Source organism: Bos indicus, chromosome 2, assembly GCF_029378745.1.
Source record: "Bos indicus isolate NIAB-ARS_2022 breed Sahiwal x Tharparkar chromosome 2, NIAB-ARS_B.indTharparkar_mat_pri_1.0, whole genome shotgun sequence".
NCBI lineage: Eukaryota > Metazoa > Chordata > Mammalia > Artiodactyla > Bovidae > Bos > Bos indicus.
The window spans coordinates 70,664,007-70,736,095 of record NC_091761.1 but is presented as its reverse complement, the minus strand read 5'-3'; the positions used below and the strand labels follow the sequence as shown (position 1 = coordinate 70,736,095).

The 72,089-nt window shown below is 43.5% G+C and overlaps 1 protein-coding gene across 1 annotated transcript; it reads right to left on the bottom strand.

The window, feature by feature from the left end:
• Positions 1-20,012: 20,012 nt before the first annotated feature.
• On the bottom strand, positions 20,013-53,400 carry MARCO (macrophage receptor with collagenous structure). The gene is made up of 13 exons (XM_019973837.2): positions 53,191-53,400; positions 38,489-38,590; positions 36,574-36,705; positions 35,135-35,179; positions 30,359-30,448; positions 30,213-30,248; positions 29,582-29,680; positions 29,426-29,488; positions 23,907-23,951; positions 23,027-23,125; positions 22,477-22,521; positions 21,692-21,868; positions 20,013-20,302 (listed from the first exon to the last, which is right to left on the bottom strand). Exons 1-13 carry the CDS (start codon positions 53,297-53,299, stop codon positions 20,172-20,174), a joined length of 1,173 nt encoding a protein of 390 aa, XP_019829396.1. The 5' UTR covers positions 53,300-53,400; the 3' UTR covers positions 20,013-20,171.
• Positions 53,401-72,089: the final 18,689 nt, after the last annotated feature.

Genomic DNA, 72,089 nt, shown 5'->3' with positions numbered 1-72,089 from the left:
GGAGACGAGTGGAATGAGACTCCAAAAAATATTGAGAAAATCAGGGGGAGAGAATGTTTCAAAAAGCTCTATGTGCTTTTTGAATTAAAAAAATGTTTTTTTGAAAGGAAGTAATGATTAACACAAATATCTCCAATATCTGTGTATCTATCTATCCATCCATCTACCTCGTCCGTAAATACTTAAGACATGCCTGCCAAGAACAAGACATCATATTAGAATCGGTAGGTAACGCTATTAAGGCACAGTATACTCTAGTCAGTTAAAAACTGAAACTAGCTATAAAATATTTAAATAACATTTTAACCCTGGAGCCACAATAGAAAATACTGACAAATTTGACTGCACAAAAATTAAAAGCTTTAATACAAGCGAGAAAATCTTCAGGACAAACTGTAAAGGTATTTGTAATGCATATGACAGACAAAAGACTAATTTCCTTCATTTACATTGTAAGAATCATTCTGAGACAGACCCCAAATGAGCAGATGTGAACAGGAAGTTCTCAAAAATGAAAGCTGATATGAAAGGAGTTTCAACCTAACGCATAATTAAAGAAATGTAATTCAAAACTTCATTAACCACATCTCAGGCTAGCAAATATGAAAATGCTCATTATTATCCAGTGCCATGCGGAGTATGGGGAAACAGACAGCCTCTTACTACTGGTACCAGTTAACTGCTGCAGAGCTTTTATGGTAGGTAGTTGTGGACCAGGTCAACATCTGAAATACATATCTCATTTGACCTGGAAATCCCATCCCTAGGAATGAGCTTTACAGGTGTCTTGCATAGACACCAAGGTGGACCAGGAAGGGTGCTCCTGGTGGCAAAGACTGCGCACAACCTAACATCCATCAGCTGGTGAGTGGAGAGATGAGTTATGCTGTGCCTGACTGTGGAATATCATGTAGCCATCAGGAAGCCATCAGCTCAGCAGAGAACAGTGTATCATCTCTCTTTATGACATGACACTGATAAAAATTATATACACTATATATGGATTATATTTACATTTTGTTTTGGAAGAAGATTCGTGATGCTAATAACCATTTCTCTCTTGAGACACTATGTGAATGATTGTTCCATCAAATGAGATAACAGATGCAGATGCAGGTCTTTGGGTGAAAATCATGTCTGTTGACTCTTGAGTTTAAAATACACTTGGGAGGAGGACTGAGTGCTCTTCAATATAGAAAGGAAGGCTGCTAGTATCTAGTTTATGTTTCCAAGTTCTATATAAACTTTTAAAATTATGTGCATGTACTATATTTCATAATATATAAAATATTTTATAATAGATTTTAAATAAATTGCATATTAAGGCCATACTTGAGCTGTTGGCCCAGGGCCACATGTGAGAAACATCATTCAACTTTTCCCCCAACAAGGGCCAGGATGGGAATTCTTTGTGATCACCCTGCTGTACCACAAGTTGTTTCTCTACTTTGTGAAATCCTTTCATCACTTTTTGTTCATGGAGGTCCTTAGGAAAAACCCCTGAAAGATTCCTGAGATGCAACCCCCCCAACCTCCACAACCAAGCCCACCATCTTGCCTCAAGATAACCATAACAGGATTTTGTTCTGAATCATTTCCATTTCCTTGTAATCCCCAAACATCAAAGTATGGTCTTAGCCAAAGATCTAAAGAATCATCCAAGCAGCGCTAGTGGTAAAGAATCCATCTTCCAATGCAGGAGATGCAAGAGAGACAGGTGACTCCTTGGGTCAGGAAGATCCCCTGAGGTAGGAAATGGCAATCCACTCCAGTATTGTCACCTGGAAAATTCCGTGGACAGAGCAGCCTGATGGGTCATAGTCCACAGGGTCCGTAAAGAGTCGAACACAGCTGAGAATGCATGTCGACATTGACATTTAACAAATCACTAATTTGGACAATTGTGTGTGCCTCTGTGTGTGTGTGTGTGTGTGTGTGTGCATCCCAAGGTGAGCAACACAGTGTGATCAGTGGACGGAGCCCTGAATCAGGGACCAGAGGGCTTGAGTTCTAATCCAGCTCAGCAGTTGACCAGCTGTGTCCTGCGGCCATCACAATGCCTCTTTGACCTTCATCACTTGTTTCTTAAAAGAAGAAATCCAACTTAGTCATGGTTTCTAATGATCCTCGCAGGTCAGATATTCTGGTTTTTCTACATTTCTTTCCTGGCCCCAACTCCAAGCTTGGTTATATATTCTTCCATTTCTCTACTTTACCTAGAACCTCCTGTAGGGCTGAGCCTGCAGAGGTCTGATGTGCACGGCTTCCTGGGGTGGAGAGTTTGGCCTTAGAGGCAGATAACATTGGCTTTGAACTTCATTTCCACTCCTCAACAACCACGGAATCAGCCAGTTATCTTCTCTGAGCCTTGATTTCTCCATTTATAAAGTACAGTTAAGGTGGTGGTACAGATTAGAGAGTGCCACGTCCATCTCAGGGGCCTGGCACATAATGAAAGTGAGTCACTTCAGTCGTGTCTGACTCTTTGCAACCCATGGACTGTTGCCCCCCAGGCTCCTCTTTCCATGGAATTCTCCAGGTAAGAAGACTGGAGTGGGTTGCTATGCCCTTTTTCAAGGGATCTTCCCAACTCAGTGATCGAACCCAGACCTCCCACATTGCAGGCAGATTCTTTATGGTCTGAGCCTAATAGGTGCTCAATAAAAAGGGAAATTCTTATAATGGAATCAGAAAGCAATGGCAGGACACAGGATGCCTACTTCCTTACCTCCTTCAAGTCTTACCAAACACCCTTCCTCTGGGCATTCGTGTCCTCACTCTTTTGACAGTGTGTGTTGTGTTCTGTTGAAATTGTCTGTTGATGTCTCTATCTAACCCACTAGACTGTGAAACCCTTGGGATCCTTGGGATCCTGAATCATGATCCCTAGTACCTGGCACAGTGCCTGTGCTGTGATATATAGAGGTCTATGTGTCTATCTTCTATGGGCTTCCCTGGGGGCTCAGATGGTAAAGAATCCACCTGCGGTGTGGGAGACCTGAGTTTGATCCCTGGGTCGGGAAGCTCCCCTGGAGAAGGGAAGGGCTACCCACTCCAGCATTCTTGCCTGGAGAATTCCCATGGACAGAGAAGCCTGGCAGGTGACAGTCCATGGGGGCGCAAAGAGTCAGACATGACTGAACGACTTTAGATATATGGTCTTAGCCAAAGATGGAATGAATTACTAACTTGGACAACTGTGAGTGTCTCTGTGTGTGTCGAGTGACAGTACCCACCTGGTTACCTGCCACAGGTAGGTCTGGGAGGCCTGCAGACTTTGGGGGCGGTTTTGCCTCAGGCTCAAGCTATCCTTGGCCCACATGTTTCAGCTCTGATTGAGCTAACCTAGGAGGGTTCCTGTATGCAGTGGGGAGTGAGGGGCTCTCTGGGTAAACTGATATGAGAAGTGACCTCTCAGCCCAGTGCCTGGTGGAGACTCAGCTGTCAGCCAGCCAGGAGTCTCAGGGAGAAGCAAGTCCATTCATCCAGGAGATAAAGAGCCTTCAGGTGCACTGGAGAGCATCTGCAAGCGCCACTCACCAGAGAAGGAGGCTCATTTTTAATTAATTGCAGCCTCTTTCATCAATGACAGCAGGGGCCACAGTCAGCATCACGGAATCACTTTAATTGCCTCTGAGAACTCTCCACACTTCAGATGTACTAGGAGGGTCTCCTCAGCAGGCCCAGGCAGCTCCACGGGCTCTCCTGTTCATACCAATTGCACAACTCCTCGAGGGTTCCCACAGGTCAAACCTAAGCTTTTCTCTCCCTCAAAATGCTTTCTGTTTGGTGACTAGCACAACTACACTCCCGGGCACCCCAGCCAGGAGCCCAGGAATAAGACTGGAGTCCACCCTCCTCTCCATGCATCTGGTTGGAGAGGGCCCATCCTGTGCCCCTTTCCCCTGTTCAAGGCCTTGACATCTCTTAGCTGGGCTGCTGTGCCAGTCTCTTCACCACTCTTGACCCCTAAAAGTCCAGCCTCCCCACCCCACCCCACCCCCGACCCTCACCCAGCTCCCTCTTCCTAGAGCATCTTCCCTCTGCCCTTACTCCCCGAGCTGACTTTATTCACTCCCTGCCCTGGGGTGAACTCTTGCTAGAAGCTGCCCCAGATCTCCATCACCCCCCCAGTGGTTCCATCCTCCTCTGGGTCCCTGGGCCCTGTATTTAATGGCCTAGCTGTCTGTTGATGGTTCTGTTTCCTAGTTGGATGGAGAGTTTTGGAGGGTCAGGCTGCAGGTTGCCTCCATCCCCATACCCCCACACCTGACACACACAGTGTGTCAGGGCAGAGTATGTTGGAACAGAGTTAAATCCAACATGTTTATAGTGGAAACAGCCAGAGGAGACAGACCGCTTCTGCCAAGAAAAAGATGAGCTGTCGAGCGCTGGGGGTACCGCCTGATGACAGAGTGCGTGAAGAGTAACCAGCAGCTGCCTGGTTACTGAGGGGCTTGCTGAGACCCTGGGTGTGCACCTGTGGTGTGGGTCTCTGCTGCTCTGTTCCCCCACCTTCCCAGACCACTGGCCATCCTCAGGCAGGCCTGGGATGGGGCAACTTTTCAGAGGCTCTGGCCCTCTGGTACCCAGACCTTAATTCACAGATGGCATAGTCCTGAGACTATATGCATGAAGGCCCCCTTCTTGGCTCTTTTCTGACTTCTCTGGCCAGTCCTTGGAGGAAGCCCCTAGTTGGGGAGTTCTCCATGCACAAACTGTTGGAGATGTTGGGGTGGGGGTGCTTGGGAAATGACCTAATCTCATCCCGCCTTGTCCAAATAAGGAAATGGGCGCCAAAGGGGAAGGACCTGACTGGAGGTCACCAGCTAATATCTGACAGAGTAGAGTTTGGGACTCAGGTCCCTGACTGTTTGATGCCTTTTCATTGTAGAATTCTACCTCAGTCTCCTCCAAGCTTTTCAGAAGTTCTTCCATCAGACCTGCTGTGGTTGCCCCCTCCTCCTGCCCAGCTTCTTTTCCCTGGGCTGTGGGCATCAGCAGCGATGGCAAGAATGGGGAAGGACATGAGCTTTGGGTCAACCTTGGGATTTGGATTTCTAGCCCTGCTGCATATCCGCTTGCTGGTCCCCCTGGGTAAAAAAATCTAACCTCTCTGAGCTTCTTAGTAAAATGGGAGCTATAGAATCTCATGAGATTGTTCTGAACAACTAATGTATGTAAAGAACCTCACACGGAACCCATTCACAGTGAGTACTTAATGAATGGGAGTCCTTCAACATCCTAAAATAAAGGTGCCGACCCCCTAAATGGTCCCTTTTGAATGGCTTCTGTCCAGGGCCAGCAGTAGATTGGTTACTACTGGGCATCAGGAGGAGAAACGGAGGAGAGATTTTCGTAGATGCCCGAACCGGGCACAGATGAAGCGTGTGTATTTCTTCTGAGCGGTGGGCTGCCTCCAGCCCTCGAGCCTTTGCGGGGAGCCGCAGCCTCTCTAGTTCAGTTCCTGGCGGAGCCGGGCAGAGACTGAGGTCGGAGCCTGGCGGGCTAAGCACGGCCTGCAGCGCCCCCTAGTGCCCACAGCGGGAAGGCGGCCTCCCCAGCGAGAGGTCTGCAGGCCTTAATCTCTGAGCGGAAAACGGTCCAATTGATCATGCGGAGTGGGAGGCAGCCAGGTTGTGTTTGTGGGGCAGACTTCCCCAGACTGTCCCCCGGTCGCAACCCTGCCACCGTCTGCAAAGGTCAGTCACTGCCCAGTGTTTACCGAGTTCTTGGAGTTCCCCAAGCTTGTGGTACCAAGCACCTTTGTGTTCCATGCAGTATTCTTCCCGGTCCCCACCAAAAGAGGGCCAGAGCAGAGCTCCCATCTGCTTATCGCAGGACTCCAATCAGAAAATCCAGAAAAATGTCGTTCTAACATGCATTTTAACAAGCATGCAAATTTCTTTTGATGGTTTGTATGATTTTGAGTAGGGCTTCCCAGGTGGATCACTGGTAAAGAATCTGCCTGCCAATACAGGAGACTCAAGAGACTCAGGTTTGATCCCTGGTTGGGGAAGATCCCTTGGAGACGAATTGGCAACCCACTTCAGTACTGTTGCCTGAGAAATCCATAGAGGAGGCTAGAAGGCTACATCCCATAGGATCACAAAGAGTTAGACATGACTTAGCAATTAAACAACAATGATTTTGAGTGCATGTAGTGAGGAGTTACCATACAGCTGTTTGATTCTTTAAGATTTTATCATGCAGATTTGGGCTAGTGGTAGGGAAGGAATCCCACTGGTCCTGGGCCTGGAAGAGGGGGAGTTCAGAGCGGAGACCCCCCTGGCCCCCACATTCATGGGCCAGACCAGCCCATCACTCTGTGCTGATGTGTTCACTTGTGGTTTCCCCCCTGAACCCTGACCTCAGAGGTCACGAACTGGGTTTTTAATCTTTGTGTCAGTGGCTCCCTGTATAGCACCTCATACAGAGAAGGCACAGGTAAATGCCAGATTAGAGGGGCAAAGGCAAGTGTGAGAAGGTGAGGCTGGGAGCACGGTTGTGACAAGTGGAAGGGAAAGAGAGGTACAGTGCAGAATTAAGCACAGAGGTGCCCCATTAAAAACACCCCAAACTCCCCTGGTAGGACATTAAACCACATTCATTCATGTACCAGAGCCCCCAAATTTGCCAATCCTGCAGGAAACAGGACTTGACCAGATGAATACTGGGTTGAGATGGTGCCCAGCGGGGTGGATGGAGTCCAACTATGCAGTCTTATCAAGGGCATGTCCAACAGGTGTGTGTGCGGAGGGCCACTCATCTCTGTCATCAGAAACACCAGGTTCAAATCTGGCCTCTTACTAACTGTGTGACCTTGAACCCATAGCTCCTTATCAGTGATCCTACCTTGCAGATTGTTCTGAAGTTTGAGAGTACGTGCCTGGCAAAGGGAACCCTCAAGATAGTTGCCCCAATACTCCTAATGTTTCCAGCAAAGGTGGCCATGCAGTGCTCCCCACCCCAGCTTCAGATCTTTATCTCTCCATGTGCCCAGCACTCATTCCTCCCCAGACCCCACTCAGCTGTTGACTTTGGCTCCTGACCTCTGAGAAGACAGAAACAATCAGATGAGAAATCCCTCATCCCTCATCTTGCCACTACCAAATCCACTGGCTTCCGCATCTTTATTCAGATTGCCACCTTCCTTCCTCCTATCCTAGAACTATTCCTGTCCCTGCCAACTGCTCAGAATCCTTTAGTCTTTCTAAGGACCTGGCTTCTGAAATTGTGCCCTCCCTTCTGAATTTTAATTGAGCCTATCTACTAGGTCATTCCCATCAGCATATAAACAGGACTTTATCTTGTTACAAAAAATAAAGTCCGCCCCTGCATCCCATCTGTCTTCCTCCAGCTGCAGCCCCATTTCTCTCCATAGCCACACAGCCAAAGTGTCTGCTGGGCCCTGTCCCCCTGTCTTCCCAGGGGCCTGTGCACCAGTGACACGATGACACACAGGGACACTGGGATGAAAAGTCTGAGCTCGGGAGGGGGTGGACTCTGATGGATGCTGTTGAGTCCATTTACTGTTTACATTAAATAATTTCTTTTTTCCTTTTTTAAAAATGTATGTTTACGTTCTTAAATTGGGGGATAATTGCTTTATAATGTTGTGTTAATTCCTGCTGTTAAACGAAGCAAATCAGCTATAAGTATACAAATATCCCCTCCTTCTTGAACCTCCCTCCCACTCACCCCCACATTCCTCTGCTCTAGGTCATCACAGAGCACAGATCTGAGCTCCCTGTGTTACACAGCAGCTTCCCACTAGCTACCTATTTTACACATGGTACTGGAAAAGGTCAGTTTTCATTCCAATCCCAAAGAAAGGCAATGCAAAAGAATGCTCAAACTACTGCACAATTGCACTCATCTCACATGCTAGTAAAGTAATGCTCAAAATTCTCCAAGCTAGGCTTCAGCAATACGTGAACCATGAACTTCCAGGTGTTCAAGCTGGTTTTAGAAAAGGCAGAGGAACCAGAGATCAAATTGCCAACATCCGCTGGATCATGCAAAAAGCAAGAGAGTTCCAGAAAAACATCTATTTCTGCTATCTTGACTATGCCAAAGCCTTTGACTGTGTGGATCACAATAAACTGTGGAAAATTCTGAGAGATGGGAATACCAGACCACCTGACCTGCCTCCTGAGAAATCTGTATGCAGGTCAGGAAGCAACAGTTAGAACTGGACATGGAACAACAGACTGGTTCCAAATAGGAAAAGGAGTACGTCAAGGCTGTATATTGTCACCCTGCTTATTTAACTTATATGCAGAGTACATCATGAGAAACGCTGGACTGGAAGAAACACAAGCTGGAATCAAGATTGCTGGGAGAAATATCAATAACCTCAGATATGCAGATGGCACCACCCTTATGGCAGAAAGTGAAGAGGAACTCAAAAGCCTCTGGATGAAAGTGAAAGTGGAGAGTGAAAAAGTTGGCTTAAAGCTCAACATTCAGAAAACGAAGATCATGGCATCCGGTCCCATCACTTCATGGCAAATAGATGGGGAAACAGTGGAATCAGTGTCAGACTTTATTTTTCTGGGCTCCAAAATCACTGCAGATGGTGATTGCAGCCATGAAATTAAAAGACGCTTACTCCTTGGAAGGAAAGTTATGACCAACCTAGATAGCATATTCAAAAGCAGAGACATTACTTTGCCACCAAAGGTCCGTCTAGTCAAGGCTATGGTTTTTCCTGTGGTCATGTATGGATGTGAGAGTTGGACTGTGAAGAAGGCTGAGTGCCGAAGAATTGATGCTTTTGAACTGTGGTGTTGGAGAAGACTCTTGAGGGTCCCTTGGACTGCAAGGAGATCCAACCAGTCCATTCTGAAGGAGATCAGCCCTGGGATTTCTTTGGAAGGAATGATGCTAAAGCTGAAATGCCAGTACTTTGGCCACCTCATGCGAAGAGTTGACTCATTGGAAAAGACTCTGATGCTGGGAGGGATTGGGGGCAGGAGGAGAAGGGGACGACAGAGGATGAGATGGCTGGATGGCGTCACTGACTTGATGGATGTGAGTCTGAGTGAACTCCGGGAGTTGGTGATGGACAGGGAGGCCTGGTGTGCTGCGATTCATGGGGTTGCAAAGAGTTGAACACGACTGAGCGACTGAACTGAACTGAACTGAATGTGTATATGTCAATACTACTTTCTGAGCTTCTGTGAAGGGTCTTGAATAATCATAATAACCCAGACTGAGCATTTACCACATGCCAAGCAACAGTTAACATGCTTTTTTTTAACTTATCATTTCTTTTGGTTTTTCTAAACTTTATTTTGTATTTATTTATTTTTATTGGAGTACAGTTGCTCAACAATGTTGTATCAGTTTCTGCTGTACAACAAAGTGAACCAGCTACATGTATATTTATATTCACTCCTTTTTTAGATTTCCTTCCCATTTAGGTCACCACAGATCACTGAGGAGAGTTCCCTGTGCTATACAGAAGGTTCTCATTAGTTATCTGCTTTTTACATAGTAGTGTATATGTCAATCCCAATCTCCCAATTCTTTCCCCTCCCACTACCCACCCACCCCAACCCCTGGTAACTATAAATCTCTACTTCTGTGACTCTATTTCTGCTTTGCAGATAAGTTTATCTGTACCATTTTTCTAGATTCTACATATAAATGATATTATACGAGATTTTTCTCTTTCTGAGTTACTTCACTCTGTATGACAATTTATAGGTCCATCCACATCTTTGCAAATGCCACTGTTTCATTCCTTTTTATGGTGGACATAATATTTCATTGTATATATGTACCACAGTTTCTTTATCCATTCCTCAGTTGATGGAATTTAGGTTGCTTCCATGATATGGTAAATACTGCTGCAATGAACACTGGGGTGCATGCATCTTTTCAATTATGATTTTCTCCTGATATACGCATAGGAGTGGGTTTGCTGAATCATATGATAGCTCTATTTTTAGTTTTTTATGAAATCTCTGTACTGTTCTGCACAGTGGCTGTATTAATTTACATTCTCATCAATAGTTTAAGAGAGTTCCCTTTTTCTCCACACCCTCCCCAGAATTTATTCTTGGTAGATTTTTGATGATGGACATTCTAACTGGTGTGAGGTGATACCTCCTTGTAGTTTTGATTTGCATTTCTCTAATAATTAGTAATGTTTAGCATCTTTTCATGGGTTTTTTGGCCACGTGTGTGTCTTCTTTGGAGAAAAGTCTGTTTAGGTCTTCCACCTATTTTTTTTTTGATTTGTTTTTTTTTTAATATTGAGTGAATGAACATGAGCTGCTTATATATTTTGGAGATTAATCCATTGTCAGTTGTTTCATATGCAAATATTTTCCCCTATTCTGAGAGTTTTCTTCTCATTTTGTTTACAATTTCCTTTGCTGTGCAAAGGCTTTTAAGTTTCGTTAGGTCCCATTTTTTTAAAATTTGTTTTTATTTCCATTGGATCAAAAAACATCTTATGGTAATTTATGTCAAAGGTGTTCTGTCCGTATTTTCCTCTAAGAGTTTTGTAGTATCTGCCTTTACATTTAGGTCTTTAATACATTTTGAGTTTATTTTTGTGTATGGCATTTGGGAGTGTTCTATTTTGATTCTTTTACATGTAGCTGTCCAGTTTTCCCAGCATCACTTATTGAAGATACTTTTCTCCACTATATATTCTTACCTCCTTTGTCATAGATTAGGTGGCCACAGATGATTGGGTTTATTGCTAGATTTTCTATTCTATCCTGTTCCATTGATCCATATTTCTGTTTTTTTTTTTTTTGGTGGAGAGAGGGGGAGTACCATACTGTTTTGATTACTGTAGCTTTGTAGTATAGTCTGAAGCTAAGGTGCTTGATTCCTCTAGCTCCATTCTTCTTTCTTTAGGTTGCTTTAGCTATTTGGGATATTTTATGTTTCCATACAAAGGATACATTCTTTTGTTCTAATTCTGTGAAAAATGCCTTGTAATTTGATAGGGATTGGATTCAACCTGGAGATTGCTTTGGGTAGTATAGTCATTTTAACAATATTGATTCATCTAATCCAAAACATGGTATATCCCTCCATCTCTATCATCTTTGATTTCTTTCATCAGCATCTCATAGTTTTCTGAGTTTATGTCTTTTACCGCCTTAGGTAGGTTTATTCCTATGTAGTTTATTCTTTTCAATGTGAAGGGAAATGGGATTGTTTCCTTAATCTCTCTTTCTGATTTTTCATTGTTAGTGTATAAGGATGCAAGAGATTTCTGTGTATTAATTTCATATCTTGCAACTTTACCAAATTCATTGATGAGTTTCAGTCGTTTTCTAGTAGCATTTTTAGGATTTTCTATGGATAATATCATGACATCTGCAAACAGTGATGATTTTACTTATTTTCCAATTTGGATTCCATATATATATTTTTTCTCTGATATCCATGGCTAAGACTTCCAAGACTATGTTGAATGAAAGTGGTGAGAGCAGACAGCCATGTCTTGCTCCTGATCTTAGAGGAAATACTTTCAGCCTTTCACCATTGAGTATGATGTTAGCTGTAGGTTTGTTGCATATGGCCTTTATTATGTTGAGGTAGTTTCCCTCTAGGCCCACTTTCTGGAGAGTTTTTATCCTAAATGGGTGTTCACTTGTCAACAGATTTGAGATGATCATATGTTTTTTACTGTTCAATTTGTTAATGTAGTATATCACAGTGATTGATTTGCATATATTGAAGAATTTTTGTATCCCTGGGATAAATCATACTTGATCAGTGTGTATGATCCTTTTAATGTGTTGTTAGATTTGATTTGCTGGTATTTTGTTGAGGAGTTTTGCATCCATGTTCATCAGTGACATTTGTCTGTAATTTTCTATTTTTGTAAGATCTTTGTCTGGTTTTGTTATCAAGGTGATGGTGGCCTTGTAGAATGAGGTTGGGAGTGTTTCTTCCTCTGCAATATTTTGGAAGAGCTTCAGATGGGTAGGTGTTAACTCTTAGAATTTGCCTGAGAAGCCATCTGACCCTGGGTGTTTATTTGTTGGAAGATTTTTAATCAGTTTCAATTTCAGTACTTCAATTAGTCTGTTTATGTTTTCTATATCTTCCTGGTTCAGTCTTGTGACATTATACCTTTCTAAGAATTTGTTCATTTCTTCTAGATTGTCCATTTTATTTACATATAGTTGCTTGTAGTAATGTCTTATGATCCTTTGTGTTTCTGTGGTGTCCATTGTAACTTCTTTTTCATTTCTAATTTTATTGATTTGAATCCTCTCCTTTTTTTCCCTGATGAGTCTGCCTAAACATATATCAATTTTGTATATCTTCTCAAAGAACGAGCTTTTAGTTTCATTGATCTTTGCTATTGTTTTATTTGTCTCTATTTCATTTATTTCTACTCTGACCTTTATGATTTCTTTCCTCCTATTAACTTTGGGTTTTGTTTGTTCTTCTTTCTCTAGTTGTTTTAGGTTGTTTATTTGTGATTTTTCTTGTTTCTTGAGGTAAGATTTTATTGTTATAAATTTCCTTCTTAGTATAGTTTTTGGTGTATCCCATAGGTAGTTGTATTTTCATTGCCATTTGTCTCATTTGCCATTTTTTATTTCCTCTTTGATTCCTGCAGTGATCCACTGATTACTTATTAACATGCTGTTTAGCCTCCATTTTTTTTAACTTTTTTTTTTTTTCCCCTGTGATTGATTGCTAATCTCATAGTGCTGTGGTCAGAAAAGATGTTTGATATTATTTCAATTTTCTTAAATTTACCAAGGATTGGTTTGTGATCTGTTCTGGAGAAGGTTTCATTTTCATTTGGGAAGAAAGTGCATTCTGTTGTTTTTGGATGGAATGTCCTATAAATATCAATTAAGCCTATTTGGTCTAATTTACAGACTGTGTTTTCTTATTAATTTTCTGTCTGGATGATCTATCCATTGGTTACCATTGCTTTCCCCTTTTATGCCTGTTAGCATTTGCCTTATATATTGAGATGCCTATATATTATATACTGTGTGAGCATATATTTCTAATTGTTATGGCTTCTTGGATTGATCCCTTGATCATTATGTAGTGTCCTTCTTTATTTCTTATAATGGTCTTTATTTTAAAGTCTGTTTTATCTGATATGAGTATTGCTACTCAAGCTTTCTTTTGATTTCCATTTGCATGGAATATCTTTTTCTGTCCCCTCACTTTCAGTCTATATGTGTCCTTAGGTCTGAAGTGGGCCTCTTGTAGACAGTGCATATGTGAGTTTGTTTCTGCATCCATTCAGCAACGTCTATACCTTTTTTTTTTTTGGAGCATTTAATTCATTTACATTTAAGGTGATTATTATTTTTTAATATTTTTATTTATTTATTTTGCTGTGCCAGGTCTTAAGCTGAGGCATGTGGGATTTAGTTCCCTGACCAGAATCGAATACAGGCTTCCTGCTTTGGGAGCATGGAGTCTCAGCCACTGAACCACCAGAGAATTTCCCCAAAGGTGATTATTGATATGTATGTTTCTATTGTCATTTTCTTAATTGTTCTGGGTTTGTTTTTGTATGTCTTTTTCTTCTCTTGTGTTTCTCACCTAGAGAAGTTTCTTTAGCAATTGTTCTAAAGCTGGTTGGGTGGTGTTGAATTCTCTTAGTTTTTCTTTGTCTGTAAAGCTTTTGCTTTCTCTGTTGAATCTGAATGAGATCCTTGCTGGGTGGAGTAATCTTGGTTGTAGGTTTTTCTCTTTCAATACTTTAAATATATCTTGCCACTGCCTTCTGGCCTGCTGAGTTTCTGCTGAAAAATCAGCTGATAACCTTATGGGGATTCCCTTGTATGTTATTTGCTGCTTTTCCTTGTTGCTTTTAATATTTTCTTTGTATTTAATTCCTGTTAATTTGATTAATATGTGTCTTGGCATGTTTCTCCTTAGGTTTATCCTGTCTGGGACTCTCTCTGCTTCCTGGACTTGGGTGACTATTTCCTTCCCCATGTTAGAGAAGCTTTTGAGCATATTCTCTTCAAATATTTTCTCAGATCCTTCTCTTCCTCTTCTTCTGAGACTCATAATTCAAATGCTGGTGCATTTAATGTTGTCCCAGAGGTCTCTGAGACTGTCATGATGTTTTTTCTTTTTCCTTTCCTCTGTGGCAATTATTTCCACCATTCTCCAGCTCACTTATTTGTTCTCTTGCCTCAGTTATCCTGCTATTGATTCCTTCCAGTGTATTTTTCATTTCAGTTATTGTGCTGTTCATCACTGTTCATTTATTCTTTAGTTCTTCTAGTTTCTTGTTAAACATTTTTTGCATCTTCCTAATCCATGTCTCCATTCTTTTTCTGAGATCTTGGATCATCTTTACTATCATTACTCTGAATTATTTTTCAGGTATATATATTTTCTATATCTTCTTCATTTATTTGGTCTTGTGGGTTTTTACCTTACTCCTGTGTTTGCAACATATTTCCTCTGCTGTCTCATTTTATCTAACGTACTGTTTGTGGTCTCCTTTCCATAGGCTGTGGGGTTGTAGTTCCTCTTGCTTCTGGTGTCTGCTCCCTGGTTGCTCAGCTTGATTCAGGGGCTTCTGTTGGTTCCTGGTGGGAGGGGCTTGTGTCTACACTCTGGTGGATGAAGCTGTGTCTTGTTCCTCTGATGGGTGGGGCTGCATTGGAGAGTGTGTTTTGGGGTGTCTGTGAGTTTAGTATGACTTTACACAGGCTGTCTGCTGATACGTGGGGCTGTGTTTCTGTCTTGCTGGTTGTTTGGAAAGATTCCCTGAGGCCTCTTCTATCAGTGTCATTGTCCCCACGGTGAGCCACAGACAACCCCTTTCTTCCCAGGAGGCCCTCCAACACCTCTAGGTAGGTCTCTGTACCTGCTGTGGGCAATTTGCAGACAGCTCAAACTCTGACCTGGCCCAACACCTACATGTACTTGTCCCCAAAGTCCACAGCTGCTAAAGCTAGACCAGTCTCAGTTGTGGGGGCACTTATGTCCACATTCATAGAGTCTGCAGATACTGGGTTTACCAAGCTGATTGCTGGGGTTTAATCAATGACCTGTGCAGTTTCTGGGAGAGATTTAAATTCTTCTTCCTTAGCTGCAGAGCCCCGGGCTCAGTTTTGGTTTTGGGCCCACCTCTGCATGTGGGTGACCCTCAGGTGTCTGCTCTTGCCCAGGCGAGAGGAGGAAAGGCAGTGGCTGACTAGGGTGCTCTTGGTTGCTTAGGTGGGAGGGGCAAGAGGCTGCTACAGACTGGAGTGCAGGCTCACTCAGACGAGAGAGTGATAAGGCAGCAATATATGGGGTGCGTGGGTTCACTTTGATGGGATTCCCCTCTAGTGCCTGTGGAGGCAGGGGCTGGTGTGGTGGGGAGAGAGTCTCCCTGTCGAGGATTCTTGATGGTGACCCCTCCACTTGTGCGCCACTCAACAATGGCACCTCACTTCCCAGGCAGACCACGTTTCCTCCAGGAGCTTTCTGGGATGTGGAGCTCCTCACTCTTGTCTCCTCAAGCTGTCTCCATGCAGCCAACAGCAGTCTTCTCCCCAGGTCTGCTCTCGTAACCCCACCCTTCAGCAGCCAGCCCCTGCCTGCATTGGCAGACAGCCGTCTCAAGCTGGGGCTCCCAGGCTATGACCAGTCTCCCTCTATTTCAGTGTACTTTGTTGCCAGAAAGGGCAGGTGCAATAACCTCTCCTCTCCTTCAGCTCCCCCCTCCCAAGGGGTGTGGGCCCCATCCTATTCCCTCTTTCCTTTTCTTCCCTTTTTCTCCTTCATCCTACCTGGTCATGCTGGGATCTTTTCTTGTCCTTTTAGGTGTCTGGGGTCCTTTGCTAGAGATCAGCAGGTGCTCTGTATGAATTTTTCAACTTGTAGATGTACTCCTGATATACTTGTGGGGAGAGGTGAACCCCAGGTCCTCCTATTCCATCATCTTGACCTTGATCTTAACTTATCATTTCAATGAATCCTCACAAAAAATCTAAGAGGGGGGAGCTGTTACTAGATTTTATTTTACAGATGAGGAAACTGGGACCCAGAGAGTTTCAATAATTTAATTGTGCAGCTGAAGGCCTGTTAAATGGCAACACTGGATTCTAATCCAGGACATCTCAGTCCTGAGTTGCATTTCTAGAGCTAGGTGCTGGGAAACTCTCTGTGCTTGCCTTGCCAGGCCAGTCATGGGGGTCTTGCACACAGAGGGTCCTTTGAGGGCCCTGCCATCTCTGTCATACCCAGCCAGTGTGCTCAGTGCTGGTGTCTGTGCTGCTGGCCTCAGCCAGGGTCCAGCAACCCCAGGAAGGGGAAACAGGAGGGAGGAGAGTGTTTTCAAGTGGACGGCAGTGTCACACAGAAGTCATGCCTGACATACAGCGGCCCCAGGCCCCCAGCCTGCTCTCCAACAGTTGAGGATGCTGTCCTGCTAATTTTACCCAGTTCCTCTTCAGCCCCACAACTAGCCGCCAGTCAGCCACAGCACCAGCAGCCACATGCTGCGGCCAAGTTCTGTGGTCACTGTGGTTCCAAAGGGGTTTCCTCAGCTTAGCTCGGCCAGAGAGCTTATCAGGGAACCAACCTGGCAGACGTGCAGGCTGCAACTCTCCTGCTGTGTGAATTCCCCTCTACTTCTTATTAGCTGCATGTAGTTTTCTTAGGCCATTATTATTATATAACAAACCACCCCTAAACCTAGTGGCTTTCAACCACAACCATCTGTGATTACTCACGAATTTATGGGTTGGTCTTCTGATGTGGGCCAGGCTTGACCAGTCTCAGCTGGGCTCACTAACGTGACTGTGGCCAACTGTATGCTGACTCGTGGAGGATGACCTCAGCGGGGGGAGTTGGGTCATGTTTCACACATTTCACACTCCTTCACATGCCTCCTCCATTAGGTTTAGCCTGAGCTTAGTTTCATATCATGGTGGGAATTCCGAGAGAGATAGTGAAAGAGTAACAGCCCTGCTTCCTGTTGAGAAGAGCAGCAGTCACGTTGCAAGGGCTATCAATAGAAAGATGGTGAGCTGGAGCCAACATACCACAGTGCCAAAGCTCTTAGAGACTCAGTTTGCATACTTGGGATGGGAATGGTATCCCTTGTATCATGTGCTGCTCTGGTATGCTGTGTTCTTCGATGGGATGGTTGGTCAGGTGTGGCCTCAAGAAGGGACCCAGAAGAGTTGTGGGGATTACACTCACCAAGACAGAGTCCCTACAGGTTGAGAGGGGCCCCAGGGAGTGGGTCAGCCACTTCGACAGGGAGCCAGGAGAGGGTGAAGACTCATGGACAAGGGTCTTCACTGGGGGGTCAGGATGGGGTACACAAGCAACCAGTGTAAGGGGATTTCATTGGTGCATTTGAATGTCACTAGGTCACAGTCACTGTGGGTAGGGGGAGGAAGGGGAATTTGTGGCAGGGGCCCAGCTTATCACACCGGTGCGCCTGATTACCTGGGCTGGTGCTCACAGCCTGTTTGTGGCGATGCTGAGACAGTGAGTGCGAAGATAGGATCTTTTAAAATTTACAATACACCTTGCAAAACTTGGACCCCATTTTGTTTCAAAAGCTAATCTCCTAAAGTGTGAAAGGCCTAGTGACTAGATTTGCCTTTGGAGAAAATCTTCGTCTTGAACCACTGCACCACAAGGATATGTCTCTTGTCAGAGGAAAGTCTGTGAAGCAATACCAGTATTGAAAAGCTAAGTACTCTGTTTAGCATTCCTTCAGAGAGCCAGTCAGAAAATATTTATCACCAGCTGGTTGTGTAAGAGAAATTATGTAAGAGAAACTGAATGAACAAAGGGCTGGATGTAATAGGGGGTAAATGAACCATTAAGGATGCAGGAGGACTTTGTGAGATTGTCAGGGGCACAACCTTGTAAGTCACGATGGTGAGTTTGCCCCACCACCTAAGGGAATGGGGAGCCATTGAAAGATATAACCATGGAGTGGCGTAGTGAGCTGTGTGATTTCTAAAGATCTGTCAGGCTGCTGCTTGCAGAATGAATAGGTGGTTGGTGGAGCACAGTGGAGGAAAGAGACTGATTAGAAGCTCCAAGCATCCAGGCCACGGGGCAGTGGCCTGGACCATGATGGTAGTAGAGATGGAGAGACCTGAGTGGACTGGAGAGACATTTGGGAGGTAGAATACTTGGTGCCTGGTGGAGGCATAGCATCTGACACCCAGTGTCTGTCTTGGACACTGGATGGAGGGAGCAGGTTTTAGCTGCCTGAACTTTGAGGTGCTAGTGTGGAGGCAGCTGGTGGACATATATGTAGCCAGAGCTCAGGAGACAGGTCTTCACTGGAAGTATAGACTGGGGGATCAACACCTAAGAGATGAAAACCAAAGCCATGGAAGGGAAATTTTGGGTGTGTTGAACCATGTCTTTCCGCTTTCTTGCTTGAGGAAGGGAGGGATAGCGGGAGGTTGGTCCATTCTCTGTAAGGATTTTGTCTATTCTGCCTATAAACTATTATTTGTTCCTGTGGAAAGATGTGTGTGTGTGTGTGTGTGTGTGAGAGAGAGAGAGAGAGAGAGAGAAGTGCATGCATGCTCACACATCCATCCCTAAGGGTGATGCAAGGGGTCCCCCAGGTAGGAACCAGTCCCACAGTTCCTTACTCTTGAAGGAGGCAGATCCTGGGAAAGGAGATAAAGATGGGAGAGTTGGGCCTGATACTGCAGGGAGAACCCTCCTCTATTTCTGTCTCCTCGTCTCCTTTCCCGCCTTCCCCAGGGAAGGGCAGGGGGCTTTCACAGTACCCTTCCTTCCTGCTTGCTCTGCTCAGACCTCCTGCACTCAGAACACTGTGACCAAGTCAGCCAGGCTTGGCTTTTGATAAATTAAATGGAAAAAACTAGAAAACTGTTTCTGCTTTCAACTCTGCTTTCATGGTACTCCTGTTTCTAAAGAGGTTCAGGAAGTCACTTTGAGATTCAGATGGGAGAGATGACCCCTCCTCTCTGTTTCAGGTTGGACCTGCTCTTGACTTTCCATGTGGGTGGGTAGGTGGGGGACTTGTTAGGATAGAAGGAATGGGCAATAAGCTTTGAGAGATAAGGATGCTGATAAGACGGACAAGTTACATTTGTAAAATATTACATCTTAGAACCCCTGACAGGGGCTCCTTCCTCCCTGACCCTCCATTCTTCCATCCTGAAGTGCCAAGAAAACCCACATCATTATAGAGGTTTCTGCCAAATTAAAACAACCAGCTTTCAAATCCTGGCCCCATTCCCCTCTCTGTGCCCAGGTCCAGAGAGCTCTCCCATTGCCCTGCAGCTCTGACCCTGGTGCTGATTTCTGAACAGCTGCAGCCTCTGAAAGTGCAGACTGGGTCTTGGGTGGCTGGTTGAGCTCTTGAGGGAGGAAGCCCTGGGATCTCTGCTCCATCTCCCAGTCCTTCCACTGCTCTTCCTGGGCTCTACCATTTACAAGTGCATGCATGTGTGCTAAGTCAAATCAGTCCTGTCCAACTCTTTGCGACTCTATAGACTATAGCCCACCAGGCTCCTCTGTCCATGGAATTCTTCAGGCAAGAATACTGGAGTGGGTTACCATGCCCTCCTCCAGCCAGATCTTCCCAACCAGGGATCAAACCCACGTCTCCCGTGGGTGAATAAAATGGATGAAAGTTCCTGCATTTATGGAGCCCACATCCTAATGAGAACAAATTTTCATGCTTAAAGGTACAATTCCTATTTTCCATGCAACCTGGTGTCAACTTCATGAGGTCTCTTCATTTGCTGGTGAGTAGCTCCAGTGCTGGGGGACCATTCACTGCTGTGCAAAGAGGCTACATCTGACTGACTGAAGGGCTGGTCATGACTAATTCTGACAATGGGTGAGCGCCACTTTCACCATGGAATTTCAGCCCCCATGTGCCCCAGTTCTGAGCTAAGATTCCACTGACCCTGTGCACTGGGTGGGAGTGAGAGGAGCATGAGGACTCAATGAAAGGCTGTGTGCATTGAGTGAACGCATCCCTAAGGGACAGGAGGGAAGAGCTAGTAATTTCAGCCACAGCCAGGCAGTGCCAAGTAGCGCTTTGAGCTTTATTAGCTTTATTGAACCTGCTTCAGAGGCTGTCAGCCACCCCTCAGAGAGCCCCTCAGAGAGCACCGCCTCCCTTCGTGGGCTGAGTGTCTTGGCTGTGGACACCTTGGGGGCAGAGTGGTGAGTGGGCTGTGGGGTCAGCTGCAGTTCACGCCTGCATCCTCATTGTGGTTGCAATTGTGAGAGCCCCAGCTGCTCTTGTTGCAGTCCCACAGGGTCCATTCTGACCCTGAACATGCAACATCATCCAGCCAGATGTTTCCAGAGCCTGGACACAGAGAAAGCAAGGGGAGAGAGGAGTGTGGGATTAGGGTTCAAGCTGTATGGTCCGTCTGTCCTCGGGGTCTTCCACAGGGAGCTAGACTGATCATTTCTCCTGCAACTGCCCAGGCCTGCGGTGCAGACGACTGATCTGCTCTCTTATGATGACTCTGCCTCTCTTCTGCTTTCTACCCTTTGATAAAAGTCTCATCCAAGTATTTAATATGTAATCCAAGCATGATTTGAAATCTCCTAAGGATCTCTCTTCCTTAAATGCCTTTATAACCAGGTCATTCCCAGTTCCAAAGCATTCATACCTCCTTCAAACCCCGTGCCTTCTGATATAATCGATTTCAGATCAAGAGCTCAGAGAAATTACTGGCTTATTCGATTCCAGTAATTTACACTACAGTGTGACAATCTATATAGGCTTAATCTTTGGGAGGAAATGTGTATTTTTAAGGAGTTTTATAATCCTACTAGACTCAGATTAAAAAATAGGTATGCATTTTGGTAGGGTGGAGGGGGAAGGGTGAGGACAGAGAAGATTTGGGGGCAGGAGCAGGAGAAACCAGCCTAGTGTCCTTGCCAGGTCAGCTCTTGGTGGTTGTTTAGTTGTTTAGTTGCCAAGTTGCTTTTGCAACCCAATAAATAGGCTGTAGCCCACCAGGCTCCTCTGTCTACGGGATTTTCCAGGCAAGAATACTGGAGTGGGTTGCCAAGCCCTACTCCAGGGGACCTTCCTGACCAAGGGATCAAACGCACGTCTCCTGCATTGGTAGGCATGTCTCCTGCATTGGCAGGCAGATTCTTTACCACTGAGCCACGAGGAAAGCACAGGTCTGCTTTTATGGACAAAGAAAATGACCTTTTGCTGCAAAACATAGTTGAGTGTCCAGCACTCCAGGACATCTTTCCAAAACTGATTTTAGGAAGCCCCTGCTCTGATTCACTGTCTCTTCCCTTCTCCTTGAAGATGATCAAGCTTGGGCTGCCCAGGCCTTTAGGCTCCAGAGAGCTGAGATAACCACTGTGCTTGCCTGCCCAGCATCTTTGTTCTCCTGGCTTCCACCCCTCAGCTGTCCTTCAGAGAGCACCCCTCACAAACACTGTCAGACACGTGGCATTCTGGTGTTAGGGCTGCATGGACAGCGACTTCTGTCCCTGTGGAGGAAGAGAGCCTTCTTTCTCCTGGGGCTGCCAGCCAGAAGGATGTAAGCTGGGGCCCTGAGCTGTGAAACTTTTCAGTTGCTTGAACCAATCCCTTTCTTTTAAGACAACCACAATGAGTCACTTGCAACTGATGGGTGCCAATACCCTACCCAGGAGAGAAAGCTCACATCAACACCTCAAAAAAAAAAAAAAAAGACTCCTGGTTGAGGACTGATTCACTCACCAGCTCCCACATTGTAGACAGGAGATCCAGAGGAGTAACCCAGCATGCGGCAGAAGACAGTGGCATCTGAACCATCCCAGCTGTCATCACAGATTGTCCCCCATGCACCATTATAGAAAACTTCAGCTCGACCTCGGTTCCTAGAGCCGATAATCCGGACTGATAATGAGGAGTCACCTGGATGACGAAACACATGTGGGAGAGGTGAGGGAAGCAGCACAGGGCTTTGGGCAGATGCAGGTTCTGCCTTTTAATTTTTGGAAGTCCTATTGTTGTTGTTCAGTCACTAAGTCGTGTATGACTCTTTGCGACCCATGGACTGCAGTATGCCAGGCTTGGAAGTCCTACAGTTAGGGAAAGAAGTCTTCTGCTTGGCTGTCATCATAGCAGTAAGATCCCTCGTTATGGCACCAGAACTACCAGCAGCCTCTGGGCACTGAGGCTTGTAGGCATGAGGCCATACAAGGAGGTGCCTCTGCAGCTGGCCTTGCAAATCCAGCCTGCCATGTTTTGCTTGCATTGTGGAGAAAAAAAAGGGAGGAGGAAGAAGGGAGGAAGAGAGAGGGAATTGGGGGTGGGGAACAAGCGAGGAAAGAAGGGAGAGAGAGAAACTGTTACCTGTGGCTCTGGACACGGGCAGGCTTATTCAAGGGACAGCCTTTTAGCTTTCCCCCCAAACGAAGAATCTCTCTGAAAAACAAGGCCTCTCCCCCAGAACATATACAACTTTCAAGTACAGAGTAGCCTCTATAGCATACGTTAAACAGAACAGAAATAGCAATTACCTTTTTGACCTTTTTCTCCCTTGGCTCCTTGTGGCCCAGTAGCTCCTGTCATGAGGAAAAAAATGGCACAGTTTGAAGGAAACCAAGTCAGGAACCCCCTGCTCTCCTTTGCCAGCAGTGGGGAGGAGTGGTGGGGGTCAGACTCTCTCCTCCATCTTTGCCGGCCCCCTGGCATCATGGGGACTGGATATGCCATGGATCTCTGTGGTTGAGCAAGAAGAAATGGGCCTGAGCTACAGCAGGAAGGACTTAAGCTAGATTAGAGAAGGACATTCAAGAGGCATGGAGTGGGAGGTCTCTCCTGAGGTCAGTCACGGAGACTGCATGGTCCGGGGGCCTGGCTGGGCGTGGTGCAGCACATTGTCACCTGCTGTGCTGAGTGCCCAGCTGTGCCTTATTCACCTCTGTAAGCTCCAGGCCGAGGGCAACCCCAGCACAAGACTTCTCCACAGAACCACTAAGCCTCTAGCCTTCTGGTTCTGAAAACCACCCCCAACTCCTTATAACAGGCCTCTCCTTTGAACTCTTATGTCAGAAGCCGAGACCTTACCTCTCGATCCGGGCTCTCCCTTTTGGCCAGTTGGTCCAGGTGCCCCCTTGAGGCCTCCCAGGCCTGGGCTTCCCTTCTCTCCCTTCACGCCCGAAAGGCCTGAGGAAGAGAGAGACCACCGCCATCAGATGCTCTGCTCTACTTTCCAAGGGAAACTAACAGCTTTGGTGTTTAATGAATGAATTGTCCTGAAAGTCCCCCCACCCCTATCAGTGGGCTATTTGGATGTTCAGCCTTGGGGCAGGGGCAGAGTGTTGCCCCTGCCCCAATCCCCCCACTTTCCAGGTAAACTCTGGTTGGGGACAAGAGGGTGAAAATAGCCGACAGGATTCCAAAGTTGCTGGTCCTCATTGGGCCATTATGTGGAAGCCATTCTGGGAGAACTTGCTAGAACATTTCCAGGCCTCAGTGTCCCCATTAGTAAGTTAGAATAAGAAAAGAAAATCTACCTTAGGAGTAATAAAGACTGCTCAAACAAGGACTGTAATGAGAGTCCTGTGAGAAGGAGCAGGAGGAGTGGGTGCCTTGAGGGCCAGAGTGAACAGGGAGATGGACCAAAGAGATACAGGCCAGGCAACCACCTTGGGAACTGGAGAGAAAGTTGCTTAGCTCCACGGCAGCTGCGCAGCCTGAATTCACCACCATGCGGCAGCTTCCGGGGCTTCTTTACCGTTTTCTCTCTCAACTCCACCGCTTTAAACCCTTTCCCCTGGTTTATCACTGGAAGAGCCTGAGGCTTGAAAGACAGAGCCCTGGAGGCCTCATCACTCTGGTGGAAAGTTACTGCAGTTACAGCCCTGCTTTCAGGGTCAACAAAACCCGCCTCAGAGAGTCCTTCCAGTCATTATTGTGGAAAATTAAAATGAAGCCAGCGCTTTACCTGGAAATCCTGATTCTCCTTTTGTTCCTTTCTGTCCTTGAAGTCCTAAGATCAAAATACAGAAAAGGGAAGAAGATAATAAAACTTAGATATTAAACACTTTTAATCTTAGACAACCTCTACCTTCTGTCTGATTAATGCAGATGGAAAGGTACATTGGTTCTCCTCGATTGTTTAAAGCCACTTTAGCAGAGCATAAAAGTAGACAGATTGCAGATAAATGGGTATGTGTATTGGGGTGAAATAGAAACGTGGTGGATGAAGGTCTGGATTAGGTGAACAGACCCCACACTCAGTAACTGGCCTTCTTTGTCCAGTAATAACCTGGCTTGATATCTATTCCTTCTTGTTGCAAAAGAAGGAAAAGATTGGAAAAAACATTTTCTGTTGGAAAAGAATTGAGAGATATTTTGAAAATAAAGTTATTTTTATTTCTAAAAGACTGTGGAGGGCACTCAGTGGCCACTAGAAGCTCTGGGAGTCTCTCACCCTCAGTAGATACTCCATAAGTCTATTGGTTTATTTCATCGTGGCCCCCACTGTAGCTAAACAGTTAGGCAGCTAAAGGGTCTCATGTCCAGAAAATGGAAAAATAACCACTGCAATTGTTTGGGACGATCCTATTTGTAGTTCTGATGTGAAAGTTCCTCCCTCCCTCCCTTCCTTCTTTCCTCCATTCATCACTTTATTCACTAACTTATGTAGAAGGCCTACTATTCCCAGCACCATGATGGGTCATTACTTATTGTGGGATAATAACCTATTGGTTTAGCAACTCCATGATCTCTCAATTTCAGGAAAACAGGATTCTCTAAGACAGTCATGCAAACTTGGGGAAAGTAAAGCTCATTACTGATCATGAAGTAACAGTTTCTTCAGGGTAACAATGGGATTGTACTTCCACCATGATCTTGACTGGGGTCCCTTCCAACAAGCCAGTCGGCTTTAACCAAAAACCCACTCATTGGATGGTCACTAGGAACCAAGAGGAACTCAGTTACTCTCACTGCCAATCACCTGGGGGACGTTCCTGCCTCTCACTTTAAATTCCTGGCTTTCCTGAGCACCCACTGTGTGCTGGTCAGTGGAGAGCAGAGGCGGGGCCTGGCACACCTCTTCAGGATCCCTTCTTGGAATAATGAACAAGGAGTCCTGGCTCCTGGCCGCCTTTCAGATGGCTAGTCTGAGGAGGAGGGTCAGAGGGCTGAGGAGCTAGGAGCTGCTGCTGCAGGCCTGGGCACTAAGGGAGGCTGGAAGGGCTGGAAAGATCTGAGAGACCAACTAGTTTTGCCCCTCATTCTTGAGATGAGGACCAGTTTGAGTCTCAGAGAGCTTCTTCTAGAACCTTTGAGGTCAGCTGGCAGGCAGGCCACAGCTCACCCGGGCCAGCTGTGCTCCTACCGGTCCCTCTGGTTGGAAAGTCTCACCCCTTTGGTCTCCTGGAGAACTGGATCAAGCCTGTGAAAGCTGCTATGATGCTAGATGTTGCCGACTATAAAACCTTCTCTGGCCTTGCCCATGGATGATGTGCTTCCTCCCAGGGCAGCACAGGCCCCAGATAGCCTGGGTTTGCATCTGCCTCTGTGGCATTTAGTCCAGTTCCCTCTCCCTCAGCCTAACCTTTCTCCTCTGAGCTTCTGGTTGCCTCAGGGGTGGTTATGAGATTGAAATGAAGTCACCTGTGTCAAGCCCTAAGCCTCGTGTCTGGCAAGTGGTGTCATGCAGACCCTGGGGACCCTTTTGGTACGTGTATGTACTCCTCCAGTGGGAAGCACCTGGGATCCTGGGGCTAAAGCCCCCACAGGAGCTCCAGCCTTGCTGCCCAGGAAGCCCCCCAAAATGTTTGCTGTTGACCGTAAGAAGCCCATCAGGGGCGGCAGATGTGTCCTCTCTACTTAGGTGTGTGCTCGGTCGTTCAGTTGTACCTGACTCTTTGTGACCCCATGGATTGTAGCCCTTCAGGCTCCTCTGTCCCTGGGATTTCCCAGGCAAGAATACTGGAATAGATTTCCATTTCCTCCTCCAGGGGATCTTCCTGACCAGGGATCAAACCTGCCTCTCCTACATTGGAGGGCAGACTCTTTAGTACTGAGCCACTTGGGAAGCTTACCACTGTGCCACCTGGGAAGTCATCCTCTGTGCTTACCTGCATCTGAATTGCAGCTGTCAAGATTAGGGAGGAGAAACCACATTCAGAAACCTGTCTTTGGTTGTTAAATAGAAAAATGGTTCATATCTAGACACTTGATCCCCCATGTCTCGTCCTAAAGGATGCCATACTGCACAATTTACCTTAAAAGCCTGTCCCTAGATGCAAGGTTGCAGCCACCTCACACTGTGATCCCTCCTGATTGCCTCCCCACTACCTAAGAAGCCTCCAAAGCACCAAACAACAAATGTCTTGTACAAACAGGAGCCCTAGGTAAGCCCTGGTTCACTAGGTCCATGGTCCCCGAGGCCTGACTCTCCCACCTCATTTCTCACACCCTCCCCCAGCCCCTCACCTCTTAGAGACTAAGCATCTGCTCCTGAATGCGCTATGCTGGACACTGTCAGGGGCTTCACATACATCTCTCACCTGCCCTGCTAGGTTGTGCCATTTCCCTCTTCATAGAGGAGGAAGTCTACACTCAGAGATGCTAGGTGATTTACCCAGGTCACACAGAGAGGGACTGGTGAAGTTAAATTTGGGAACCAGGGTTGGCCTCCCACTGGGCACTGTGGCTGCCTGTTCCACCAGTGTGCCAGCTTACCCCTGCCTGGAGTTTCACATGGGCTCTCCATGGGATTCCAAAGACTTTCAGTAGCCTTGGGCCATCCCTTACTCCTAAATGAGTAGTCAAACTATAGTGAACATCAGTCACCTGTACAAGGTTTGTTAAAAACTTTCTGGGACTTTTCTGGTGGTCCAGTGACTAAGACTCTGAGCTCCCAATGCAGGGGCCCTGAGTTCAATCCCTGGTCAGGGAACTATATCCCACATGCCACACCGATAGTTTGCATGCTACAACTAAGACCAAGCACAGCCAAATAAATAAATAAAAATATTTAAAAACTCTTCTCCTTTACATTTCTAAAAACAAACAAACAAACAAAAAACAGATGCCCAAACCAGATGCACTGAATTGGAAACTCATGAAAATGCTCTTTGAGTTTTAGGACTCAAACCCTCCCAGGATGCAGAGTGCAGGCAAGATTCTCCACCTTTGGACAGTGGGAGACGCAGGCTGGGGACCTGGGAAGTAGATGCAGTGCTGCCTGTGTGTAAAATCTTGTTTTATCACCCATACTCTTGCTTAGTCAAGAATCACTAGTCTGGCAAAGGTGGGATGTGGTACAGGGGCTCTCCCCAAAATTTATAACTGAGGGAGAAAAGCCAGCATCTTCATGAAGCCAAGCAGAAAACTCAGGGGTAAGACATCTTTAGGCCTCAGAATCAGAAATCCTAAGATCTGGGGTCAGGGAAGAGAGAAGTATAAGACCAGAAAGAAGCAGCCAATAAATTGGGGTCACCTGACCACTACACCCACATGGAGACTTTGCTGACAGCCTTCAGGTGGCATCCACATGGGACTGGGTAGCAGATCCCCTGCCTTTCCTGATCCACCATCTGTGAAAAGGAAAGCAGCTTTGAAAATGGATGGGTTAGAAGGACAGTGTGTATAGGAGTCACCTGTGCCAGGGCTCCTGCCAACCTTCAGGGGAAACCCAAAGGTCAAAGGATCTGACTCCTAGGCTCAGAAAGTGACCTGCCCAGCTCTCTGGCCAGAGCTTCCTGAACCTCCACCACATCCCAGACCTGGACTCAAGGGATGCCAACCTACAGAGCCCTCCCTCACCTTCGAAGACTTCACCTGCTCTGTTCCCTTTCTCTAGACTTGCCTTCCTCTCTCCACCTGGCCAAGCCCTATTCATCCTCTATGACTCAACTCCAGCTCTTCCATCACTCTTGCAAGATGCTATATTTTGCTACCCACACCAGGGGCCACTGTGAACTTGAAGATTTTGATAGAATCAAGTCACATCTGTTTAAAAAAAATCAATCAATCCATTGACCGCTTAAATGAAAAATGAGAGGGCCTGCCCCTGGTGTGGGTTTCTAGCGTAGCTCTGGGATGAAGGCATCCAGGTTGTCTAACTCAAGTATGACCTTCTGCACCTGCAGTGACTGTCCACAGACATCCTTGGAAGATGCCCAGCCCTTTCTCAACCTTCACTGGCCACAACACCTCCTGGCCTGCACCTGGCTTCCTAAATGGCACATGGCACTCCTCCATGCAAAACCCTCAGCAGAGTGTGCCTGATGCCATCTAACAACAGTCCGTCTGCCTGTCTCCTGAATCAGCCTGCATGTCTGAGAGCAGGAACCAGGTCTTATGTGTCTTGGAGGCCCAACACTTTCTAGACTATCCAGTGAACCAGACTTTCTAGATCATCATGGGTGCCTGGACTTACTTAGTGACTAGCAAAAGTTAGCAGTTGTTTATAAAGCAGACCTGGAGAAGGCAATGGCACCCCACTCTAGTACTCTTGCCTGGAAAATCCTATGGACGGAGGAGCCTGGTAGGCTGCAGTCCATGGAGTCGCTAAGAGTCGGATACGACTGAGCGACTTCACTTTCACTTTTCACTTTCATACATTGGAGAAGAAAATGGCAACCCACTCCAGTGTTCTTGCCTGGAGAATCCCAGGGACAGGGGAGCCTGGTGGGCTGCCGTCTATGGGGCCGCACAGAGTCGGACACGACTGAAGTGACTTAGCAGCAGCATAAAGCAGACCACATTGGTAGGATGGTTTATAACCTTGACTAAATTGGCCTAATAGCTTATGACCTTGACTAAGTTGGTGTGATGGCTCATGAACTAATCTCTGTGAGTTGGGGAACTGTGGGTCACTATTTTCAGCCGGGGCCCCCCTGGGAGAATGTGCAAGTAGGGTTTTTTGACAAAGTGAAATTGCTCAGTTGTGTCTGATTCTTTGTGACCCCATGGACTGTAACCTACCAGGCTTCTCCATCCATGGGATTTCCCAGGCAAGAGTACTGGAGTGGGTTGCCATTTCCTTCTCCAGGGAATCTTCCCAACCCAGGGATTGAATCCAGGTCTCCCGCATTGCAGGACCACCAGGATTTTTGACAACTGCTGCCCAAATCCAGAGCCCTGACCCTTGGGGCCCCACCTCAGATCAGTGGGAGAGGGTAGGCTCTACATGCACAGCTGGAAGGCAGGCCAGGAGACAGTGCAAGCAAGGTGCCCACCCCCCTCCTGTTTGACAGTGGAGATTTGATTGTGGCATTCAAGGTCTCTCATGGACTCTGGGCAGAGAAAAACAGCCATAGGGCCTTGGATTCAAAGGGCTCTGGCAGAGGAAGGTGCCCTTCTTAATCCAGATGCTCAGGGGCGAGAGCTCAGGACACCCTCTGCCTCCTTCTGATGGCCCTGCTGGGAAGTAGTCCTCCTCCATGTCCATCACTGACACCCAGCAACTCCACTTGCCCACCTACCCACAGCCTCTGTTACCTGTGTCCCCCTTGCTTCCTTTCACACCTTCGACTCCTGGTGTCCCAGGCAGCCCTGGTGGTCCTGGACAATAGATAACACAGAGAGTGTAAGGGCTGGACTGGGTGGGTCTTCAGACATCACTCCCCACACCAACCACAGGACCCAGGACCTCACCTATTGGCCCAGTGGGGCCAATGCTGCCAGTATCACCCTTGGCACCTGGGGATCCCACAGCTCCTGGAAAGCCTGGAAGACCCTTCATTCCAGGAGGCCCTGAAAGTAAAGTCATGAATAGAAGGCTGGGGGTGGTTGGTAGAGGGCCTGGCTGCCTATGCTTTCAACACACCTCTGTTCTCTGCAGTGGCACATGCATCTCTTAACACCTTAAATATTCCCTGGGCAGCTTAAAAGATCTCTCTTTAGAAGCCTTAAACTAGCCCTATTAGTGGGAGGAAAATTACAGTCTCAGCAATTTATTAATTTATTTCCTTTCACTGCTGCAGGGTTTGAAGCTTATGGACTCACTCAGAACTCTGGGTGTGAGCGTCTGGCTTCACAAGCCTGAGCAGCAGAGTGAAGAGACGCTCTCAAAAAACTAATACAATTATGTAAAGTTTAAAAATAAAATAAAATTAATTAAAAAAAAAAAAGAATATCAATTAGGGCTGCCCTCTGAATACTGCTCCGTTCCTCTTAAGGACGGGCCAGGTTTTACAAAATCTCAGAGGCTCTGGGTTAATATTACAGTCAAATACGAGACAGGGAGAGTGGTACCTGGAATGATGCCCATCCCTACAATTCTTACCTTGATCACCTTTGATTCCAGGAATTCCAGCCACTCCTAAAGTACAGAAGGATTTTTAGGGATTGTATTTTTACCCTCTAGCTTCAGCCTGCAAGACGAAAGGGGAATACCCGCAGGACAACAGACCCAACAGTGCAAACTCTTACCTGGGAAACCTGGCTTTCCTGAGTCACCTTTATCCCCCCGAGCTCCGGGGGGTCCCATGTCTCCTTTCATGCCCATGTCTCCCTTTCTTCCTGAAAAACCAAGAAACTGTGGTCAGACATGGAGAGAGGGTGGGGCTTCCCTGGCAGCTCAGTAGTTGAAGAATCCGCCTGCAGTGCAGGAGACCCAGGTTTGATTACTGAGTTAGAAAGATCCCTGGAGAAGGAAATGGCAACCCATGCCAGTATTCTTGCCTGGAGAATCCCATGGACAGAGGAGCCTGGCAGTTTACAGTCCATGGGGTCGCAAAGAGTCAGACACAACTTAGCAACTAAACCACCACCACCATGGGAGGAGGGCAAGCCAGGCCACTACATCCAACTCTGATACTTCCTGTCCCACTCAAATTCCAAACTCAGACTCCTTGAACTCCTTGGTGCCCAGAAGTGGAAGATACAATGACTGCCCTCAAAGAGCACACCATCTTGCCCAGAGACCAGGCATAAACTCATAAAAAATGGATGAGAGGACCTGGCCTGGCCGATGGGAAGTTGAAGGTCCCAGAAGCTGAGCTCTCCATCGGCATTGCCTAGCTTATTTCAGTGTCTGAATTTGGAGAACTGTTTTTTTAAACTTCCCAAACAGAATTCTGAATACTCCAGAAAGCAGATTTCATGTGCTGAGAGCAGAAGCTTTGAGGTGCTGATGGAGAGAAAAGCATTGCAACAGCACTGAACCGCTAGTGGTTCAGACACAGTCTTGCCTGGTGGCCACGGTTTCACATTTTCCACTTGGCATCAGTATTCGGAGCTTGCCCCCATCCATCCTTTCCTCTGTCCTCCGTCACTCCCTCCTCCTTCCTGCCACTGCTCAGAGCGTATCAATTGAGGGAGGCTCCTCACTGGGCAGGGCTCAGCAACCCCTTCCTGAACCTGCCAGCCACCCATAAAGGGCCTGCTCATTGGTACCCACTGGCAGAGGAAGGCTGGTGAGGTCCCACCATCAGCAGAGTCGCACTCCTAGCAACTCCCTCAGGGGGCAGCACTGCCTCGTTAATACAGAATTTGGTTAAAGGGCTCTATTCGATTATTTTCATGATTTCAGAGCTGGAGGGAGAAGGAAATGGCAACCCACTTGCCTAGAGAATCCTATGGACAGAGGAGCCTGGTGGGCTGCTGGCCCTAGGGTTGCATAGAGTTGGACACGACTGAAGCGACTGAGCATGCATGCATGCATTGGAAAAGGAAATAGCAACCCACTCCAGTATTTTTGTCTGGAGAATCCCAGGGATGAAGGAACCTGGTGGGCTGCTGTCTATGGGATCACACAGAGTTGGACACAACTGAAGCAACGCAGCAGCAGAGCTGGAGAGAACACAGAAAGGCCCTGGCCTCCTCTCTAATGAATTAGAAAAGTAGGCAAAGTCGTCTTGAGTGGAGGCAAAGAAGCAACTGCTGTACAGAACTCTCTGGATCTAAGATTTGAGAGATGTTAGGTGTATGTCTTGAGAATGAGATTCTTTGAGGTGGTTAGGATACTTAGAGAATGATTATTCCTTGATGGAAGACAAAACAACCACAGAGACCTTGATTACAATTGAAGTCCCTTACAACTGCCTCAGCTGCAAAGAGCAAACAAGTTTTCGGTCCTTCAGAGCATGCACTTGAGCAGAAGGGCCAAAAAGCTAGGACAATGCAAGGAATTATTCCCTGAGGCATTTGTTGGTGCCCTGCTGCTCTGGGCCAGTCAGGGTCATCACATTAAGGCAATTGTGTGACTGTATGAGGTTTCTTTTCTCTTTTTTTGCTCTCCCAGGCAGTTTGAAAGATCTTAGTTCCCCAACCAGGGATTGGACCGCAAGAGAATGGAGTCCTCACCACTGAACTGCCAGGGAAGTTCCTGTATGAGGTTTCTTGAAACTGGTGTGGGCCTGAGTGTGTGTTGCTATGACTTCCATGTCTCCACAAAGAGGACCACCTTGGGAAGCAAAGTAGTACTGGTGAAAATACCAGAATCTGGGACCAACTGAGGAATGACAGCTACATCTGACTTCAGAAACTCCCCATCATCACAGCTGAAGGTGGAGTGAAGGAGATTGACATGATCCCCTGGAACCTCATCACGGTGGCATTACCCATCTTCTGGGACAAAGAGAGGAAAACCTCAGTACTCAGTACTGCAGGGGCGGGTCCCACTTGGTCTGCTAACCCTGTCTGCGGGCAGTGGATTGGGCAAACAGTGGGTAATTTGGGAAGAGGAGTCCTGATTTCTGAAGACATGAAACCGATGCATTTCCCCTTGCCAGCTGCAGTGCTCCCAGCTCTGAGCCTGGGTGTGGCAGTGGGTGAGTGTGAGGTGGGAAGCAGTGTGGTTCAGACTCCACAGGCAAAGGCTTGGCTCTCATTCATCCCCTCTCTGGGGCTGCCGGGGCCATCTTGAGAAAGTCTGGGCCACTGAGAATTGTGGAGGGCCACCTTTGGAATCATCCTCATAGGTCAACTGTCCGACCACCTACCTGGTGCAAGTTATCTCCCTTCTGTTCCACCAAGAATTCTGCAGCCCCTCTCCCCCAGCCCCGCATCTGCCTGTTTCATTGTAGGGCAGACCCCAGTCTTAACTGTTTGTTCCTCCCTTACCTCAGCACAACTGGTTCTCCAGAAACCTTTGCCCCTTGGCCTCCATTCTTCTGATGGGTACCACTGACAGCAAGTCTATTTTCTCCTCCACAAGGACCTTTCTAGTATTTAAGGATGGCTGACATGTCCCCTATAGGGGCTCACTTCATGAAGGCAAGTACCCTCAGTTTCTTCTGATGTAGATAATTCCCACATGCCAGCTACAGTATCACACATCTTTTGTCTTATATTCATGTTGTAATCAATCCTCACTGAAGGTTGCTATTACTATCCCCCTTTTATAGGTGAGTTAATTGAGGTTCAGAGAGGTTACACAGCTAGTGAGCCATGTTCCAACCCAGATCTGTCTGACCTAGGAACTGAAATCCCTTTCTGCATTACAGGATCACTCACACTACCTACAATGTAGCGGAGTTTGAAAACAATGATTTCCAATCCTTATAGCTGTCCTGGAAAGCACATAAAATTTAATTAGTATTATTTTAATGTAATTGCCATTTTTTGCTGAAATGAAGTTAAATCTCAGTAAGCCAAGTGATGGTCACCCCAGCAAGCCACCCCAAGGGTGGTCTCTGGGAAGGCCAGGAGCCCAGGAGTATGAGCTGCTCAGTCGTGGCCAGAGCAGTGGGCCGTGCTTCTCAAAGCCTGTCCCCCACACCTCCAAAATCTGAATCCTCCACGGCCTCTAAAGCATCTCAAATGGTTCTTATTCATGGCCATTAGCTTGAGAAGCAGTGCTCTAGACCAAGTGCTGGCCATCAAGGGAAGATTCTAGATGCCTTATCAGCCCCTTTGTCCTCACTACCAGCGGTCTCCCCTCCTGACCCAGGCCCACCTCGGGCCCCACTTGGATCTCCCACCTTTTTCTTTCCTGAGTTCCCAGCACTGCCAGGCCTGCCCTTGCCACCAGTTATACATGGCAGGAGATTCTTCCCCCTCTCACTCTGTTCGCAGCTTTCCCATCCTGTCCTTTGCTCGCCTGGACAGAAGTGACCACCAATGTGCCCCTGGGATGCTTGGCTACCCACCACCCTCTGGGTGACCTTGCCCCTCCCTGGCCCTGAAGGCTGAGTGAGTGAGTGTGTATGAGTTTGTGGTAGGGGTGGTGAGTGCATGTGAGTGAGTGTGTGGGCGTGTATGCATGTGAGTGATGTGCACGTGTGAGCAGGTGCCCTAGTGTGACCGTGCATGTGTGATTGTGTGCCTGGGTGGGTCCCTGAACTCTCCTTCTACTGTTTGCCCATCCTCCATTCTGAAAACCTTCCTCAGTAAAACCCTGCTGGAGACTTAGAACACTAGGCCTGCTGGGATTTCCCCTTCTATTAAAATCCTTCCAAAAATTAGTTCCTGGAAAAAAAAAGTTTTCCCTCCTAACAAGTTTCCCTTCTGCAACTAGTGGTGTTTTTCTTTCTGTCTCGGTGTCCTGGAGACTTAGAGGCTCTCAGTCTATTTCCCCTTTTCTTGCAAATCCTCTCATTCTGCTCTTTCTTTAGTAACAGCTTTCTTGACATCTTTACAACTCAGCAGCCTCCACCCCTCTGGGGATTGGAGGTTTGAGAGTCTAAGTGAAGGTCAGAGTGGACTGTAACAGTGATGAAGCCCCTCTCCCCCAGGGGCCATCCAAGCCCCCACATCCGAGCCTTGCCGTGGCCATTGGTAAGGCACCTGAGCATATTAAAGCCACAGCCTAAAACACAGAGCCAATCATGGGCTTTGAATTATAATTTTAACTTCCCAGTAATCATCTGAAGCATTCTTATCCCCATTTTACAGACACAGAAACTGAGACCCAGAGAGGTAAAGGGGTGCTCCCCAGGTCGTGCAACCAGTCTATGGTGAAGGCAATTGTGTCAGACTCTGGAGTCTGGACCAATGAGCCTGACTGTCTCCAGGGATGCTCATAGGCTTGTACTCTGAGCACCAAGTCTCGCAGTGTCCTCACCCTTCCATCGACACCTAGGTGTCTCCTCCGTGAAGCAGGTACTTCCCAGCATCCCAGGACATGTAGGGTCTCACCCCAGGTGACCTCCCTCACACACAGACCCCACTCGGAGTTCAGACTTTCAGGGTGGGGTGTGTGTGTGGCAGCTGCTCCGAGACAGGCTGCTGCCTGGCTGGCACACACACCCAGCCCCTGCTCACCTGCCTCTCCCTTGATTCCTGGTGGGCCTCGGGGTCCTGGAGGTCCTGGAAAGGAAAAGGAATTCAGAATGTAGCCTGGACAAGGAGGAGAAAAAGGATTATGGGGCCAGGAGACAGAGGTGGTTTCTATGACTTCTCTGTGAGCGGTCCTGGCAGGTGGGGAAGGCGAGGTCCACCCTGAGCCCCTTTGGACTGAAAGACCTAAGGAAAAGGAGCAGAGACACCATGCCCCAATGACCAAGGTGAGGATGACAGTGCCACTCACACCATCATTCACTCGACAAGTGTCATTGGGCACCACGGATCAGCCCAATGGCGTGGAAGGAAGAAAAGATGGAGTGCCTTCCCACAAGAAGCTCATGGCCCAGCAGGCAAAATTCAGTTGTATAGATGATGACTCCAGAGGGAGGTTGAGCCGGACAGACCCGGGTTTGAACAGCAGCACTGCCCCTTTAGCTGAGTGATCCTGGGCCTGACCTTCCATCGTTTGGAGCATCAGCTTTCTCTTCAGTGAACTAGGGTTCATATACCAGTTAAGCAGGGCTGTTCTGAGGCTGCCACATGGAAACCCACATGGAAAGCGTGCCCAGGCTCTGATAAATGGCACCCATCACTGCTGTCACCCATATCAGATCTTTCCCTTTCCAGGACTGCTTTGGGGATGACAGCCTCCCAAAGACTTGGATGGATGTGACGGGGCTCCTTATCCTGTCTTAGTCCATTCTGGCCACTATAACAACACATTATGGACTGGGGAGGTGGGGCTTAGCCAAAGAAATTCACTTCTTACAGTTTTGGAGGCTGGAAGCCCAAGACAAGGGGCCTGAGGGGTCGAGTGCAGGGGACTTCTGTGTGGCAGTCTGCCACCTCTGTCTGCGTCCCCACATGTGGGAGGAGCCAGGGTGCATTCTGGGGTCTCTTCTATAAGGGCAGGTCCAATGTCCTCTCCCCTCCATGGTACCTGCTTTGGCTAGACTGGCTTGGTGCCCACCGTTCCTCTCTCCAGCCACAGACTAGTATTAGTTTGCCACTTAGAAGTGGTCCTAGGAATCGCCCCAGGCTCTGCATTTTACCTGCCCTCCTGAGCATTCTGGGCTGGTCTGAGGGCTTTGTGACCCAGACCTGACCTTGGGATGGTTACTGAAGACCTTGGCTCTTGGATGTCATAATCATTTGGACAGGGTCCTTGGCTCCTAGCTTCCTGACCCCACTCTCTCCAGATCTGTCTGCAGCCACCCAGGGTGCCTGTAATTTCACGCCCTCCTCATTCAGTCTTTACCCCCTCTCTTGGCCTCCAGGGTCTCATGCCAGGCCAGGGTCTGGGAAGCCCCTCTGCCAAAGAAAGGAATTTGGGTCTAGAGACCCTCTTGTCCACACACAAGCAGCTCCCCGACTCCCATTCTCTCTGAAAAGTCCAAACTCAGTGGGGAGGGACCAACCTGGGATCTGAATAAAGTTGTCCATCCGCTGTTGTAGGGTCTCCAGCTTGGTGACGACTTGGGTGGGCTGGGCCTGCGTTTCATTGTTGTAGGCCATCTCCAGGACCCGGAGCCGCTTCTGCAGGTTTAGAACTGGACACCCCACACCCCAACCCTTCAGCATTCTTTTAGGGACTTCATTAAAGCCCAAGGCATTTGAACATAACCCTGACATTCTGTGTTATATGTGCATAACTCTGTAAGTTCTGACTATGTAAACACATGTTTTGTGTACTATGAGGACCTAGAGTAAGCACAGAGCTTTGTCTGTATCTGGCACATGGGCACTTCACACTCAGATGTTACATGTCCGTAGAACACACTGGCACAGTCTGTGCAGCCACTGCATCCATGATCAACCTGCATGCAGTTAAGAACTTTGTGCATGCTTGGGCATGAGTGCATGGCCACTAATATGCGGACCTGGCCTAATCATGTGAGGCATTAATATGTGTGTGATGTGTGCTTATGACAACTGGGCACATGACACGCTTGAGCAACTTCATGGTCTGTATGATAAAATCGCTTCCTGACCTAACCATTTGGACTGGGAGCACTTTGAAAGTCAAATAATGTTGAAACGAAACACTGATCAACAAAGCTCCTTCCTAAACCAGAATTGAAAGAGACACGTGTACCCCAATGTTCATCGCAGCACTGTTTATAATAGCCAGGACATGGAAGCAACCTAGATGTCCATCAGCAGACAAATGGATAAGAAAACTGTGGTATATATACACAATGGAATATTACTCAGCTATTAAAAGGACTACATCTTAATCAGTTCTAATGTGGTGGATGAAACTGGAGCCTATTATACAGAGTGAAGTAAGCCAGAAAGAAAAACACCAATACGGTATGCTGCTGCTACTGCTGCTAAGTCGCTTCAGTCGTGTCGGACTCTGTGCGACCCCATAGACAGCAGCCCACCAGGCTCTGCGGTCCCTGGGATTCTCCAGGCAAGAACACTGCAGTGGGTTGCCATTTCCTTCTCCATTGTGTGAAAGTGAAAAGTGAAAGTGAAGTCACTCAGTCGCATCCAACTCGTAGCGACCCCATGGACTGCAGCCCACCAGGCTCCTCCATTCATGGGATTTTCTAGGTAAGAGTACTGGAGTGGCTTGCCATTGCATATATATGGAATTTAGAAAGATGGTAACGATAACCCTGTATGCGAGACAGCAAAAGAGACACAGATATATAGAACAGTCTTTTGGACTCTGTGGGAGAAGGCGAGGGTGGGATGATTTGAGAGAATAGTGTTGAAACCTGTATAATATCATATGTGAAACAGATTGCCAGTCCAGGTTTTGTGCATGAGACAGGGTGCTCAGGGCTGGTGCACTGGGATGACTCAGAAGGATGGGATAGGGAGGGAGGTGGGAGGGGGTTCAGGATGGGGAACACATGTACACCGATGGCTGATTCATGTCAATGTATGGCAAAACCACTACAATATTGTAAAGTAACTAGCCTCCAATCAAAATAAATAAATTAAAAAAAACCAACCAAACAAGGCTCCTTCCCTCCCAGAGAGAGGGAATTCTTGATGTGAGATGCATAAGGCACACCTGTGTGAAATCACTGCCTCTTTCACTGCTTCAGACATACACATGTGTGGTCTATTTCTCCTTGCCTCCCTCTTCCCTGCCCCCTCACACACATACATACACACACACATGTAACACGTAACACACACTGCCCTTTCTGCTTTCCCCTCTCGTCCCCCCACCTCCCTGGCCTCCCAGGGCCTGAGAACTCTCTCCCAGCAGATGGGCAGCAGTGGCCCCAGGGCTCTCCCCTGAGCCTGCGTCCTCTGTCAGTTGGGGCCACATTGTTACCCAAGGAAGGACCAGACAGGACTCAGATGCTTTACCTTGTATCACCAAGAGCCCAGCGCCCGCAGTGAGCAGAACCAGGTACAAGATCACTAGGACCATGATGCAGTTCATTCCATTTCTCCTCTTGGGCTTTGGATCTGAAGTAGAACACAGGCAGAAAGCAGCTGCTAGAGAGAGTGGAGAGCAGAGGTCCCTAGCCTGGGCCCAAATCCCCTCTGGGTGAGCAAGGGGGTCTCCATGAAGTTCCATGAGGGGAAAGACACAAAGACCAATGACACCCAAATCCTCCCCTTGATCCTCCTTCCACAAGGCAAGAGGCCACTCGTTTGTGTGGCTGGTTGAAAAACACCTCTGCATATATTCCTTGCTGAAACAGCACGGTCCTTAAGCCAGATATTACATCAGCCTTGCTCATTGTAGAAGCCCCAGTGTGCCACCTGCTACAGGAGGTGCTCAATAGATATACATCAGATTAACCGATGAACTAACATATTTCAGTTTCAAAATTTTTGGAGGAAATGATTGTTCCCATTTTATAAGCAGTGAGTGAGGTTTGGAACAGTTGAAAAACCTATTAGGTTATCAGACAAGATCTGCACATTTTGTCCAGGCCTTTGCTTTCTTTTTCTTTAGATTTTTAAATTATGAAAGTAAAACATGCATAATATAATTTATCAAACAATATGGAGAGCATTTCAAGGATTAGTAATCTCATAATTAATCCCCTGAGGTCCTAGCCTGCTGAGGTAAGCTTCATTAGCTTTCTGGGATGCGGCCTTCCTCCCATTTCCCCTTCCGAACAAACCCGTATCCTCCTAGATGGACTGTTTCTCCTTTTAGTTTAACACTAACGATATCATGTTACAAATACATACTACTATAGCACCTGTGCTTATCATGTTGTGCTTATCACATGTGCTTTAGTAGTATGTAATCAACTAAAGCACATGTTGCTTCTGCAATGAAGAATTTTTCCATGGATTTCCTTCTAGTTTTCTCAGTAGACAGAGATTTAACTGTTCTCTGTATTAGTTGCTTCATATTCCTTAAAGACGCAAGGCTAGTCTCTGTCTATCACAGGGTGTCCTCTCTACCTGCATGCACCCCTGGAGTCTAGGCCCACATAGCAGCCTGAGTGAGTTCTCCAACACACATCCTGCCCCAGTCGCTCCCTTGTTTTCAGCCCTTGGGCTCACTGCCCTCAGGGCAAACACCTCCCCTGTGGGTACATGTAGCCTGGTCTCCAGCCAGCTCTCCTGTGGCCATGCCTCCACCCCTGATACTGACCAATGGTGAGCCCAGACCACTGGGGTTACACCCTTCTGACTTCAGATAGAGTATCTCCCCTGAATCCCAAGGAAGGAATATTTCTTCCTTCTTTGTGCATAACTAATTCTTACTCATCCTTTGGGAGCAGAGTAGAGACTTCCCTGCTCCAAGATAGATCCTCAGGCTCCCCTGGGATGGGTGGGACATTGCTCTTCTTCCCCACATCACTTTGTTTTTATCTGCTGTGACCCTGAGCACCTTGAACTATTTCTATATCTCAGTCTCCTCTATATGGCCTGGAAGTTCCTAAGGCTGCATTCCAGCATCAATATGATATGCTGGAAAAATGGCGACCGGCTAGTTGAATGGATGAATGAGTAGTCTGGGTGCCAAATACATGCAGAGTTGAACACTGCCAGTTTAAAAGTGTTGGGAGAGCATCAGAAATGGAACTTAAAACCTCAGGTACCGTATAGTCATGATAGTGAGAATGAGTAAGTGTGATAGGAAGCCTCACATTTAATAGAAGATGGTGGATGGCAAATACAGTCTCATAGACAGCACAAAATGTGATAAAACTTAACATGTGATGGGAATAGAAAGATAAACTATGTTTCAGAGACACACATATCATAGGTGCTAGAGGTAGGGGTGAGGGCCAGCATGGAAAATACAGGTATTTTCAACTACATGGTAGGAACATGGTGTAAGGCATTTGAAAAAGGATAACAAGAGGAAAAACAGACATGACGGGGAGGTGGGAGTAGTTCAGGTCCAAAATGCAGAATGCTTTTTAATTCAGAGCTATACTGGCATAAAGGCAAAGTATTTTAGAACTGGAAACTTTAAATCTGTAGGTTTTGTCTAACTTGCTCTGTACAAAGCAAAGGATATGATAAATTCTTTACCCCTATGTTGATCATTAACAGAGGCAGAAGATATTAAGAACAGGTGGCAAGAATACATAGAACTATACAAAAAAGATCTTAACGACCCAGATAACCATGAGGGTATGATCACTCACATAGAGCCAAATCAAGTGGGCCTTAGGAAGCTCGTTACGAACAAAGCTAGTGGAGGTGATGGAATTCCAGTTGAGCTATTTCAAATCCTAAAAGATGATGCTTTAAAGTGCTGTACTCAATATGCCAGAAAATTTGGTGATCACAGGACTGGAAAAAAGTCTGTTTTCATTCCAATCCCAAAGAAAGGCAATGACAAAGAGTGTTCAAACTACCACACAATTGCACTCATTTCACATACTAGCAAAGTAATGCTCAAAATTCTCCAAGCTAGGCTTCAACAGTATGTGAACTGAGAACTTCCAGATGTTCAAGCTGGATTTAGAAAGCAGAGGAACCAGAAATCAAATTAGCAACATTTGTTGGATCATCGAAAAAGCAAGAGAGTTCCAGAAAATCATCTACTTCCGCTTCACTGACCATGCTAAAGCTTTTAATTGTGTGGATCACAACAAACTGTGGAAAATTCTTAAAGAGGCGGGAATACAAGAACACTTTATTTGCCTCCTGAGAAATCTGTATACAGGTCAAGAAATAACAGTTAGGACCAGACATGGCACAATGCACTGGTTCCAAATTGGGAAAGGAGTACATCAAGGCTGTATATTGTCACCCTGTTTATTTAAATTATATGCAGAGTACATTGTGCAAAATGCCAGACTGGATGAAGCACAAGCTGGAGTCAAGATTAATGGGAGAAATATCAATAACCTCAGATATGCAGATGACACCATCCTTATGGCAAAAAGTGAAGAAAAATTAAAGAGCCTCTTGATGAAAGTGAAAGAGGAGAATGAAAAAGTTGCCTTAACACTCGACATTCAAAAAAACGAAGATCATGGCATCCAGTCCCATCATTTCATGGCAAATAGATGGAGAAACAATGGAAATAGTGACAAGCTTTATTTTGGGGGGCTCCAAAATCACTGCAGATGGTGACTGCAGCCATGAAATTAAAAGATGGTTGCCCCTTGGAAGCAAAGCTATGACCAACCTAGACAGCATATTAAAAAGCAGAGACATTACTCTGCCAAAAAAGGTCCATCTAGTCAAAGCTATGGTTTTTCCAGTAGTCATGTATGGATGTGAGAGTTGGACTATAAATAAAGCTGAGTGTTGAAGAATTGATGCTTTTGAACTGTGGTGTTGGAGAAGACTCTTGAGAGTCCCTTGGACTGCAAAGAGATCAAATCAGTCAGTCCTAAAGGAAATCAGTCCGAATATTCATCAGAAGGACTGATGCTGAAGCTGAATCTCCAATACTTTGGCTACCTGATGTGAAGAGCTGACTCACTGGAAAAGACCCTGAGATGGGAAAGATTGAAGGCAGGAGGAGAAGGGGACGACAGAGGATGAGATGGTTGGATGGCATCACCGACTCAATGGACATGAGTTTGAGCAAGCTCTGGGAGTGTGGTGTGCTTCAGTCCATTAGCGTTGCAAAGAGTTAGACACAACTGAGTAACTGAACTGACTGGTGTCGATCATTTCATCTCTTAGTGGTTAGAAGAAACTGTCAAGAATGATAGCCACAAAATGGGCCAGAATCTATTTAATAAACCTAAACAGTTTATGCAAGAAACTTAAACCTAAGATCATTGAGATGACACAAATGTTGGAATTATTCAATAAAATTTTAAAGCAGCCACCACAAAAATGCTTTAATGAGTACTTACAAACAAAACTTGAAAAAAAATCTCACAAAATAGAAGATATATAAAAGACTCAGATGGAAATTATATAATTTCAAAATGCCAAAAATCTTTTTTAAACATCACCACATTGGCTCAATAGTGTAATAAATATGACAAAAGAAAGAATCACTCAACTAAATGAGAACAATAGAAATTGCCCAACCTGAAAAGCAGAAAATCAACAACAAAACGACAAATAAACAGAGCCTCAGAGATGTGTGAGTCAATAAAAAAAGACACACACACACAAAACACATAATACTCATCACTGAAGTCCCAGAAAGAGTGTGAAGCCAAAAAAAAAAAAAAAACCTCAAAGAAATAATGGTAGCTGAAAATTTCTCAAATTTGATGAAAGACCCTACAGATCCAAGAAGTTGAGCAAATCCCAAACATGGTAAATTCAAAGAAATCTATATCAAGATACATAGGCAAAAATCTGAAAAATTTAGAGATAAAGAAAATTAAAAATCAAAAGAAAAAGAAAAAGTCTTGAAAACAGCCAGAGGGAAAGGAGAAATTACTTATAAAGAAATATCTATTTGGAATGTCAGCAGATTTTTCATCTGAAACCACAGAGATCAGCTAGAAGTGGCACAGTACTTTTTGTGTGCTGAAAGAAATTGTCAACCATGAATTCTATTCCTAGTGCATCCTTTAACAATGATCGGAAAATAGAAGTTCTCAGATGAAGGAAAACTAATAGAAATTATTGCTCATGAACTTACCTTTGAAGAATGGCTAAAGGAAATCTTCAAATAGAATGGCAATGATGTAGGAAAAGGTTTGACACCTCCAAAGGGAAGAACAGGAAAAGGGAAAGAAGAACGGGTAAAATACAAGGATATATGTTAGATTATCCTTTTCCTCACAGCTTTTAAAGATCACAATTGACGGTTGAAATAAATATATGATACCGTCTAATGTGGCTCTCAGTGTATGCAGAGGAAATACCTCAGACAATTCATTTTAAAAAGTGAAGACAATAAAAAGACATAAATGTAAATAAGATTTTTACACTTGACTCACAAAGTGATAAAATGTTGATACCACTGACTGTGCTAAGTTATGTATGTATATTGTAATGCACAGAGAAACCACTAAATAAACTATTCAAAGAGATGTACCACAAACAAACTATAAATAAATAAAAATGGAACTCTAAAAAGTGCTCAACCTATAGGAAGATAAGAAAAGAGAAACAGATGAATGGGAAATAGAAGAAACAAAGAGAAAACACAAACTAGGATGGCAGCTTTAAACCTAACGTACCTGTAATTACTTTCATAAATAATCTAACTTTACCAAGTACAGGGCAGAAATTGGCAAAGTGCATGAAAAGCTATGACCCTTTATAAGATGTCTATAAGAAACCAAACAGTAGAACTTCTATTCACATGAAACAGAATCGATATAGTTGAAAAGAGAAATGGACAAATCCTAGTTATAATTGTGGATATTAACACCCCATTCTCAGCAATTGATAGGAAATCAGCAAAAGTATAGAACAACTGAACACCAACAGGATCTAACATTTATAAAATGCTCCATGCAGCAACAGCAGAGTATGCATTCTCTCCATGCATACATGGAATATTTACTAAGACCATATCTTGAGTCATAAAACAAACCTCAACAAACTGTAAAAGAAATTAAAATTTACAGATATTCTCTGACAATAATGGAATCAAAATAGAAGATAATAATAGAAAAATCTTCAAACAATTGGAATCTTTTTTTAATTTCTAAATAATGCATGGATCATAGGAAAAATCTCAAAGATAAAAAATCTTAAAAAGAATTGAATGAAAGTGGAAATAAAAGATATCAAATTATGGAATGATTCTAAAGCAGCACTGGAAAGGAAATTCACAGCACTAAAAGTTTAAAATACAAATGAGGAAAGTTCTCAAATCAATAAACTAAGTCCTTACCTCAAGAAGACATAAAAGAAAAATAAATCATAAACAATCAGAAAAAAAAAAGAAATAATAAAGACCAGAGCAGAAATCAACGAGATTTAAAATAATACAAGGGAGAAAATGAAAAACTGAAAATCTGGTTGCTTGAATAAAATCAATAAAAATTGATAAAGCGCTATCAAGACTGACAAAGATAAAAAGAAAGAAGACACAAATCACCAATATCAAGAGTAAAACAGGATATATCACCACAGATGCTGCAGCCATTAAAAAGAAAACAAGAAAATACTACTAACTTTATGCTAACAACTTAGAAGGAATGAACCAATTCTTGAAAAATCACAAACTACCAAAACTCAACCAAGGTGAAAGAAATAATATAAATATCTATGCCTATTAAACAAGTTAATTTGTAATTTAAAATCTCTTATAAAAAGAAATATCCAGGTCCAATATCCTAACAAACCTTTAAGAAAAGAATTAACACTAAGTTCAGACAATCTCTTACGGTTTACAGAAGAGTAAAGAGCACTACTTCTTAACTCGTTTTGTAAGTATTATCGTAATATGAAAATCAAAGACAGTACAAAAAGAAAACTAAAGATCAATATGTCTCATGAATGTTGACACAAAAATCCTCAACAAAATAGCAGTAAACCATATCCAATAAAGCATTAAAAAGATTTATATACTAAATGGGATTTCCAGGTATGCATGACTGGTTTTCAATGTTAGAAAATCAATGTAGTCTACATATCAATAGACTAAAGAAGAAAAATCATGTAACTGTACAGTTAGTTAATGCAGAAAAAAGTACTTAACAAAATCCAATTCATGATAAACTGTCATAATTATCACTCTCATAATAAATAACACATTTATAATATAACTCTCAGAAAATTAGAAGAGAACATTCTCAAATTTTCTTTTTTAAAAAAGAGTATCAACAGCTATCTAAAGCTTACATCACTCTTTTTTCTTTTTTTGATGTAGACCATTTTTTAAAAGTCTTCATTGAATTTGTTACAATATTACTTCTGTTTTATGTTTTGGTTTTTTACTGGAGAAGCATGTAGGATCTCCATTCCCCAACTAGGGATTGAACCCACACCCCCTGCATTGCAAGGCTAAGTCTATACACTGGACTGCCAGGGGAGGCCCCCTGCTTATATCACTATTAATGGTTAGACAGAAAACTTTCCTCCTTAGACTGGGAACAAGGCAAGGATATGTGTTCTCACTCCCTTTTTCTATATACAACTGACAAACAAGTGGAAATCAAAATTTAAAACACACATTTATAATTGGTCTAAAGAAAATGAAATACTTTGATATAAATTTAACAAAATGTACACAAGATCAGTATGCCCGAAAGTTACAAAATTTTCATTTAAAAAAAAGCAACAAAGACCCAAAGAAATGTGGGAACATACCAAGTTCCTGGATTGTAAAACAACATAAAGATGTAAAGATGTCAGTTTTTGAACTATCTAGATGGACAGGGAGGCCTGGCGTGCTGCAACTCATGGGGTTTCAAAGAGTTGGACACGACTGAGTGACTGAACTGAACTGAGAGGTATAATATAATTCTTACAAAATCCAGCAAGGTTTTTGATGGTATAAATTTACCCCAAAATTTACATGGAAAGGCACAAGCCCCAGAATAGTTAAAATCATCTTGAAAAAGAAGAATAAAATGTGAGAAATAACATTATGTTTAGAGTTACAATAAATCTACAGTATCAAGACAGTGTGGTATTGGTGCAGGGATAGACATGTAGATTAATGGACAGAATGAAGAACACAGAAATAGACTCATACAAGTAAGTAAGTGTAAGTGTTAGTTGCTCAGTCGTGTACCACTCTTTGCGACCCCATCGACTGCAGCCCACCAGGCTCCTCTGTCCATAAGATTTTCCAGGCAAGGATAATGGAGTGGGTTGCCATTTCCTTCAAGTGTGCCCAACTGATTTTTGACAAAGGTGCAAAAGTAATTTACCTGAGGAAGGATAGTACTGATTGCTTCAATACCAGCAGATGGTATTGAAGCAGTTGGACATCCATAGGCAAAATAAACAAACCTTGACCTAAACTTCACATCAGCTCAAAATGAACCATGATATTACATTATAAAACTATCAAAGCTTTGGAATTACACATAGGAGAAATCTTTAGGACCCAGTGATAGGTAAAAAGTTCTCAGACTTGACACCAAAAGCACAATCCATAAAAGGAAATGTCAATAAATTGGACCCCAATAGAATTAAATACTTAGTTTAAAGTATTTAATTAAAGACTTTGTTAAGTGGATGAAATGACAAATTACAGACTGAGAAAGAATATTTGCAAACTGCATATCCAGCAAAGGATGTATATTTTGAGTATACAAAGAATTCTCAAAAAGTTTAGCTTTAGTTTAGCTTAGTAAAAAATAAAAATCCTATTAAAATATTGGCAAAAGACACAAAGAGACATTTCACTGAGGAGGGTATATAAGTGACAAACGAACACATAAAAGGATATTCAACATCATTCAGTTCAGTTCAGTTCAGTTGCTCAGTCATGTCCAACTCTTTGTGACCCCATGAATTGCAGCATGTCAAGCCTCCTTGTCCATTACTCAAACTCATGTACATTGAGCCAGTGATGCCATCCAGCCATCTCATCCTCTGTCGTCCCCTTCTCCTCTTGCCCCCAATCCCTCCCAGCATCAGGGTCTTTTCCAATGAGTCAACTCTTCGCATGAGGTGGCCAAAGTATTGGAGTTTCAGCCTCAGCATCAGTCCTTCCAATGAACACCCAGGGCTGGTCTCCTTTAGGATGGACTGGTTGGATCTCCTTGCAGTCCAAGGGACTCTCAAGAGTCTTCTCCAACACCACAGTTCAAAAACATCAATTCTTCGGTGCTCAGATTTCTTCACAGTCCAATTCTCACATTCATACATGACCACTGGAAAAACCATAGCCTTGACTAGACCGACCTTTGTTGGCAAAGTAATGTCTCTGCTTTTGAATATGCTATCTAGGTTGGTCATAACTTTCCTTCCAAGGAGTAAGCGTCTTTTAATTTCATGGCTGCAATCACCATCTGTAGTGATTTTGGAGCCCAGAAAAATAAAGTCTGACACTGATTCCACTGCTTCGCCATCTATTTCCCATGAAGTGATGGGACCAGATACCTTGATCTTAGTTTTCTGAATGTTGAGCTTTAAGCCAACTATTTCACTCAACATCATTAGCTACTAGGAAAATACAAATTAAAATTACAGTAAAGTATTACTATCACATGCTTATCAAAATGGCTAAAGTAAAAATAGTGATAACACCAATTGCTGGCAAGGATGCAGAGACAGTGAATCAGTTGTACACTGCTGATGGGAATGTAAAATGGAACATCCACACTTGAAAAACAGATCGACTGCTTTTTATAATACTAAACATACCTAGAATCCAGCAATTAATTGCACTTTTTGGCATTTTTCCCAGAGAAATGAAAATCTGTGCTTGCACAAAAACTTTTCCATAAATAAGCATAGCAGCTTTATTTGTAATGGCCCAAAACTGGAAACAACCCAAAAGTCTTTCAGTGGATGAATGGTTAAACCAATTGTGGTCCAGTCATATCACAAAATAATACTCAGTAAAACTCAGTAATAATAGAACCAACTATTGATACATACAACAACTTGGATGGATCTCAAAGGGAAAAAAAGCCGATCTTTAAAAAGTTACATACTTGTAGTTCATGTAACTTTCTTTAAATAGAAAAACTATAAAGAGGAGGAGCTGATTAGTGGTTGCTGGGGATAGTGATTGTTGGACAGGAGAGAAGGCATGTGTGTCTCTGAAATATACCATGAAGGAGATTCTGTGGTGATGAAATTGTTCTATATCTTGATTTTGGTAGTGGTTACGCAGGTATACACATCTGATAAAACTGTAGAGAACTACATTCACACACACAAATGAGTGCATGTAAAACTAAAGAAACCTACATACGCTCTGTGGATTGTATGAATATCAGTTCCCTGGTTGTCATATTGTACTGGAGTTATGTAAGATGTTACCACTGAAGAAAATGGGTGAAGGTCACAAAGACTTCCCTGTACATTATTTGCAACTTTCTGTGAAATTACAAATATTTCACAATAAAAAGTGGAAAAACACCTCTGGGTAGTCAGATTTTTAAAAAATGTTGAGAAATAAGGACATGACAAAACACAAAAGTCAGAGCAACAATGTGAAATGAAAGTAGTCCTTTCAGCAAGGCTGACCCTGCATAGACTCCAAAGCTAAAGTCTGTTCAGTTCAGTTCAGTTCAGTCGCTCAGTCGTGTCCGACTCTTTGCGACCCCGTGAATGACAGCACGCCAGGCCTCCCTGTCCATCACCAACTCCTGGAGTTCACTCAAACTCATGTCCATTGAACCGGTGATGCCATCCAGCCATCTCATCCTCTGTCGTCCCCTTCTCCTCCTGCCCCCGATCCCTCCCAGCATTAGGGTCTTTTTCAATGAGTCAACTCTTCGCATGAGGTGGCCAAAGTATTGGAGTTTCAGCCTCAGCATCAGTCCTTCCAATGAACACCCAGGGCTGGTCTCCTTTAGGATGGACTGGTTGGATCTCCTTGCAGTCCAAGGGACTCTCAAGAGTCTTCTTCAACACCACAGTTCAAAAGCATCAATTCTTTGGAGCTCAGCTTTCTTCACAGTCCAACTCTCACATCCATACATGACCACTGGAAAAACCATAGCCTTGACTAGACGGACCTTTGTTGGCAAAGTAATATCTCTGCTTTTCAATATACTATTTAGGTTGGTCATAACTTTCCTTCCAAGGAGTAAGCGTCTTTTAGTTTCATGTTAGCAGAATATTTAAAATTAACTTCAGAGCAGGAAGAAGGGACAGCTAGGTCCAGTGCTGGGGCCAATGCTCTATTTAATTAAAACAAACAATGCGTCCCCCCCCCCCCATAACTTCTCTATTTGTATTTTTTCTGGTCTTCTCTGTCAAGAAGGATGTTCTTCAGATGGAAATTTGTGGGAATAAATATCATGATGAAAGATACAAGACGTAAAATAATTGAGGGCTTTGCATGAGAGGGCTAGATTACATTCCACAGAAACCAGCAAGAGCATGCTGATCTGGTAACAGAAATTCAGATATCAGACCCATCCTGTAAGGAGAATGACAGTAAGATGTGAGCCAGAGAAATGCTCATATTTTCAAGAAAGTGAAAGAAGTACATTCCAGAAAGATATGGACCACAGAGGCTAGTGTGTATTCTGTAATTTGGGCTCAAATGCTCCATTGTTGAAGGGAAGAGGAACTGATATTTGTTCATAAAGGAAGACCTGGAGTTTCATTGTCTTAAGGGCAGCCAGAGTCTGCAGTCTGCGGAGCCTCTTCAGATAACTTAAGCAATCTTCAGTTGACAGAGAGATAAGTAGACAGATAGATGATGGATAGATAGATAGATGGACAGACAGATAAATGAGGATAGACAGATAGATGAGGCTGGAGCCATTTAGTGCTGAAGCAAATAGTTTTTTTTTAGTCTCAGTAAGCCCTGAGGGGGTACCGGTGTTACATAATCTCACAGTGAACATTATCCATAATGGTATTCATCTAGAAATTTCCATGCATTCCATGTTCTTTGTATGAGGAGATAGGAACTTGTGGATGCATTTAGGAAAATGTTCTCTCCAAACAGGGGTGATTGTGGTTAGATTTTTACATCATGGTATCTATAACCCCAGTCAGAAATCTAGGATTCACCTTTGACTTATGCATCATCCTCACTTGCCGTGACTCCCCTACTCTAGTCTTACTGATCTGACTTCTGTTTTTCCAGAGCATCCTCTCTTTTCCTTCCACACACCCACTGTCTCTCATCATCTCTGGCTGCCAAGCTCCTCTCTGTCCCCAGGGTTACTCTTTCCAACTCGTCCCCCATCTGTGAGGATAAGTAACTGAAGTGCAAATCACTGCCTCTCAGCCAACTTCAGTCTCTACAAAGCTCCCCATTGCCCTTGCCACCTACAAATTGGCATCTGCCATCTACCTCTACAAGGATTAAATAATGAGCCTCTGAAGCTGTTTTCAACACCCTCTGAAAGGAGTTCAGTGTGGAGGTCAAGAATGAGGCATTCTTGTACTCTGGGAAAAATGGTAGAATAGGTCTTCAGATAGATATTTATAGGATTAGATTTTATGAGCCCAATTCTTTCCTCACATCTGAAAAAGCACTAAAATCATTAACAGTGACATCTGCTCTTTGTGATTGGGAGCAAGCCTCTGCCAAAATATGTACTTGACTGCAAGTACCCCCTTCACTAAAATCATATAAAGCTCTGACCTTCCCCTTTGCCTCTTTGGAGCATTTTCTCAGAGCTATTTGAAATGCTATCTCCGGGGCTATTGACCTTATTTTGTCCCAAACAGCATTGAAATATATACATTTGTTGTTGTTGTGTTAGTAGCTCAGTTGTGTCTAACTCTTTGTGACCTCATAGACTATATAGCCCACTAGAATCCTCTGTCCATGGAATTCTCCAGGCAAGAATACTGGAGTGGGTAACCTTTCCCTTCTCCAGGGGATCTTCCTGACCCAGGGACTGAACCCTAGTCTCCCACATTGCAGACAGATTATTTATTATTTGAGCCACCAGGGAAGCCCCAAATATACATTACCATGTGTAAAATAGATAGCTAGTGGAAAGTTGCTGTATAACACGGGAAACTCAACCTAGTGCTCTGTGACAACCTAGAGGGTTGGGATGAGGGTGGGAGAGAGGCTCTAAAGGGAGGGGATATACTTATGAACTAAGATGGCTCAGCAGGAAAGAACCCACCTGCAATGAAGGAGATGTGACGGGAGTTGTGGATTCAATTCCTGGTTGGGAAAATCCCTGGAGAAGGAACTGTCAACCCACTCCAGTATTCTTACATGGAAAATCCCACAGATGCTCATGGGGTTGCAAAAGAGTGGAACACAGCATAATGACTAAACAACAACAATGGCTGATTCACATTGTTGTACAGCAGAGACCAATACATTATAAAGCAATTATCCCCCAATTGAAAAAAAATTAACTCACCACTCTCACATTGTGCATTTTTTTTTCAGTAGATGCTTTCAGGACAAGGTCAGGTTTAATTGGTCCTAATCTCAGCCCCCACTGAGTTTCTCCACCCAATTTTGAACCAAACAATACGGAGCTGTTTGTTTTTTTCTGAATATTCCTTGTGAAAGTATCACAAGCATGTGGTGCCCTACCCCTGTCCCAGCTTCCATTTACTTTCTCTAATGGATCCTCTTTATCCATTAAACTTTAGAAGAGATCTCAGCTCTGCCCTCCAGGGCCCCGCACCAGATTAGATCTGTCCATAAAGTCCTGTGCAAATCTCAGTGACAGTTGGTGACAAATTGTATAGCAATGAGTTATGGATAGGCTCACTCTGCCATCCTCCATCCATGTAGTCATGTACTATATCCTCCATCCTACATGAGGCCAGAGACTGGGTTGATTCTTGTCTATCATTTTGGAGCTGAGTACAGAGCTCAGCAGATAGTAGGTACTGAGTCTGTTTGATCACTTGACTTTGCTTGAACATTTTCAGTATCTTAAAAAGTTACATGTCCATAACGCTGCCTTCTCCAAAGTTCTGAATAGCCAATGATTATTAAAATCGTTTGTAATTCAGCCTTTATTGTTACCCCACTTGAGCACCTAAAGGCAGAGCACCAGACCCTTCATCTTTGTCACCCTATCCTTCCAGCCACTGACTTGCACAACAGTCCCTGGACAAGAGGGACAGTTAAGCCAGGGGACAGAACTGCAGTTGTTCCTACACATACAACTTCCAGAAAAGATGGAGAGTGGGAATGACTAATTGACTTGGAAGACAATTCCAAGAGGATATTCTGAAATAGGAAATCAGAGATCCCCTGTGGGAAGCACTCATTGGTGACTTTCAATGTTATGAGTTCTAGGAGATTTTTAAAAATATATCACCTGTGTAACATTGAGGGAGAAAATAAAACAACAGAGTTGACTGAATTGTAAACTCTGCGTTTAAGACAGACTAGTTATGCCACTATAACGTACTCTTTGTTGTTTAGTTGCTAAATCGTGTCTGACTCTTTTGTGACCCCATGTAGCCCACTAGGGCTGTAGCTCTAGGCTACATCATTTTGCGACTGTGGCCCACTAGGCTCCTCTGTCCATGGAATTTCCCAGGCAAGAATACTGAAGTGGGTTTCCATTTCCTTCTCCAGGGTATCTTCCTGACCCAGGGATCAAACCCGAGTCGCCTGCATTACAGGCGGATTCTTTACCACTGAGCCACTGAGGAAGCCCACAAGTAGAGAATGTGTTCCCTGAGCAACACATGAGTATTCACAGAAGCTATCTTAAAGAATTTTAACAGAATTGTATTAAATAAATATGACACTTAGCCTCAGTTTTGTAAAACTTTTTCATCCCTCTTGTTTTGCATTTTCCTTTTATTACAAACATCACAGACATAATCTGTGTGTCAATGAGACATTAGTAAAAAGGAGGGACATATAAAAAGCATTAGTATTAATGAAAGGGAAAAATATTTAAATACAATTTAAACGAGCTGTGAAACTAAAAAAAAGAAAACCCAACTGTATGCTAAAGACACTATTACTAGCGTTATACAAATTTCCAGTGGAAGCATTCCAGAAATGCATCATTGAATCTCTAAGGTGCAAACCTAGACTTTCAATGGACTTGTCTATTCCTATGTTGCCAAGAGAAAGACATCACAGGCAATGTCATTATTGGGGAGTAGTACTTTACCATTAACTTCGAATGTCTCCATCCTAGACAACATGGTTTGGTCGAGAGCCGTTCCGTCTTCAGTGCTAGCCGAGAGCTCTTTCTCCTTGAGAATTTCCTCATTTTCCATTGCTAAGGTTTATAGATGGCCAAAGTTCTGGAGCCAGCAGAAATGCTCTCCCCAAGAGGAACCACTTGGGGAGAGATTGTTCCCTTTTGACTACTGCTTCTACTTGTAGAGCACACAGGACTTCCTTTGACTCTGATTTCTGAATTTGCAAAATGTTTCCTGACATGGTCAGGATTAGGCATTTCTCAAAAATGGGCTATTCACACACGGAGTTCCTGCCTAGTGCAACTGCTTGTTAACGGGTATGGGGAGTTGGGGCACAAATCACAGGTCCCTGAAATCACTTGTTCTCAGTCCCTCAAAAGCAAAACCAATGACCCCCATCTCCTCTGCCTGTCCAGACCCTGCCTTCATCCCAGACCCAGCTTATTGTCATGGGACCTCTCCAACCCACAGTGAAACCTGACTCCTCTGACCTATTTCAATCCTTTGAGCTCATCCTTGCTACACAAAGTGTGGGCCATGGACCAGTATCGTTGGCATCACTTGGGAACTGTTATAAAGGCAGAGTCTCAGGTCCCACCCCATAGAGACTGAATCCAAATCTATAGTTTAACAAGGTCCCCAGGTAATGTATGTACACATTCAAGTTGAAGAAACACTGCTCTACCCCATATGTTTTAGCATTTAATTATGTTTCCTCTCATTGCTTTTCCATGTTCTCTCTGTGTGTGAAAGCGTGTGCTTTGTCTGGTCCCAATAAGATCTGAGCCCCTTAAGAGAAACCCCTTTGCTCTGTTCCCTACACCAGGTACTCTCTACCAGGGAGGTTATATAGCACAGTAGTTAACACATGGACCCTGAAAGCTTAAATGCCTGAGTTCCAATTTCACTTCCTGCAAGTGGTTGTGTGACCATGGGAAAGTCATGCCAGCTTTGAAGATCTCACTTTTCTTGTTCGTAAATTAAGGAAGGTGGTAATAATTTGTGTGTGCATTAAATGACTTAAATGGTGTAAGGTGGCCAGGGTGGCATCTGATGGGCAATGAACACTAACATTGTGCTGCTGCTATTATCACTAGAGACATTGTGAACCCACTGGGTTCAGGGAGATGAAGGTAATAATAGCCTTTGCCTTAAGGGATATCAGTCCAGTATGCAGAATGGTTTTGGATACAACTGAATTCTAGAAAATTGATGTTGGTGATTGGAGCCCCTAGGAGGACAGGTGTGACCTGGAGGCAGAGAAGGCAGGCCTGGGAATGCCACAAAGAGCTTGTCCATTGGATCTGGGTTTGAAGGGGTGACTGGGGGTTAACTATAGAGGAGAATAAGGTGATGGCCTTGCAGGTGGGAAAAAATGGCAAGCATAGTATCACAGCAGCAGGACACTTGGAGGCAGAGGAATCATGGACCACTGGAATACTGGGGGCATGAGCTGTGATGTGGCAGGAGATAAAGCTCAACTAGACTAAGTCTCGTTCTTCAGCCAGTGGCATAGCAAAAAGCAAACTCAGGAAAAGGAGTTACTGACAGTGCCCTTCAAGGTAGAGGTCCCCACTTGCTCACAATTTCAACATTCAAGAGGTCACTGGTTTGGGCTGAGACTTAGAAGCAGAATCCAGGACAGGAAAGGTTAAAAGAGAGAATTGGCAGTGAGGAAATGAAGGCAGCTGGCAGCTCCAGTCACAAGTTTGGTAGTGGACTGTTCAAGAGGCCAGGGGCTATAAGGGCTTCCTCCATGGGCAGGAAATCTCCTGGCGAAAGGAACCCATTACTTGGGCTGCAGTGCCTCCCCTCTCTGCCTGGTTATCTCAGCTCTGGCCAAGGGCAGTCCTCACTCGTAGGGGTGCAGAATGGACTCTTTGGAAAATGCTTGTGTTAATTACGGAGTGTAGTCCTCTTTAGTGGGAACATTTAGTGGATATCAAGTATAGTCAACTAGCTCCAACTCTGGGGTCAGACAGACCTGGGACCCAAACTCTTTCACATACTTGTTGTGTGACCTCAGGTGATTGGCTTAGCTTCCCTGAACCTCAGCACAATGTAATAGCTCATAGAAGCATTACCTGTTATCCAAGATGTATCAGGTGTCAGGCACTGTGCTGGATACATATACATGACTCAGCACTCACAATAACTTGTAACTTGCCTCAGATTTTGTGGTTAGAAAGTGATAGCACCTGAATTCAAATCCAGGACATCTTGCCTTTACAGTTTGGTTTAAATCTAGTTTAATCCAAGGGTTCTAATCCAGAAACTCATACCAGATGAGCTTTTGAAAATACTTGGTGCTCTTCTCCTACTCCAGCCTGAGATCCTGGTTTTAATCAGAAGCCTCATGGTTGGTTCTAATGCACAGCCAGGCTGAGGACTGCTGTGCAGAATAATAAAGCAGTCACAGGCAGCACAGAGACCCATGTGAGCCCTCAGGACTCCATCCTAGGAGGACCCATGAGGTTGAACCATAGGAAATTACTGATATTACTCCCATTTGATACCAGATAAATGGATACTTCATAAGATTCAAGCTAGTCTATCTGCTTAGCAGGGCCAGATAAAGCAAACCAGGCACTAGCTTGGGGTGGAAAATATTCAGTAACCAAGGTAAGTAATATTTTAACACAATCCTTAAAAATCAAAATTAATGCAAAAGTTTCATCATGAAAACAAAGTCAACATTTTAAATAGACCACAGGATCCCATGCTGCTTTGTGCAATGACTCTGGTCACCCATTCAACCAGAACCCAGCACTGCTCCTTACTCTGTTTCAGTATCTTCATTTGCAAAATTGGATACCAACAGTTTCCCTGTTTTTCCATAGTGTGAGTTTGAGGATCAAACTAAATAATAGAAGTCTAAGTGTTTGTAAACAAAGGGCTTTCAGTGGAATAGCATCTTATACCAAGCTGGTACATAGTGTGAAACTTCTGGATTGTGGATGTTACCCTTAAAAATCCCTTAAGTCTTCCATAAAGTGCAAAAGACACGATTTGGAGAATCTTGTACAGTTTCTTCCTAAGTCCCACTCAGACATTTTTACCTCCGAAACACAGATCTGGCTGTTACTTCCCTTGAGCACCAGATGAAGTGATTGACTTGCATTTGAGGAGGACCATGCTGTTCAAGAAATGCAGGGTTTGGCTTTCCTTTTCATGCAGAGTGCATATAATTGCACTGGAGAATTCAAACATGTTTTCAGAGGGGTTCTCACGTAGTTCTATCAAGGTTTGATGTTCTCCAAATTGCCTTTCTTACACAGGGGTTATGGTGTTTGAGTCCCAGGAAAGCATGACCCCAACTCATGGTACCCTCTGCAGAGCTTGACCCTCTGAACTAGTGGCTCCCTAACCACTACAGTCATTGGGCCACCTGGCAGATCATCAAGAACTCCTGAGTAACCCCATTCCAGCTTAAAACTGGGGCAACCATGATAACACATGATGTAAAATCCACCCGCACAAACCAAAGTATTCAAAACAAACAAACAAAACTTCTCAGCTAACAGACAAGCCAGGTCTCCAGGATGCTCTTTGAGTCCCTGTCACACCTCACTGACAGTTTGAACCATTGTTCTGCTATCTTCTTAAGCTCACCAGTGGAGATGATAGAAAGAGGGACCTGGGCTCAAGAAAATAGAAAGGAGACAAATATTAAACATTTCTATCTATTGACCTTATTTTTCTTGCTAGTCATGCATGACAGTGATGGTCAGTGTCCCCCATGACTAGCTCAGCACTTACTTAATAATATCACTAATGGTACTTAATGAAGTATAATTCTTATGAATTCATTTTAAAAGTTAAAAAATCTCAACAATACAAATAAGCATCATTAGATTAACAGGTAAATAAATTTTGGTATATCCATTCAATGCGCTATAGCAATAAAGATAAAGAGGCACCAACATAAATGAATCTTAAAAGCCATTATGTTGAGTGAAATAAGATAGACCCCAATAGGACATTGTATGACTTCATTCATGTAAGTGTCCAGAACAAGTCATACTCATCTATTGTGTCAGAAAACAGAACCATCAGGCTTCCTTGGTGGCTCATTGGTGAAGAATCCATCTGCCAATACAGAAGACATGGGTTTTATCCTTAGTTTGGGAAGATTCCACATACCATGGAGCAACTAAGTCCATGCACTGCAACTACTGAAGCCTGTACGCCCTAGAGCCCATGTTGCACTGAAGCCTGTACACCCCAGAGCCCATTTTCCAGTAGTAGGAGAAGCTACTGCAATGAGAAGCCTGCACACTGCAACAAGAGAGTAGCCCCTGCTTGCTGCAACTAGAGAAAGTCCACACAGCAATGAAGACCCAGCACAGCCAAAAATAAATAAATAAAAGTACTGTTGACTAAAAAGATGCACAACATTTGTGAGTGATGCGTTAAGGTTGGGCAGAGTGAGGACTGCAGCCTGGGAGACAGCACTCCGATAACTGAGACACTGCTCCAAAGAGGCAGTGGGGAAAGGTCAATATATAAGATTTTGGTGAAGGGAGAGTTCAGTGTAATCAAGCACTTACTTTACAAAAGGTTTTCTCTTAGTTACGAGGACATGATGTGACCATGAGGAGATTTAGTGCTTTCCTAGATATGAAGAGATGCAAGGATTGGGATCATGAAAACAGTTCCTGAAAATACCTAACTATCTAAAGACCTGTTCCACCAGTTTCCCTGGAGCACAGAGTGCCTCGCTCTCCACTCTGAATTCCCTTCAGGGAGTGTTGAAGGTCAGCAGCTGCAGCAGAGCAGGCAGGTGGCAAATGCCCTTGTTGTGGTAGTTCAGTTGCTCACAAATGCTCTTGGTAAGTGCCAATTTGTAGTTGACAGGCAAGTGGCAATTTGTAGTTGACAATTTAAAAACAACACTAAAAAAAAAAAGAAAGAAGAAAAACAGAACCATGGTTTCCTGGAGGTAGAGGTAGGGGAGAATTGACTGATCAGGAGCACCAGGGAAATTTCTGAGTTGATGGCAGTGTTCTGTGTCTTGATTGGGTGTTTGTTACAAAACTCACCAAATTTTACATTTGAAATATATATATATATAGTATGTAAATTATACTTCAATAAAGTTAATTAAAACAGAAGTTAAAGAAAAAAAGGTGACAAAATTATTACTGCTGGACCCTGGCCCAACTTGTAGAAGTTTGTCCTTTGGGGAACATTGGAGGGTGTAGATGAGGTGAAGTGTGTGTGAGACCTTGCTGAGCCACCCACATCTTCTCTTCCCTGTGAAGGGATGCTCACACACATTTTGGGATTGCTGCATCAGGACTGCAGCCTGTGTTCTAGAACAGAGGGAAGAAAAGGGAAGCAGACTGGTCTGTGGTGCAACTTTCCCACTGAACCAGCACTCCCATTCAGGGCACACCCAGGGCAAAAGCAAGAGAGGCAGCTGTGAGTTTCTGGTCTGATTTTTTTTTCTTTAAAGTTCTCCTGACCACAGACATCACCCTCTGCCTTCCTGACACATATAATGTTTTCACAGGAGCCAAAACTTTTTCTGTTGTTGTTTAATCACTAAGTCCTGACTGAATTTTTGTGACCACCATGGGCTGTAGCTGCCAGACTCCTCTGTCCATGGGATTTCCCAGGCAAGAATACTGGAGTGGGTTGCCATTCCTTCCTCCAGGGGATCTTTCCCACCCAGGGATGGAACCAATGTCTCCTGCACTGGCAGGTGGATTCTTTACCACCGAGCCATCAGGGAAACCCCAAACTTGTATTACCCTAATTTAAATGTATTTGTTTTTTGGGGGATTACTTATACTGAAGAATAAATAAGCAATATTATTCCTTTCCCAGAGAGACTTTTGAGAGTTGGAGGATATGCATGGTCAGGTGAGCATAGAACAACTCTAGATCCTGGAAGCCTCTGCACAAGAAAGTGTTAAATGTGCACTTAAAAAAAGAGAGAGAGAGCCACTATTAGAAACTGTGCAGGCTTTGTGCCAAGGGTCACCTGTGCTAATTCTCATTGATCTACAACAATATTGCCTGAGCAATTCTGGACTGAGAACAATGGGGATGAAACAGAAAAGATAGGAAATCAATCAGAATTGCCTAGAGTTGGTTGTCAGTCATTCCCCATTCATTAAACAGATGTTCATTGAGTGCTAATTCCAACCCAAGCCCTGCACTGGTAAGAAAAGAAAGCAGTCTCTGATGGTCTGGTTCTTCACCCACCACTCGTCACATGCTATCAGGTCATACCCTACCTTGTCATTTTTACTAATAGTAAATCCTTCATAATCATTCCTCCATTCTACTCTCTGGCACACCTCCAGTCTTTTCAGTTCTTCCTCCCAACAATCCTTTGCCTCCAGGACTCTGATCTGTTATTCTGCCACTTTTCCACTGTCCACCCCCCACTTCTTGTCCTTTCTCTTGTTTAAACTTATGGTCAGTCATTTTAATCAGTCCCTGACACACATCCTCAACTGTTGCTCCTGTTTTGCTTCATTGTACTCACTTGCCAAAAAACATAGCACAGGTTGGATCCAACTCTCTGGGCAACTGAATTTAACTGGAGTAAATGATGTGATTATGCTGGTGGTCTCATTGTGACCACCCATCTGGCAATAGCGTATAGGTCTTTATTCAAGTCTCTCTGCCAAACAACCAATTCATTGTCACTCGATGTCCTGTCTTCACTCTGAGCTGATGATCTTGCCCTCTTCCTTATTATGAAAATTCAAGCAACCAGAAGTGAAACTCTGAATTCCCACCATTACTACCATCTCAGCCAAGATGCCATCCACCTGCTTTCTTATGACCTAGATGAACTGTTCAAGCTCCTGTCAAGAACCACTCTTTCAACCTGTTCACTGAATTCCACCACCTCTTACCTACTTCTGAGTATTTTCCCAGCAGCAGTCCTTCTCTCTCCTTCACAGCATCAATAATACAATTTCCATTGGATTATTACCAACTGCTGAACACACATATTGTTAGCTCTCCATTTTGAAACACTTAATCTTGGTACACTTCCTTCAACCTACTACCCAATTTTTTACCCTCCTTTGTGGAAAACTTCCTTAAAATTGTTGTTGATAGCCACTGTTGGTAATTTCTCTCCTTCTGTGCTCTTTAAATCCACTCCAGTGGAATGTCCATCCCCATGGTTCAAGCAAAACTACTCTCATGTTATCACCAATGGATTGCTCATCCTCTCCTTAAAATAATCTCTTTTGTTGTCTTTTAAGACATAGTACTTTCTTGATAGTTTTCCTATTTCACTGGTCACTCTTGGTTTATTTTGCTGATTCATTCTTTCTTTCCTCATCTTTTTTCATGTTATGGTGCCCCAGGATCTGATCCTTCATTGTCTTTCCCATTTATACTCACTTCTTTGGTGATATTGTCTGGTCTCACAGGTTTAAGTTCCACCTGTGGAATGACACCTATGTGTCATTATTCACAAATCTGCATTTCTAGATCAGACTTCACTCTTGAACTACAGATGCCTATTTCTACACACCTGTCACATAGACATCTCAAGTTCTAAGTGCTCCTGAGTTTGCTCCATCTTAGTTGATGGCAACTTGTTCACTCCAGTTGATTAAAAAACAACAACAACAATAAAAAAAACTGATACCAACCTTGACTCCTTTCTGTCTCACAATCTTTTTCTCACCACACTCAATGCATTAAGAAATCTTTGCTTTTACCTTCAAAATATATCCAGAATTTGAAAGTTCTCACCATTTCCCCACTACCACTCTGGTATAAGTCACCACAGTCTCTCACCTAAATACTTCATTAACTTTATTTTTGTAAAGAAATAGGATTTTAATATAATATTCAACCCTAGCATTTACTATTCTTTTCCTTTCAGTTTTATTGAGATATATAGTTTAAGGTATAGAGAATAATGATTTGACTTACATATATCATGAAATGATTATTGCAATAAGTTTTGGGAACATCCATCATCTCATCAAGATATAACATTAAAGAAATAAAAAATAATTTTTTTCTTGGGATGAGAATGCGTAGGATTTACTCTTTTAACAACTTTCATATATAATAGCCTGCAGTGTTAATTACATGTATCATGCTTTACATTGCATTCCTACTTCAGTAACTTTCTAACTGGTGTCCATACTACAATATGGTCCACATTCAATATAGCCACCAGGGTGATCCTTTCAAAACATAAGTCAGGCATGATGCCAGAGAAGATGATGGAGTAGAGAACTAGCAGGTATCTATTTCTCCAGCCAAATAGCAATTATACTGGCAGAAACAGTGTGAAGTGACCAAGTTGTAGTTCTGAAGTTTATTTGAACATTTGTGGTTTTTAGGAAACAACTTGGCTGATAAATTGCAGTTAATTTCTATCTATAATATTTTAGCCTTCAGCATGATGGCAGCTACCCATCTCCTACTTGCCCTCACTGGCAGACATTTGTAGGGATAGAAACCCAATTTCTAGCATGACTTTCTAGGACCAGAGTGTGCAGTAAGGACCGTGTCCTCCAAATGTTGGGGTTCTGTGTTCTGACTTGATTGCTCCTTCATGTTACTAAGGAGAAGACATGGAGGATGTATGCTATTGTTTCAACCCTCATCAGCTGAATTAACTTCCAGGAGATTTACAGGAGCAGTACCTGCTGTTTTTTGTGTTAAAAAATACCCCTATATATGGCAGAATTTGGATAGCATACCCAGACAAAGAGGCAGATTAAAAAAGAGCTGAGAAAAACTTAAGTTTTCACTTTAGGAGACACACTCCAACAATTTTTTAAAAATTAAAAACAACAATAACAACATTTAAAAAAAAATATTAAAAGCCAGCAAACCAGAGGAAGATGCTGATTTACAGATTTAACACATTATAAAATTCAAATCCCAGCTGTCAGCCAAAAAATCACAAGCCATTCAAAGAAATAGGTTAGTATGGCCCATTCAAAGGAACAAGATAAACAGACAGAAAATATACTTCAGGAAGCCCAGATGTCAGACTTAACCATACAAAACTTTAAAACAATTGTCTTAAAGATGCTCAAAGAGCTAAGGGAATGCACGGACAAAGACAGAAAACAATGCATGGACAAAGCTAGACCATCAACAAAGAGATAGAAAACATAAAGATCAACCAAAAAGAAATTCTAGAGCTGAAGGGTATGAAAAGTGAAATGAAAAATATGCTCAGTTCAGTCGCTCAGTCATGTCTGACTCTTTGTGACTCCATGAACTGCAGCACGCCAGGCCTCCCTGTCCATCACCAACTCCTGGAGTCCACCCAAATCCATGTCTGTAGAGTTGGTGATGCCATCCAACCATCTCATCTTCTGTCATCCCCTTCTCCTCCTGCCCTCAATCTTTCCCAGCATCAGGGTCTTTTCCAATGAGTCAGCTCTTCACATCAGGTGGCCAAAGTATTGGAGTTTCAGCCTCAACATCAGTCCTTCCAATGAACACCCAGGACTGATCTCCTTTAGGATGGACTGGTTGGATCTCCTTGCAGTCCAAGGGACTCTCAAAAGTCTTCTCCAACACCACAGTTCAAAAGCACCAATTCTTCAGTGCTCAGCTTTCTTTATAGTCCAACTCTCACATCCATACATGACCACTGGAAAAACCATAGCCTTGACTAGACAGACCTTTGCTGGCAAAGTAATATCTCTGCTTTTTAATATGCTATCTAGGTTGGTCATAACTTTCCTTCCAAGGAGCAAGTGTCTTTTAATTTCATGGCTGCAATCGCCATGTGCAGTGATTTTGGAGCCCTGAAAAATAAAGTCAGCCACTGTTTCCACTGTTTCCCCATCTATCTGCCATGAAGTGATGGGACTGGATGCCATGATCTTAGTTTTCTGAATGTTGAGCTTTAAGCCAACTTTTTCATTCTCCTCTTTCACTTTCATCAAGAGGTTCTTTAGTTCTTCTTTACTTTCTGCCATAAGGGCGGTGTCATCTGCATATCTGGAGGGGTTCAAAAACATTTGAGCAAGCTGAAGAATCAGAAAACTTGAAGATACCATCATTGAGATTACTAAGTCTGAACAAAAAGAAAAACGAATGAAGAAAAGTAAACAGAATTTGAGGAATCTGTGGGGCACTGCTAACCAACACATACATTGTGGGAAAAAGGAAAAGAGAAATGGTAGGAAGACTATATGAAGAAATAATGGCTGACAGCTTCCCAAATGTGATGAAGTACATTCATCTGCAAATTAAAAAAATTCAATAAACAAGTAGGATAAATTCAAAGAGACCCACAGTGATATACATTATGGTCACATTGTCAAAAGACAAAGAGAATCTTGAAAGCAGCAAGACAGCAGTGACTTCAAAGAATCTTCAGTAAGGATCTCTGTGAGAGGCAACTGAATACTACTGCAGCAGAGTTTTGTTTGCTACTGAAGTTGGTATAAATTCTAATTAGACTGTTATAACTTTAGGATTTGAATTTAATGGTTACCTAAAAGAAAATATTTATAGATTTCACATGTAAGAAAATGACAATAGAAATCAAAATGTTACACTAAAAATATTCAACTGAACACAAATAAGGCATTAATGGAGGAAATGAGGGGGAAAGCTATAATTCATGTAGAAAACAAATAGCAAAATGGCGGCAGTAAGTTCCTCTTTTCCAGTAATTATTTTAAATATAAATAGATTAAACTCTACAACCCAGTGAGTTTGGAAGAATGTGGGATTTAAAAAACATAATTCAACTATATGTTGTCTACAGGAGATTCATTTTATTATTTATTTATTCTTCTTGTGGTGTTTTATTTCATGTTTTTTATACCTTATGCTCAAATAATTTTCTTTTACTGGAGTTGCTTTAAAATATTGTGTTTGTTTCTGTTGTACAGCAAAGTGAATTGGTTATATGAATACATATAGCCACTATTTTTAGATTTCCTTTCCATTTAGGTCACCACAGATTATTGAGTAGAGTTTCCTGTGCTATATAGTAGGCTCTCATCAGTTATCTGTGGTTTATATTAGTTATATATGTCAATCCCAACCATCCAATTCATTCCACCCACCATTTCCCCCTTGGTAACCATGTTTGTTTCTACATCTGTGATTTTAATTCCTCTTTGCAAGTAAGTTTATCTCTACCATTTTTCTAGACTTCACATGAAAGTGATATTACACGAGATTTGTTTTTCTCTTTCTGACTTACTTCACTCTTAATGACAGTCTCTAGGTTCATCCATGTCCCTGCAAATGGCACTATTTCATTCCTTTTTATGGCTGAGTAATATTCCATTGCATTATGTACAACAACGTTATCCATTCCTCTGTTGGTGGACATTTAGGTTGCTTCCACATGTCCTGGATATTGCAAATAGAGATGCAATGAACACCAGGGTGCATGCGTCGTTTCAAATTATGATTTTATCCAGATATATGTCTGGGAGTGGGATTGCTGGGTCATATGTTAACTGTGGTGTGCTGCAGTCCATAGGGTTACAAAGAGTCAGGCACGACTGGGCGACTGAACAACGACAACAATGGTAGCTCTGTTTTCAGTGTTTTAAGGAATGTCCATAGTGGCTGCAGCAATCTATATTCCCATCCGCAGTGTAGTAGTGTTCTCATTTCTCCACACCCTCTCCAACATTTATTCTTTGTAGATTTTTTAATGACCATTCTGAACAGTGTAAAATGATATTTCATTGTAGTTTTGATTTGCATTTCTCTAATTATTAGTTATGTTTAACATATTTTCATGTGCTTGTTTGCCATGTGTATGTCTTCAGTGGTCAAATGTCTATTTAGGTCTTTTGCCCACTTTTTGATTGGGCTGCTTGTTTTTTTGATATAGAGTTACATGAGCTGCTTTTATATTTTGAAGATTAATTCCTTGTCAGTTACTTCATTGCAAATATTTTCTTCCATTCTGAGGGTTGTCTTTTTGTTTTATGGTATTCTCTGCTGTGCAAATGGGAGAAGGCAATGGCACCCCACTCCAGTACTGTTGCCTAGAAAATCCCATGGATGGAGGAGCCTGGTAGGCTGCAGTCCATAGGGTCGCTAAGAGTTGGACATGACTGAGCAACTTCACTTGCACTTTCCACTTTCATGCATTGGAGAAGGAAATGGCAACCCACTGCAGTGTTCTTGCCTGGAGAATCCCTTGGACAGAGAAGCCTGGCAGGCTGCAGTCCATGGGGTCACACAGAGTCGGACACGACTGAAGCAACTTAGCAGCTGTGCAAATACTTTTAAGTTTAAATAGGTCCCATTTGTTTGTTTTTGTTTTTATTTTCATTACTCTAGGTGGTGGATTGAAAAAGATTTTGCTGTGATGTTTGTCAAAGTGTGTTCTCCCTATATTTTCCTATAAGAGTTTTGTTGTGTCTGGCCTAACATTGAGGTCTTTAGTCCATTTTGAATATATTTTTGTGTATGGTGTTAGGGAGTATTCTAATTTCATTCTTTTATATGTAGCTGTCCAGTTTTCCCAGCACTGCTCATTGAAGAAACTCTATTTTCTCCATTGTATATTCTTGCCTCATTTGTCATAGATTAGGTGGCCCTAGGTGCATGGGTTTATCTTTGGATGTTCTGTCCTATTCCACTGGTCTATACATACTGTTTTGATTATTGTAGCTTTGTAATATAGTCTGAAGCCAGGGAGCCTGATTCCTCCAGCTCCCTGGAGGAAAGAAAGATTGCTTTCTCTATTTGTTTTTTTTTTGTGTGTGTTTCCATACAACATGTAAAATATTTGTTCTAACTCTGTGAAAAAATGCCTTTGATAATTTACAGGGATTACACTGAATCTGTAGTTTGCTTTGGGTATTACAGTCATTTTCATAATATTGATTCTTCCAATCCAAGAACATGGTATCTCTCTCTATTTGTTTGTGTCATCTTTGACTTTTTTCATCAGTATCTTATAGTTTTCTGAGTATAAGTCTTTGCTTCTTTAGGTAGGTTTATTCTTAGTTATTTTATTCTTTTTTTCTGCAATGGCAAATGGTATTATTTCCTTAATCTCTCTTTCTGATCTTTCACTGTTAGTGTATAGGAATGCAAGGTTTTTGTGTATTATTTTTGTATCCTGCAACTTTACCAAATTCACTGATGAGCTCCAGTAGTCTTCTGGTAGCATCTTTAGGATGTTCTATGCATAGTATCATGAAGTGAAGTGAAAGTCGCTCAGTTGTGTCTGACTCTTTGTGACCCCATGCACTATACGGTTCATGGAATTCTCCAGGCCAGAATACTGGAGTGGGTAGCCTTTCCCTTCTCCAGGGGATCTTCTCAACCCATGGATCAAACCCAGGTCTCCCGCATTGCAGGAAGATTCTTTACCAGCTGAGCCACAAGGGACGTCCAAGATAGTATCATGTCAGACAGTGACAGTTTTACTTTTTTTTCCAATTTGGATTCCTTTTATTTATTTTTCTTCTCTGATAGCTGTGGCCAAGACTTTCAAATCTATGTTGAATAAGAGTGACAAGAGTGGACATCCTTGTCTTAGAGGAATGCTTTTAGATTTTCACCATTGAGTGTGATGTTAGCTGTAGGTTCATTGCATATGGCTTTTATAATTGAGGTAGGTACCCTCCAGGCCCACTTTGTGGAGAGTTTTTATTCTAAATGGGTGTTCAACTTTGTCAAAACATTTTTCTGCAACTATTGAGATGATCATATGCATTTTATTCTAGTTTGTCAATGTGGTGTATCACACTTGTGTGTGTTGAAATTCTCGAATCCCTGGGATAAATCCCACTTGATCAGCATGTGTGATCCTTTTACTGTGTTGCTGGATTTGGTATGCTAGTATTTTGTTGAGGAGTTTTGCATCTATGTTCACCAGTGATCGGAGAAGGCAATGAAACCCCACTCCAGTACTCTTGCCTGGAAAATCCCATGGATGGAGGAGCCTGGTGGGCTGCAGTCCATGGGATCGCTGAAGTCGGACATGACTGAGCGACTTCACTTTCACTTTTCACTTTCATGCATTGGAGAAGGAAACAGCAACCCACTCCAGTGTTCTTGCCTTGAGAATCCCAGGGATGGGGGAGCCTAGTGGGCTGACGTCTATGGGGTCGCACAGAGTCAGACACGACTGAAGTGACTTACAGTTCACCAGTGATACTTCCCTGTATTTTTCTTTTTTGTGATACTTTTGTCTGGTTTTGGTATTAGGGTGATGGTGAATGACGTTGGGAGTGTTTTTAGCTCTGTGCTTTTTTGAAAGGGTCTCAGAAGGGTAGGTATTAACTTTTCTCTTAAGTGTTTGTTAGAATTTGCCCGTGAAGCCATCTGGCCCTGAACTTTTATTTGTTAGAAGATTCTTAATCACAGTTTGAATTTCAGTACTTATGATTGGTCCATTTATATTTTCTATATCTTCCTGATTCTGTCTTGTGAGATTGTACCTTTCTAAGAAGGCTATGGTTTTTCCTGTGGTCATGTATGGATGTGAGAGTTGGACTGTGAAGAAGGCTGAGCACCAAAGAATTGATGCTTTTGAACTGTGGTGTTGGAGAAGACTCTTGGGAGTCCCTTGGACTGCAAGGAGATCCAACCAGTCCATTCTGAAGGAGATCAGCCCTGGGAATTCTTTGGAAAGAATGATGCTAAAGCTGAAGCTCCAGTACTTTGGCCACCTCATGCGAAGAGTTGTCTCATTGGAAAAGACTCTGATGCTGGGAGGGATTGGGGGCAGGAGGAGAAGGGGACGACAGAGGATGAGATGGCTGGATGGCATCACTGACTCGATGGACGTGAGTCTGAGTGAACTCTGGAAGTTGGTGATGGACAGGGAGGCCTGGCATGCTGTGATTCATGGGGTCGCAAAGAGTCGGACACGACTGAGCGACTGATCTGATCTGATCTGAAGAATTTGTCCATTTCTTCTATGTTGTCCACTTTATTGGCATATAGTTGCTTGTAGTAGTCTCTTATGATTCTTTGTGTTTCTGTGGTGTCCATTGTAACTTCTTCTTTTTCATTTCTAATTTTATTGATTTGAATCCTCTCCCTTTTTTTTTTCTTAATGAGTCTGGCTAAAGGTTTATCAGTGTTGTTTCTCTTCTCAAAGAATCAGCTTTTAATTTCAATGATTTTTGCTATTGTCTAGTTTGTCTCTATTTCATTTATTTCTGCTCTGATTTTATTATTTCTTTTCTTCTACTAACTTTGGATTTTATTTGTTTGTCTCTAGTTTCAGATGTAAGGATAAGTTCTTTGAGATTTTTATTTTTTCTTGAGGTAAGATTTGCTATAAATTTTGCTATAAATTTCCGTTAGAACAGTTTTTGCTGCATCTCATAATTTTGGATTATTGTGTTTGCATTGTCATTTGTCTCAAGGTATTTTTTATTCCTCCTTGATTCCTTCAGTAATCCATTGATTATTTAGTAACATAGGGTTTACCCTCCATGTGTTTGTGATTTTTTTTATCATTTATTTTCCTGTGATTGATTTCTAATTTCATAGCTTTAATAAAAGGAAGGATTCTTGATATGATTTCAATTTTCTTAACTTTAGTGAGGTTTGGCTTGGGATCCAAGGTGTGTTCTATCTTGGAGAATGATCCTGCACACTTGAGAAGAAAATCTGCTGCTTCTGGTGGGATATCCTATAAATACCAATTAAATCTATCTGGTCTAAAGTGTCATTTAAGGTTTGTGTTTCCATATAGTTTTCTGTCTGAATGATCTATCCATGAGTGTAAGTGAGTGTTAAAGTCCCCCACTATTATTGTGTTATTATTGATTTCCCCTTTTATGGCTAACATTCGCCTTACATACTGAGGCGCACCTATGCTGTGTGCATACATTTTTCAGTTCTCATGTATTTTTCTTGGATCAATCCCTTCATTGTTGTGTAGTGTCCCTTCTTGTCTCTTGTAATGGTCTCTATTTTAAAGTCTATTTTGTCTGATATGAGTATTACTACTCCAGCTTCTTTTCAGTTTCCATTCGTGTGGAGCATTTTTTCCCATCCTTTCACTTTGAGTCTGTGTGTGTCCCTAGTCTGAGGTGGGTCTCTTGTAGACAGTGTATACATGGATCTTGTGTTTGTATACATTCAGACAGTCTATGTCTTTTGATTGGAGTATTTAATACATTTACATGTATGGTAATTATTGATATATATGTTCCTATTGGCATTTTCTTAACTGTTTTAGGTTGTTTTCATAGATCTTTTCCTTCTCTTGTGTTTCCTACCTAGAGAAGTTCCTTTAACATTTGTCATAAAGTTGGCTTGGTGGTGCTGAGTTCTCTGCTTTTGCTTTTGATTCCTCTGCCAAATCTGAATGAGCTCCCTGCTGGGTAGAGTAATCTTGGTTGTAGGTTTTTCCTTTTCATTATTTTAAATATATCCTGCCATTCCCTTTTGACCTGCAGAGTTTCTGCTGAAAAATCAGCTGATAATCTTATGGGGATTCCATTGTATGTTACTTGTTGCTTTAACCTTGCTGTTTTTAATATTTTTATTGTATTTAATTTTTGTTAGGTTGATTAATATATGTTTCAGCATGTTTCTCTTTGTGTATATCCTGTATAGGGCTCTCTGTGCTTCCTGGACTTGGGTGACTATTTCCTTTCCCATATTAGGAAAGTTTTTTTACTATAATCTTCTCAAACATTTTCTCAGACCCTTTCTCTTTCTATTCATTTTCTGAGACCCCTATAAATCAAATGTTAGTGCATTTAATGTTGTCCCAAGAGTCTCTGAGATTGTCTTCATTTCTTTTCATTCTTTTTTCTTTATTCTGTTCTGTGAAAGTTATTTCCACCAGTCTATCTTCCAGTTCATTTATCCATTTTTCTGCCTCATTTATTGTGCTATTGATTCTTTCTAGTGTATTTTTCAATTAGTTATTCTATGGTTCATCACTGCTTGCTTTTTAATTCTTCAAGTTGCTTGTTAAACATTTCTGTATCTTCTCAGTCTGTGCCTTTGTTCTGAGTTCTTAGATCATCTTTACTATCACTATTCTGAATTATTTTTCAAGTAGATTGCCCATTTCTTCCTCATTTATTTTGTCTTGTTAGCTTTTGCCTTGTTCCTTTGTATGCAACATATTTCTCTGTCATTTCATTTGCCTAACTTACTGTGTTTGTGGTCTCCTTTTCACCATCTCAGGGTCTGGTGTCTGCCCCCTGGTAGGGAAGTTGTCCAGGGGCTTGTCTAGGCTTCCTGGTGGTAGAGACTGGTGCATGCACTCTGGTGGTTGGAGCTGAATCTTATTCCTCTGGTTGGCAGGGCCATGTCAGGGGGTGTGTTTGGGGGTATCTATGAGCTTAGTACAAATTTAAGTAGCCTGTTTGCTGATGGGTGGTGTTGTGTTCCTGTCTTGGTGGTTGTTTGGCCTGAAGCATCCATCACTGGATCTTGCAAACAGTTGGTGGAGCTGGGTCTTGATGCTGAGATGGGGACCTCTGGCATTTTAGGTCCAATGACAAAATCAGATTAAATGTGAAAGGATGGCAAAAGGTATTCCCTATCCCTATAGAAAAGAAGCGAATATACCAATATCAGAAAATATACTCTAACTCCCCCCCAAAAAATTACAAGAGACAATGGATATACTATATTAACAAAAGGTCAAAATGTTCAATATAGCAAGAAGATATGTAATAATTAAAAGACTTAATAACATTTTCATAACAGAATCTACAATTTTCATGCAAAAGTTGACAGAATTGAAGGGAGAAATAGTTTTACAATAATAGTTGGAGACTCCAATATCCAGTAGTTGGACACTTCAATACCCAATTGAAAGACTTCAATACTTGCAACAGATAGAAGGAAGATAAGGAAGGAAATAGAGAGCCTGGACAAATGGTTAACAAATCAGACAAAAAGACATATCTAGAAACTATCCAGTAGCAGTAGAAAGCACTTTCTTCCCAAGTGCACATGGACAGGTTCTAGGACGAATGAATGTTCAGCCACAAAACAAGTCTCAATAGATTTTAAAAGATAAACATATAAAATATCTTTTCTAACCCCAATGAGATGAAGTTAGAAATCAATAACAGAAAGAATATTAGAAAATTCACAAATAGGTGGAAACTGAACAACATGTTCTTAAGCAGCCAATGGGTCAAAAAGAAATCATAAAAGAAATTATGAAATACATAGAGGTAAAAAAAAACAAAAGCATAACATACCAAAACTTATACACACTTATAAATGATTAAAATAAATATTTTGTTATATGTATTTTACCATAATAAAACAGTAACTCGGATTGACCAGGATGGCCTAATAATATCTTACTGGGTAACAGGCCCTACACACGCTACATTTAGAAGTTGGAAGTTTAATCTTCACCTCGTTTCATCTTCAAGTCCTGTCCTGCCCTGCTCTCCCCAGAAAGTCTAGATTCAGAAAGACATTGCCTTTGGGGAGAAGCAGGGTTCATTTACTAGCTTGTCAGTGGCATGTGACTTCATGGGAAACTCAGGAATGAATGAAGTGATCTGAAACTAAAAAGTCATGGGGAAGTGGGAGTTTGTGAAAGAAAACCCAGGGTTAGATTATTTGCTTGAGTGTCTCTTCTTCTGATTCAAATTTATAGATACCGCAAGCAGGGAGCTCTGGCACTGGGAGTGCTGAATGGCTATGTGGACTGTAAACGCAGGGTGAAAAAGCTTTCATTTGCAATCTCATTGTAGTTTGAAGTAACTAACAAATGAGTACACAGATGATATGTGACTGCTGCTTCATGGTGGACAGCTAGCTGCACATATCTAAATAGAATTCTGTGTCATTTTTTACCCCATGTTGACTGACGCAGTAACAGGGTAATGTAGTCAGGCTGAAGTCATTCCCCCGGAGCTAAGTCCGATGCAACTGGAGAGGAGGAGGCCTCTCAGGTCCCTCCAGCCACTCA

Bases quoted from the DNA above. Each gene is read 5' to 3' on its own strand.
- MARCO (XM_019973837.2), bottom strand. From the start codon at position 53,299: ATGGAAAATGAGGAAATTCTCAAGGAGAAAGAGCTCTCGGCTAGCACT. The intron at 30,449-35,134 runs GTGAGCAGGGGC...TTGGTTTTTCAG, and splicing joins AGGAATCAAGGGAGAGGCAG to GAAGAAAGGGAGACATGGGC. The intron at 23,952-29,425 runs GTAACAGAGGCT...TTTTGATCTTAG, and splicing joins AGGAAGCAAGGGGGACACAG to GACTTCAAGGACAGAAAGGA.